The sequence below is a fragment of the Sturnus vulgaris genome, chromosome 5 (assembly GCF_052056855.1).
Source record: "Sturnus vulgaris isolate bStuVul1 chromosome 5, bStuVul1.hap1, whole genome shotgun sequence".
Taxonomy (NCBI): domain Eukaryota; kingdom Metazoa; phylum Chordata; class Aves; order Passeriformes; family Sturnidae; genus Sturnus; species Sturnus vulgaris.
In genome coordinates this window covers 31,720,983-31,793,071 of record NC_142247.1, presented here as the reverse complement: position 1 = coordinate 31,793,071, position 72,089 = coordinate 31,720,983, and the positions used below count along the sequence as shown (strand labels likewise).

The 72,089-nt window shown below is 41.8% G+C and overlaps 1 protein-coding gene across 1 annotated transcript; it reads left to right on the top strand.

Annotated features, from left to right (window-relative positions):
* Window positions 1-41,410: 41,410 nt before the first annotated feature.
* On the top strand, window positions 41,411-65,110 carry ISX (intestine specific homeobox). The gene is made up of 5 exons (XM_014889283.2): window positions 41,411-41,690; window positions 49,198-49,440; window positions 59,809-59,960; window positions 63,804-63,920; window positions 64,601-65,110. The coding sequence occupies exons 1-5, from the start codon at window positions 41,411-41,413 to the stop codon at window positions 64,835-64,837; spliced, it is 1,029 nt and encodes a 342-aa protein (XP_014744769.1). The 3' UTR covers window positions 64,838-65,110.
* The last annotated feature ends 6,979 nt before the right edge of the window (window positions 65,111-72,089 follow it).

The following is a 72,089-nucleotide window of genomic DNA, read 5'->3' as shown; positions in this document are numbered from 1 at the left end:
AGAACAAGTAAACACCATTAAAAAAAATTCCACCTCATTGTCACTGTATTGTTTTGAATTGGATTATTGACTCTTGAATAATGCCAGGTTAGAAAGAAGCAGGCAGAAACTAGCTTTGAACCCCTCTGGGTAAACAGCCTGCTTACAGCATTATAAGAAATACTCTAACTGCATGCTCTAGATGGAAGAACTTTAAGAGATTTTCTCAACTGTAGCTCACACTCACATGGCCCTGTCTGGGGCAAATTGCTGCTGACTGGCCAATTTTCATCAAGTACCATAACGAACATGACATCATAGCACTAGAAATTTAAGGAAGGGCCTCCACAGCATCTTTAAGAACATGGTGGGAATTGAAACACTAGTCCTTGTTCTGTGACAGATAAAGGATCTCACAAGAATTCAGAGCACAGCTGATTTGTGACTTTTTGAGACCATAAAATGGCTTCCGTATGAAGGAACAGAGAGATGGGACACTCTCAGCAATGCCGGGAAGGTGTAGTTGTGTGAGTGGGAGGAAAAAATCACTTTAATCAGGTAGATCCTGTGGTTCCAGGAGGTAGGGAGAAATACTTCCTCTAAGCTCTAATCTAAGGAGAAGATTATGTAGTGTTTCCTTGAAATATTTCCCAGCTCAGGGTGCACTCTCTTGGGTGAGAGGGAAGATGAGGTCTCTGTCAGACACTGCTACCAGGTTGTCCCAGGAGAAGTAACATGAGGAAGAGTGTGAAAAAACTAATCACCTTTATTTAAAAGGAAAGAAAATAAAAAGTAATTAAATTGGAAATTTGCAGGTGAAGTGCCCCCCTGTGAGTCTTTCACAGAACAAAGTTGGCTTATGAGGTCTACTGTCACAGCTCCTCTGTCCTTGGGCTCAGAATATGATGGGACTTGTTCAAATAGCCATTTCCCTGCTCCTTCTAAATCAGTCTGTTTGCAGTTTTGTGTGTAGAAGCTTTCTCTTCTTTTTGTATTAAGAAGCACCATGACATATTTTAAAAATCTGTCTTTGACATTTTCTAGCCCAGACAAGACAGGGTCTCAGTTTCTTGAGAGATGATGTGCTCCTGCTGTTTATTCCCTACTTAATCCTCCAAGTGTGACATCAGTCATCTCCATGCAACTCACTGAGACTTCCCAGGCACAGAATTATCAATGATATGGACTCTAGTGGGGAATGCACAGCAGGAGCGTATGCACGGTAGAGGCAGAGAGAGAGAAGTCTGTTTTCATGCAAACACGAACTCATAATGAAGTGGTTTTTGGAAGAGAAAAAGTGGAAGCAGCAAATATGCAAAATATAGAAAATGTACCTAATATCGTGAAAAAAGGAATTGTCAGGGATCCTGGCAATTACAGTTCCATTAATTTGAATTCTATCCTTGGGGTGAAAATGATGCAAATATGAGAGACAGGAGGAGGAAAGAGAATCACTAAACAGCTGAAGATAAAATTTTAGTAATGTAATTTCAGTAACATGACAATGGGTCCTCAGCCCAGTTGGATCCTCTAGGCGCCACTAAAGTACAAATAATAAAAGAATAAATCTTCACAAACAGATATAAAAGGGTTTAAAATAATTAAAGTAGTAGTGCCTAGTGGAAATTCAGTTTCTATACTGCATTTTGGTTTTCCATAAAGTATGTGATATTGCATCTCCCATGAATATACTTGAATAATTAATTGAGATTGGCTTCAGTAGGAGTACTGCCATGGGGTCTACAAATTGGCGGAAAGAACATTAGCAAATTGTAATGATAAATGGCAGTGTTTGAATTTGGGGGAGGCAGCTACTGGGGTGCCACAGGGATTGGTGTTATGTCCTACCTCATTTATCACACTCATTAATTGGTCTGGAAGAAAAACAAACAGCACATTAATGAAATTCTCATTCAATGCTGAACTGAGGGAGAGTTTTAAAACCTTGTAGAGATGAATAAAAAGTAAAATCAAAAACATTCAGAAAAAAAGTGAGGTGCAAGGACAGAGAATTTTTTTCCCCTTAAGGACGTAATGCCAAGTCTTGCTTAGAATATTTAGGAAAAAAAACGTTGACAAAAAACTGATTCTTTTAAGAAGCATGTATTCTAAAATGTGTGAGAACATGTCCCCTGGAAATGCATTCAGTCTTAATTACAGATCTCAGGTGATGAATTCTAATTGTATGTCAAAGATTTGAAACAAAACCCTGAAAAAAAACCAAATTGACCCAGGAGAATTGGTTTATTGACTAACTACAGTACTGAGTGATCAGTCATTTGGCAAATTATTTTATTACCGACGTTGTGGCAACTGTCGTGTTCTGGTGCTTTTTCTTCTCTCTCCCCTTTACGTGTGTTCAAACCTTAGCAAACCTGAAGGCTCTTTTTATATTTTTCCTTTATTTTTCTCTCATTCTGTTGTCTTTGCCTATTTTTTAATCTCTTTTCCTGATATGATCTGCAATTACTCACCAAGAATTAACTTTTTAGACAGACCAATTACTTGATAGACTGCAGTGCTTCCTCAAGTGCCTTAAAAGAAAACTTCTTGCAAAATAGTGGTAGAAGTATCATAAGGCATTTTTGTATTTCCTTTTGATTGTTCTTAGTATAATACCAAACAGATTTTGATGCTAAACTTAGCACGTGCTTGGGTTTTCAGGACTTTGCCTTGGTAATTGAATGCTTTCACTTAAGTATGATTCTCAGATTCACTTCTTACTAGATTAAATCATAAATGTAAATCAGAAAATGTGGTGTACTGCTTTAAAAAAGTCAAAATGGTTTTAGTTTCCTGCATGGGGTCTTTGAATCATTGGCTGTTCAGGATTCCAATGGTGTTGCTACCAAAAGTTTGACCAAAGCAGAGAAGAAACAACTAATCAGCATTAGGTCATCAGTACCTTCACAGAAATAGGCAGCATGTTTTCCTTGAGGGGTATAGTACTGGTTTTTAGGAGAATCACAGTATAACACATGCAGAAGAACTTTCCATCAGTTTGACAGCTCTCCAGCACTGAAACCTCCTCTTCCTTGGCCCCTGGAAGTTTTACATTGAAAGGTGATAGAATCACAGAATCATCAAGGTTGGAAGAGACCTTAAAGATCATCTAGCTCAACCACAAACCCAGCACAACTATAATCACCTCTAAACCATACCCTCAAGTGCCACATCCAAATGCTCCAGATCCTTCCTCAGCTTCATTGCCCTTCTCTGGACTCTTCAGCACCTCCTTCTTGTGAGGGGCCCAGAACTGATTCAAGGTGCAGCCTCTCCAGTGCTGAGTACGGGGAATAAGGGAATAATCACTGCCCTGCTCCAGCTGGCCACGCTGTTGCTGATCCAGGCCAGGATGTCATTTGCCTTCTTGGCCACCTGGGCACACCTGGCTCATGTTCAGCCACTGTCAACCAGCACACCCTTTCTGCTGAGCAGCTCTCAAGCCATGGGGGCATGGTGGGCAATCTTGTTTAAGACACTCTGCAGCAGAGCAGACGAACAAAGAATCTTCTCTACATGGCTGCAAATGCAGCTGGCATCTCCTGTGCTGTTCTGAGCACCACATCAGTGGAAAGATACTCTAAAGCTGGAAGGGTTTCAGAGAAGAGGCACAATTATTATTAGGTAGTGGAAAGGCTTGATTGATATGGAAAGATTAAAAGAGCAAACTATGTACATCTTGTCAAAGCAACAACTAAGAGGAGATATGATAATCATCCCCAAATAAATTCAAGGAAAATCCCAAGAGGAAGAGACTTTGTGCAGGCTAAGTACAATGGGGCATTGCATAATAGGATGAACTTGAGAGAAGAAAAAGTTGTGAAGTTTGAATGTTAAGAAAATTCTTCCCTTCTAAATAAGATGTGGAATATCTCTGGAGAAACATTTTCCAGAAGTACTTAGACTATACTAGTCCCAATACAAGAGAAGAGTTGAGCAGCCATTCCACATGGATCAAAAGAGGGAACACTCTCCTGAAGTCAGATGGCCTCTTCCTAAAGCCAGAGACCCCAAATGGCCAGCTGATAGTTTTTGTGAGAAAGGCATCCTCTTGTCTTTGAAACTGCCACGGTGTTGTTCAGTGAGAATATCATTGGTGCTTCATGCACTGCCAGCCTGCTCACTGCTTCAGCAGGGTGCTGTATTCTAAGAGAAAGGCCATCTGTGAGATGTATTCAGTGGATTCCATTATTAGGCGTTGAGATACATGAACATGTAATAAAGAACAAAGGAAATGGAGGTGGCGTTGCCCAGTATATTACAGTAAAACTATTGAATTACTTGCCAAAGGGAGACTTTGATTGAAATAGTGCAGCAAGGATGTTTGAAAAGTATCTGCTGGCTCACAGCCATTAATCAGCACTGGATTAGTAGTCATGTACAGTAAACTGCTGCTTACCAAAGATGTTGATATGCCAGGAAGGGCCAAGAGGGATGGGCATTTTTCATTTATACAGAACACTTCAGATCTGGCTACACACAGGACTGCAAGGTTTCACCCATTGTGTCAGATGCTGATCTCTGCAGGAGAAGACCTTGAACAGCAGAAAATAGCCTTTCAATAAAAGAATCTAGGATACATTAAATAAGACATTACTCACTGGGTCATATGTCCATTTCTTTAGATGCAATAGCAGAAACAGCAAACTCTCTAAGCTGCTCTGCAGTAACTCTCCTAGTTATACTTTCACCCCATGACAGATGTGAGGTAATTTACTTAGGGTTGGCTTTACAGGGGAATGGAGGCACTGTAGCCAACTCTACTAGATCCCGGCACAGCTGAACTCTTCAGCCTGAGAATCCCAGTTTCCCTCTGTGCCTGAGCTCTGTAAGATTACCTTGCATTTATTCAGGGATGAGTGCAGAGGTTACTGGTTACGTCTCTATCACTTAGTCAAGTGTCCATAACCCAGCCAAACAATATATTTTCCCAGAGGAGCTAGATATTTCCATTATCTTTTTGTTCCTTTATTTACCTGAATACTGACTCCCTGTTTCTATTTCTTCACCTTCCCTAGGCCTGTAGAATAACTGTAGTGCTGGCAATTATTTATGGGAGAGCTGCTGATGCATGTGACAAGAAATAGTGCTAATGGTGATGTCTGTTAGCCTGTAAAACAGCTCCCCCAAGTAAACTGGTGGAAGTCGCATCATTTGGCTGTTTTAAAACCATTCTGGACAAAGCACTGTAAAATATACTGCAGGGAACAATCTTGGAATGGCAGCAAGATTAATAATGGATTACTCTCTCATTCAGCCTAGAAAAAAAGCCATGTGAGAATATTTAGAATACTCCAGAGATGTGCTAGTTTGGCTTGTCCTTTCAGGGGTCTAAATGGGCAGTGCTCCTGTGCAAACATCAGGTTAGATTTGTCTTTGAGGATGCCAAGAAGTAGAGGAAAAGGGGAAAGAGCAAATATGAGAGCATGATGTGTTGCATATATTGCCCTCACCACCCTTTTTTTTAGGACATTCCCCTTCACTGCCTCTGTGCTAGTCATCACTCTCACACTGCAAACCTTTCCCCTAATTGAAACATTTCTTGACTCTGATTAGCTTCACACTCACCTGCAACAGTCCTGAAAATTCTGTGCTTTTCATCTTTTAGCTCCACTTCCCTGTTTGTCATTGCTGGAGTCACTAGTGATCCAATATCTGGCTACTGAGAAAAGGCTGATGTGCTCAACCTGCAGTAAACCACCCTGGTGGTTTTGTACAGATTTGGCCACATATACACACTGTGAAAAGGTTAACAGTTCATAGAGTTACACCACAGTGCAAAGAGCACACTTTAAACTAAGGAGCAGAAAACATAAAAGTCATAGTGATTAGTCTCTGCTAACCTGACAGGGAATGATAGATTTGATAAGTGATGCTACTTTTCCACTCCCTGATATATAACACACCTTTAAATCAGGTTAAGGCTCACCAGACAGGAGCAATCATTGTAAAAACTGTCTAGCTAGGCAGTGTCCTGCACTAAAATATCTTTCTGAGGAAAAAGTGGAAGGTTCATTAAATTTCTACGAGAAGAGGATGAAGGAGCTGGACTTTTCAGCCAGGAGAGGCAAGGCTGAGAGGATCTAACTCACCTCCACTACCACTACTACTACTGCAAGGATACTGTCCACTGGCTACCAAACTGGCTGGATAGCAAGCCCAAAGAATGGAGGTAAGTGGAGCTGAATCCAGCTGACAGCCAGAAACTAGTCATATTCTCCAGGGTTCAGTATTGGGGTCAGTCTGGTTTAATACCTTTATCAGCAATTTAGATTGGATATTAGGAAAAATTTCTTCAGCAAAAGAATTTCAAGACTTCGCAGGGAAGTAGTGGAGTCACTATCCCTGGAGGTATTTAAAAGAAACGTAGATGTGGCACTTAGGAAGAGATTTTTAGTGGTGGACTTGGTAGCGCTGGGTTAACAGTTTGATTTGCTGGTCTTACAGGTTTTTTCCAATCTAAATGATTTATGGTTCTGTGATACTAAAGAGTGTGCATGGTAAAAGGACAAGAGGCAAAGGTCACCATTTGCAACAATGGAAACTTCCATTTAATATAAGGAAAGATTTTTACCATAGGTGTGAAAGTAATACAGAGGATTTGTGCAATCTGGGAGATTTTCAGTGCTCAGGTAGGTAAGATCCTCAGAGATCTCAGGTAAGATCCTGGAATCCTGGTAAGATCCATCCAGTTTGGTAACTGGCATTCCAGAAGCAAGCCTTCTGACATAAATAGTTTTATTATTTTCTGATTTTGCATTTTAAGATGTCGCTGGCTGTTTTGTTGCTCAGATAAAAGCTCCAAAACCCTTCTGAAAGTGTGGGTCAGGCACAGCAAACAGTGTCACTTGGGAAATTCTGGCTTGCAATCTCTTCTGTGCCTCAGTTCTTCACTTGTTGCACCATACACAAAGCTCAGTGCTGTTGTGCTCCCCAAGTACTTGGGATGAAGGAATTAAATACAAATGCTTTCTACAGAAGTGAAATTCTAGGTAGGAATCACACACACATACACTCTTTAGAAAATGTAAAGCAGAACTTATTATTCTATTACTTGGCTTGCTGACTTTTTGCCTGTCAAAATGGCTCTTGTTGATTCCACTGCGTCCCTGAAGACAGAAAACTAAGTTGACAAACGCCTGCCAGGCAGGCAGCACTAGCACTGTCATTTGCATTTCTCAGTGCAAAACTGGAATGTGTTGTCAAACCTCAAATTTCTCATGACAAAATTTCAGTTATACAAAAACTGTTTTTAGGCGGGACAGTCCTTAGCTAGGTCCTAAGCAGAATATAGCTTTTTCCTTTCTCCTTTCTCATCAACTTAGCCTTTAAATGATTATAGCTCTTGTCATAAACTTACCAGACAGCGTAACATAATATCTCTCCTGTCTAGGCCAGGGCATCTAGGTTTTTCCTTTAATAGTATTATTTTAAAATAATGGCTCAAGTGCTCAGTTAAAGCCAAGTGGAAGCTACTGCTTATTTCAGCTGCAGCTGGAGTTTGCTCTGTGACTTAAGAAAAACTGTTTAAAACTGTCATTTGTAAAATGAGAATACTCTCATAACCATAAGGAGAAGCAACTTCTTACCCTGAAAGGTCCAAGTTAGGTGCAGAGTTTGCCACCCTGGTTGCTTCTGCCCTCTTCCTTCCTCTGCCCTCATTTAATGGGAAGGCATCATTCAGCTAGGAAAGATAATGTAGATAGGAAGGTAAGGTCAGATTATAAGAATTTATTTTGCTCATATTGCTGCTGCAACCCAACAGCTTGTTGCTTGCATGTCTTACCCTTTGCTCTGTGGGGTCATTTAAATCTTACTGAAAAAATTCCTCTCTCTTAGCCCCCATGAAAATCAGCTGCTGTTTTCCTACATCTTGGTCTCTGCTGCTTCATTTGCGATGCTGGTATAGCTGACAGTTACTTTCTTGCCTTTTGGAAAAGGACTAAGACAATGGTCTCTCTCCTGCCACCATATTCAGGAGTAGCAGTCTGAATGAAAATTTTCCCCCTGCTATAAGATAACTCAGACTGGCCAAATCTAACTTAGTTTCCAAGAATCCATCTCAGCAATGAGCTTCTATAGACCCCAAGAAAGCTGGTGATGTTCAGCTGATGATACTCAATCTTTGTAAACTCAACCTTGCTTCTCATCTTGCTTCAGTAAAGCGTGGAAATGCTCCCCAGGTTTAGAGGGAGGTGGTTAGGGAGGTAGGTGTGAGTGTGCTCCCCTTCTAAAGCCATTCTGCAAAGACCTGTGGTGTTTGTATTTCCCACCCAATTCTGCTTCCTACAGGAACACTGAATTAGCCAATGGGTCCTGGTGCAGCCCTCTTAGACCCACAAACAGACTAAAAGGTTTCACCTGCAAGATGGGCATAGCTGGCTGAATGATGGAGTTGTCTGATAGTTCAGAGACAAACCTGAGACTCCAACTGAAAAGCATTTTATGGCTGGAGTTCAGCCTCTATTAGGCAAGAATCCATGTTGTAAAATGAATCAGCTTTGCACCTGTTTTGTCCCCAGCATCTCCTGCCTAAGAAAGGCCTGCCATTGTGGTAAAAGGCATTGGAAAAATAGTAATAAATCCTATTCAAAAAAGACTTTGATCAAAGATCTTTCTCATTTTCTTTGTTTTCTTTATTTCTCTTTCTTTTCCTATCCCCTCTATTGTCTGATTATTCTAGACAACTGTGTCTGATGGCCTGGGGGAATTATTCTCAAAAGTGTCCGTGAGGCTGGAGGTTAGGAGCATATATAAGTATCAGATACAAATATGTGAGTCTCACATGCCCTGGTGCTGGCTCACAGTAAAGAGAGCATCTAAAATGATTAAGTACAGAATAGCTTTGGTCTGTGTTTCCCTTTCCAACTGCTGACTTTGCTGTGTCTCCTGGAGTCACTTGAAGATACTGATCTTCTCCTGACAGTCCTCTCTTCTGACTCTCATCTCCCTGCTCCCACCCCTCCAGCAGCCAGTGTGGGACTTGGATGATCTGCGTCCAAGGCCCTACTTGAGTATAAATTTTTTGTATGCCATTGTTTGGGGATTTTGTGCCACTGCCACCAGTGTGTCAGCTTGCCATGTGTACAGAGAGGGAGTAACTCTGCTTCTCTGTGTTCCTGTGTGTGACTCCTAGGACAAGGCCCTACCTCCAGCTCTGAGCTGGGCTCATCTGACTAAGCCCAGAAATACCCCCCACACCTTGCAGCAGGCTCCCATCTCACTGTGCCCCCTCTGTGGGGATGTGCCCTGAGTGACTAGTCATCAAGCTGACACAAACAACCCCAGTCCCTGAGGGGCTTTATGGCACATATCACATAGGTGATGTACAGCACAGCATAACTTTTCTTTTTCCTTAATGTGGAGGTGTCTTCCCTGCCCCTGTATCCAAACTGTTCATCTTGCCCTCCTTCAGAAGCCTGCTTTGTGATCAAGGGAGCTTTGTGCCACGTTTCACTGATGCCCAGTTGAGGCACCCAGGCTGGAATCACTGAAGAGAGAAACCTCCATTTGTTCTAAAGGCATCCCTCCAAATCTTGTCACAAGCAATCAGACAAGCTTGGCAGAGAGAGTCCTTCGTTTTGTGTTATAAACAGAAAAAAACAGTATATGATCTAAGCTCCTAACCATGCTTCTATCTGTTTATTCTGATATTTCCCTCAGTACATATCATCAAAAAATAGGTTAGAATATTTTTCTCTCTCTATCTTCCTGTCTGCCTGATTTTAATTATATCAGAATTAGGTGATTGCTGCTGTGGATTATGTTTACCTGAAAAATATGCTCAGTGATGACTGTACTTTCATACCTCAGCATAAGCCTTTTGGCTTAGTAAAACATTAGAGCTTTGAAAACCAATGTTCCAAAGGCAAAATACCCCGAAAAATAATGATAAGTCTGCAACAGCAATTTATCTGCACCTAGACACCCTCTATATTTGAAGGTAATGAATTAACAAAAGGTTTAAGATGACATCTTATGTGTAACAAATGAATCTGGAATAGAAAACAGTTAATGTGTTCAAACTACTGTGGTTAAAATTTTGAACTTATTTTTTGTCTGATGCTTGAGCGATTCCATATCAAAGCCTGAAGATTTGATTATTGACACAAACAGAAAGAACTAGCCCTGGTTGTCAATGAAGCTGTGGCCAGTTGACCCTGGATGGACATGAGGTGCCCACCAAGGCTGTTCTATCATTCACCTCCTCAGCTGGGCAGGGAAGAGAAAATAAAGTGAAAGGCTTGTGGCTTGAGATAAGATCAGGGGGAGATCACTCATCGGTTACCATCACAGGCAAAGCAGACTGAACTTGGGAAAACTGGTTTATTACCAGTTAAAATCAGAGTAGGGTAATGAGAAATAAAACCAACTCTTAAAACACTTCCCCCTCATCCCAACTTCTTCCTGGTCTCAACTTCACTCCTCATTTTCTCTACCCCCTCCTCCTCAGCCACACATGGAGTAGGGTATGGCATCTGTTGTCAGTTCATCACACACAGTCTCTGTCATTCCTTCCTCCTCAAGGGGAAGACTCCTCACACAATTCCCCTGCTCCAGCATGCAGTCCCTCCCACTGGAGACAGTCCTCCATGAGCTCTTCCAAAACAGGTCCTTCCCAGGGACTACAGCTCTTAAACTGCTCCAGTGCAGGTCCCTTCCATGGGGGCAGTCCTTCAGGAACAAACTGCACAGTAGCAAGCCAGAGGGCTTGAAGCAGAGCTACAGTTGAATGTGGAAGCCCTTGCCTCTTCCTAGGAAGAAACACAGAGCTCAAACCCACTCCAGGTAAGGCAGGCAGCCCTGCCATCCTTGCTGAGTCTTCAAGGCACCGAGGAGAAGGATGCCCTGTGCTGCAGCAATTCCTTGACTGCTGGCAAGGCAGCAGCTTCTGAGTCAGCTCTGCCCCAAATCAACAACAGCTCAGAAGAAACCAGAACCCAGCCTGCAGCAGCTAATAGCTGATATCTGAGTATCTGCGAGAGTTCAGAGTCCAGAGGGTTTCTTGGTGTGTTGGCTTTTGTTTGGGTTTTTCTTAAAAAAAAAAAAAAAAATGATAGCATACTGTTTACTATAAAAATACTAAAATTAAAAGTTCTGGCACAGTTGGGAACCCACTGTGAACACTGCCGAACAGTGAATCTTGTTCTACTGCCTGTTTGTTAGAAAGGTACCACAAAAGGTCACTAAACTGGACAGGAGAGTCACAAGATGCAATTCAATGACTGGGAATGGAGAAAGAATGAAAGAGCTTGCTGCCTTTCAGGGAAAGACTTAAGGAGCTCAATCTGTTTCAGTTAATCAAAAATAAGATTGAGAAGCGGTGTGGCTACAGGGTATAATTACCCACATGGGGAGAAAATACTGGCTACAAAAGGGATCTTTAATCTAGCAGAGAGAGACATAAAAAGAACTAATTACCAGAAGGTGAAGCCCAGCAAATCTAACATAGTAATGGGGCACAACTTCTTAGGAGCACAGATGATTAATCACTGGAACAAAATACCCAGGGAAACAGTGGGTTCTTCATCTCAGTGGTCAGGTTGAATGCTGCTCTGTAAGACCTGCTTTCATCATGAGATGCCAGACTCCCTAAGGACACTCCTAGTGGAAACCTATGGCCTTTTTGCACCACACCAACACTTATTTCACTTCACATCCACTTTACCTCAGGATCTCTTCTGCACAAAGGCCTTCAACTCCGCACCAATAATGGTACTTTCTCACCTTAGCTTTGCCACTTTTCCTGCTGCTTCTTCCATGGCCAGTTCTGGGAATAATTCCTGGATACCCAGCCATTTTGTTGTTCCTGATTACCAGGCTCTCCTCAGCCTGGACATATGCCCTATTTTCTTCACACCATACTGTGACATCTCTCCACTTTTCCCCTCACAGCCTGCTCTGTTGCTTTGCATGCATCTCTACAAAAGTTGTTTGTGTTACCAAACAGCTGAAGGAACCAGGGCAAGGAGCCCCAGGACAAAATCTGTTACTCTCTGCTCTGACTCGCCACCTCAGAATGTCCTGCCTACAGTGACATCTACACTCTGAGGCATATGCAGATTCAGACAGGACTTCCCAGGCAGAGTTCTCCTTGTGCTACCACACACTTAGCAGCCTCTGGCCTTTGGAAAATTTCTGCTCTGCCTCCTCCTTACAATCCCAGCAGATGGACCCAAGGCACAGGAGTCAGGGTCATCACCAACCCACCTCTACTGCTTCCCTGGCAATATAATCCCTGCCACAGCTGGAGAGTTTGTAACCTGGCAAATCCCTACCACTCTGCAGACATAAGGTTTCATGTACTTGATACAGTTTTGCAATGAAGTGGCCCACCTGTTGGCCTTTCTGGGCCAAACAGGCTTTTGAGGGAGGCTCCATTGGTGAAGCTCATTTGCCAAGAGTGGTGCAAAGCGCCAGTCCCACCAGAATCCTCACTACTCTCTTTTTTCATCTTCATCTTGCAAGGAAACACACCTCTTCATTCCAGGAGTGGATATGGCTAATGCAATCGTTGCATTTATCAGCATTGGGATGGATTATTAGAAGAAACCAAATCTGGGCCTTGGTTTAAGGTTGCTACTCAATTTTGGCCAGCATAAAAAGCTGCCCTCTGTTTGGCTGAAGCCTCAGAAGGCATGCAGAGCTTCTGTCCTAGTCCCTTCTCTAGCTCTTCAATAGCATCTGACATCAATTCAAAGTCTCATTTCTCAAATAAGCTGAAAGATTGAATCCGTTCTCCAAGAAGGACCAAATTTCAGTCTGTGTCCCTAGCGGACAGCTCCTCTGAGCCAATGCCTCCAAGTATGGACAACAAAAGAGTTCAGATGGAAGAGAAGTAAATCTATGTGGGAATTTTTTAATTGGGGATCAAGTTCACTCCCAAGCCACAAGGTCTCTAAGGGATGTCACTCAGCTTTCATTGGAGGCAACTTTATTGCCACCGTTGACACTAACAATAAAAAAATCTTTATTCTTCACTCACATCATCATTCCCTCCAAATACAACAGCCTCTCATGAAGAGTGCTGGCCTCAAAAGGGAAACTGCAGGAGAACCCCTGAACCCTGTGTGGGAATTAATGAATTTTCTTCACATGAAAATTGCTTGGAGGCTGCAGCAATGGATGGAATATAAAACTCTACACATAAGCAGGAGAACTTGACCCAGAGTCTCTAGGTCAGCTGTCAAAGCAATAAACCTATTTTTTTGCACTCTGGAAATGAGTGCTGAATAAGGGAATTGCACAGATGAGGACTGCAGCTTGTAGAAGAAGATGAAGACTAACCCATCCAACTTCAACTTAATTCTAACCTCAAATGCTCTTCCAGAGCTCCCTCCAAAAGCACTATTACTACACCTGCATCATTATCATGGCCCCAGGAAGAGCTGTGTAAGATGTTGAGAATGAAGATTTTAGGTGGAAGCCTGGGATTCTCCTGTGGCTTTCCTATCATCAAAATTCCTGAGCTTACACTTTTTTTCCCCCCTCTAGAGCTGGAAGGGCTAGGGGAAGTCATGAAGGAGCAATAATTCAGTACATTAAATATGCATGCAAGTGTATATATATTTATAAAGAGAGAGAGAGAGAAAAATAGAGTATAGAAACTGCAAATCCATGAGCCAATTACAACTGACTTTCCCTCCCCATCTTTTTCATTTATACTGCAAAATAGACCTTAAGCTCCAATTCCAAAGTAATCATTGCAGTAATTCCCTCTAGAAGAGAATCACTATTTACTGCTTGCATTCTTACCTCAAATAGAAAATATCAAACTGCAAACATAGAATAATTGGGGTTAAAAAAAGGTATCCCCATTTTTCTCAGAATGGCATAGCTGGAATGTATTGTCATGTAAAAACTGAATTGTGTATTTTCTACATAATTTTCAGTAGGAACAAAGTCTAGTATTTCTGGAGCCTTTTTAGGTGATACTTATATCTCCACAGTTACATGGCATGGAGTAAGGCCACAACCCAAACATTTTATCAAACAATTACTGCACGTTGATGCACAGCAAGGGGAGGCTGTGATGATGAAAAACTGAGAGATACCCAAAAAGAACCATCATTGTAACAGGTGTAACATGACTGGTGATATCAGCAGCCAAATATTGGTGATAATCTACTGGAATTCACTAGAAATCAAGTATCAGAAGATATGAAATTACATTAGGATCATGCTTGCAGATGCATTCAAGATAACACAGTGATGTGTTTGCCATGCTAACAACACGAGTCAATTAACAAACCTTCCAGGCCAAATTAGAACTGAAAAAAGAGACGCTAATCCAGTTTCTGAAGTGCAGCAGTGCACGAAGCGTGGGCTCACTCCATATGTTCTCTCCCTCCTTGCAGAGTAAACCTCAGTGTTGCTTTTGCATGTTTAATGACAGTTTTCTACAACTCACTGAGCCTAGGAAATATTGGAGGAGCTATGAGTGATTAAATTCAACTGGAGCGAGGCCAGCTCATCTCTCCGTTCTTCAAAGTTGGTGGAAAATGTGCACCAGCAAGAGATGAGGGTAGTAAGCTCTCCAGCACTAAAGAAAGCAGCCACCCTGCTTAAAGTTTGCCCCAAAGAGGCTGTCCTGAATGTTGTCATGCCTCAGCCCCCGCCAATCTATGCAGCCTCACCCTCATCTTTCTACAAAGAGATTGAATATTTTGTACAGCAAATAAATAACCTGAGGCTATGAATCATGAGGCTATTATTCCTTCCAGGCTTTCTGTTCTAATCCAGAGCAGAAACTTTCTAACGATGCCATCAGCTTTAAGAAAGGAAGCTTGAGTTATCATAGCCCCTGGATAAAATAGTATGTGTGCAGTACACAATTGCCTGTTTGTTCAGATAAGCAGGTGTTGTTAACAGTGAGCCCTCTGACTGCCTGCAATAAGGCAAAATCGGTTTGATACCTGCCCCCACTGCCAGATGAGAGCCAATGGGCTGTAATGCACACACTCTTTTCCTTCCACTTACATACTAAGAGATCGATCACAAATGGCCCTTTGCAAATCATGAAAAATGAGCCTTATTTGTGCCCAGCACAGTCCTATCATGCATTTACTCCATCTCCACAGACCCCCCCACCCATTTCACTCCTTCCCTCCCTTCCTAAAAGACGCTATGTGAGTCAGGAATGTGACAGCTCACACATGGCTCTCCATTCCCAGCTCTGCCATATGGCTCTACAGGCCAGAACCCAGAGAGATCATAGCAGCTGCAGCATAGAACTTTTGGGCTTGTACACTCTGGCATCCAAAATCTGTGCTAAGGGCCCACAAACACTATTGTGCATGGAAAGAGGGGGATGGTGTGTCAGAGCAGCCTGAATATGACACAGAGCAATTTAGTGAGCATGTGGATGCGCCAGCTTTAGCACTTGGTGTGTCCAGTCTTTTGGGAGAGTAAGAGGGCTCTCCCCAGCACTAAAGGAAGATGTTCCCATTCCTGCTTTCCAAGGATGGAGGGTAGAAGGTTTGCCCCTGTCCAGTGATGGGTTTGGGGCATTCTCTTCCTAGTGGGAAATCAAGTTTGCTTCTTTGCCTTGTAAAGACAGACTCGTATATCTTTTTCGACATTCATTTGAGTTGTTTAACAACCCGCCATCTTTAAGGCTTTCCCAAACCTTATCCAAGGGTCAGAGAGTAAGGAACTACTTTTGCTCTGTTGCTTTCTATTCCATTGATTGGAGCATTTGCCTCAGCAGGCAGAATGTCTGGGTTTGGCATTTTACCCTACACAGTTTTTGAAATGTAAGGTAACAATTTTCTAAGGCTGAGCTTATTAGCTTGGTCACATGAATATGATCTGAATGCTTTCAAGCTGGAGTTCGCCTTGCAATGCGCTGCTGCATTGAGGGGATACTCAGATGGCAAATGGCTGGCTCTGATCCCTCTAGGCAAATCCATCATTATGGAAAGTGCCACAGAAGAGCAGAGGACAGAGCATGTATGGAATTCCCAAGTGAGTGGCAGTCCTCTGATAGACCATCCCATACGTGCTTCTAGAGTGCTAACAAAAAATGAGCACAGATGTTACTTGTAACATCTTGGGCTGTGCTCCTCTAAGCAAATCCTTGTTCACCACCTACCTTTCAATGTTTGTTGCTAACGTATTGTCTCTTGTATTCATAACCTTTGGCAGATGCCTGCAAGAGTTGCTCAGAGATTGGAAAGCAATGCCCAGTAGAAAGAGTGTCCCCAACATTTTCTTTCGGTGGGCAACTTCCCTATCACCATTCATTGCTGTGGGATTGGACTCCTCTTTTTGTTTGCCAAAGGCTCACTGTCAGTTTCAGTGTAGGAATTGCAAATGTTCATCTCTTGATCAATTGTCAAATACTTCTTCAGGGACAAGGATAGGGATGGCTACTTATTGATGCCAGCCTGCATCCTGAATTAGAGATTTCCAGCTCCCACAATTTTAGATTGCACCCTGTTTAGAGTGCAGCAAAGAGAGGCCATAAATTACAGTAAGCTGTGAAGTTCAATCACAGAAGAAAGACCAGAATAAAATTCAGGAGTATTTTTCTTCCCTGTCCTGTGTATGCTCCCTATAGATCAGTATAGATGTAGGAGGGAAATGTGTACACCCTGACAAGAGTCGTCCTTTTGGTGGGAGGCTGGGTCCTTCCAACATGTTTTAAGTTATTGAAGCATTTGAAATGTAGCCAGGTCATTATGCATTGAGATTAGTTACAGGGTACCTCAGTCATAAAAAGTGGAGGCATGTTAACCTATTTTATAAAAATCTGCTCCCCACACAGGCTGTACACATTGTGGTCATTCTGCTGGAACTGCTCAAGGAATGCCAAATTAATATTTCTGTAGGTCTTTCTGAAGTTGGGGTTGTAAGGCAAAATTAGGGGGGAAAAGCCTTTACAGTTGCATGGTTGGTATATGATTTTCAAACCTTTAAATCTCAGCTAAAGAAAAATCAATTTCTTTCACAGTAAGGCTGGGCACTGTGCAAAAGTACAGCTATTTACATGGCAAATCAGTTTTCAACTTTCAGCCATTTTGCTCATAAGAGTGGTTGAGAAGGGTCACAAGATACAATGGAAGAAATGCACTCCGCTTTTCATTCTCACTTAAAAATAGTCTGAATGCTTCATATGCAAACTTTTCAAAACTATTCACCAGGTTTGGCACATTCACCAGGTTTGGCACATTTTAGTCTAGAAGGTAGATACTTTACAAGCTACAACTATTGAAAAATACATTTTTTAAAATAAATAAGTTTTCCCTCTTAGATAAAGAAATAATTGTCTCTTACTTTAATAACTGGTACTATGTCTTTCTAACTGTAGAAATAAAACATAATTTGGCATCTAGTACCTTGAATCTAGGCTTTAAAAACTTCTAGGATGAAAAAAGTGGCCAAATAAAAGTGAAGTATACAAAGGAACCTGGAAAAAAATTCAGGTGGCCTTTTTTTCTATTCACTTTTGAAGCACAAGGAGTATGAAAGTACTAGTATTTGCAGGTGTTGCAATAAGGTGTTGACTTATCTGGTTTTACAGTGAGATGATTCTGCTCTAATCTTGTAAGGATTTTTATGTAATCATTGTAAACAATTTTTCTCGTGGTTTTTCCTACACTAAACAAGAGACCCACAAAGCATTTGGTAGGATTTTTTTTTTCTTTTTTAATAGAAGATACAGTATGATTCCTTGTGGCAGCAGATCTGCTCCATAGGAAGGGTTGGTCCTTGAAGCACAGAATGAGTACTTCCCAAAATCACACATAAACTCTGGCTTCTGCCAGGACCAAAGCAGCTATGGAAAAACAACAGAAATGTCAACAAGCTTAACAGACATTTCTGATAACCAGTCAGCACACAGCACCAGAGCATGCAATTCTTAACTCTGCTCCTGAGAAACACAGCTTGCCATTTAGTTCGTATGTCAGGAGAGAAATGCTGTCTTCTTTGTTGAGACACAGAACTCCACCTGAACTGCCAAAGATTTTCTCTTTTGTTTTTTGATTCCCTGACCTTCTGAATAAATGTGTTCTTTAAAATTAAAAAAGGATGTAATTCTTGACCATTTGCACAGCACATGCACTGGCCTGAATTTCAATTTCATGCAGATATGTGTGAAATGCAGGAGCTGACACATTTGAGATGCAGCTCTGCCTAGTCCACTGTCCTACCCCTGACAGCCGTGGATGCACAGTTACAGCCAAAGAGACAGTCCCAGCTCCACCCTCACCTCAGAACCATCACACCTTTCTTCCAACGCTGCCCAAAGGTTCCACGGCCACTGGAGATCCCAGGCCCTGCCTGTACAAGCACTGCACTCCTCGGTTTTGTTATGAAAATCCTGGTCTCCCAGAATCACCACTAGTGACAGAATGGCAGGGAAAATGCCTTTTGCCATTTGGCTCACAACCAAATGAAAATATGTCACACTGTACCACCTCAGGCAGACACTGTGGTAGCAGCAGTAGCAGTAGAGCTGACAGCAGCATTTTCTTCCTTCCTGCTTCCCTTTGTACTGCTCTGGAGTTGCTAAGTTGATACTAACCATGCCTCTGTTGCCATTTGGGCATATGAGTATTCAGGATGTGGCAGACTTTGCAAGGTTGCAAGGTAAAAATCAAATCAGATCTCACCCTAGGGCAAAGAAGCAGACAGCCAATTCAGGCAAATATTATCAAGTGATTTTAATACATTTGTTGTTCTTACTCTTTTGGGTAATTATGAGTTACAGCTTTTGGGACAATTGCAAAAAGGTGCCTGAATTAGGGAAAAATATAGTTTTGTAGGTGCACACAAAGAAAAAGGATAAGAAGGAATGGAAATTATACAGTAACGTTTATGATTTATGAAAAATTCTTCATTTTACTGCTAATCATAATGGACTCCTGCTGCTTATAACCTTATTGTAATCAAAGGGTTATATTCATTTCTTGTATAGTTATGTGCACATAACTCCAATTCAAGCTAGTAAGCATTTTGTGCTTGCTGTGAGGAGTAGAGGTGCTACACAATTAAAAAATTTACTACAGCTGCATTAGAAACAGTGAAGATGGCCTAGAATGTTATAAATGCAGATAACATTGCCCAAGGATGTATAGCATTGTCCCTTTGACCTTTTGCTGGGGGTAAGACAGAAATGGTCACAAGCATTGGAGGCAGTGGGAGGACAGGTTTCTTGAATACAGCAGTCACACGGCCCCTCAGGAAGCAAGGATAATGCAGAAATAAGGAAAAAAATAAAAACCTTGTCTCAAAGCTGGATTCTTCTGAATTTTTCTGTGATTTTGAGTTTAGACAGTCTGATTTTGAAGAAGATAAACAGCAGCAGAACTATCCTTCCCCCTTCTTCACCTAAGAGATCAGTATCATTGTCTTCTCAAGTGAGAAACAGCATTTAATGAAGGAGCTGCTACCAGTAATTAAAGCATCTAGATCTTCAATGCTTACACAGCACACAGAAGCTCACGAATGTTGCAATCTGGAAATAAGGACAGATATCCAAATGCCTATTTAGCTAACAAAATAAGTAGCACTTGTTCTCAGATGTGCCAGACCCCCCAAGGCTCCAGTCTAATTGCTTTCAAAGGCTGTGGACAAACATCCTTCTTCAGATCCAGCTGTGCTGCTGGGTGTTACCACTGCAGCTGCTCATCTGTGGTGTTCTCCTCGTCCCACCCCTTCCCTCCTCTAGTGTTAAGCACCCTTTTGAACCAGCCCACGCAGCAGTTTGTGTCAGTATTCCTTAGTTTGTGCCAAGCAAATTCATTTGGCTCAGTTTAAGTGGTTTAAATAGGAGGTGGCAGTAGTGATTGTAGCCCTGAGGCACAAACTTTGGGCAGCAAGGCAAGGATAAATGGTCATGTGGGAGCCACCTGGAAGCCGATGAAGAGAGGGAAGAAGCTCAGGTGCAGAACATAGGTCAAGTAGCAGTTCAGATCTAATGAACCATTTTTTCATGATGGGAAAGAAAAAGTCTCATGGAATTATCTGCACTGGGTCATTCCCATAGGCTGGACATACTGGACCAACAGGTCTTGTGCCATCCTGTATATCTGATTTTCCAGCTTCTCCCCTGTTCTGGGATGTCTCATCTGCACTTAAATGGAAATATACTATATAAGTATGGCTGCCATCCATCCACAGTACTTGGGTCATATTCTTTGTTCCTCTGCCTGTACATGCTGAAGTACCAATGACCTTTGAAATCCTTGGGGTTTGGTATTTTTTAGGGATTCAGACAAATTCTTGTCAAGTATCATTGTTTAGCATAATCAGTCCAGAAAAACATGAATTTTCTGCCTCCAAAATACACCCTTAGCAGCTGTGATGTAAACAAGGAGTGTCTAGCTCCTGATACCTGGTGTATTCCCATCCAGGAAACCCCAGTCCAAAATGTGACAGGAATATCTGGAATGAAACACATAACTCAAAAGGCTTGGCTGGTCCCAAAAACACTGGCTGTACTGTATTTGGAGAAGCAGCATTTGCAGCTACAACATATATTCTCTTTTGGTCAGTGCCTCTGAAGAGCAAATCTTACATCCTTTCTCATATAGGAAGTGATTTAGGATAACCTAATCATCTCTCTCCTTTCCCCAACTCCAGCTGTTTGAAGATGCTGTCATGCAGTGTTTACTAATAATATGAGCATGTCAAAATGGTGGCAAGACAAAAAAAAGTAGCACCCATACAAGAGACAGCCCAGTCTCCATATCCCTGCCTTTGGGGAGCTGTGTCCAGTGATGCATGAGGCATCCCAGTAACTTTCTCATCAAGTGATTCTCAACTGCAGGGAAGCTGGGGATCCCCATCCAAATCAGCTGACCTGACTGGAGAGGAAGTGCAGTCAGTAAGAAACCAAAGCAAGCAAGTATTAACTAAAGTCACCTTGCTGTCAGTGAGGACAGGTCATAATCCTCTCTGAGTCCCTCTGGGAACATGAGAGCTTGAATAACGGATCTTGAAGTCCTCTTTGTCAGGCACAGTAATGTGCCACCTCTATCTCTCCTCAACTCTCCTCTGCAGCTGACTGATTCACAAGGAATAGCAGTGAACTTTCAGATTCTCCTCCAGTACATAGAGGGGCAGGCAGCATCCGCTATGGAGCTGTCTTACATTTTCAGTCACCTCCTGTCCGGCCCCAGTCAATTATGCAGTTGTAATAGAGGCTGTTAGAAAGTGACAGTACTCTACCCCAGAGCTTGCTCCATTCATAGAGGCGAGTGAAATCTGAGTTTCTCTCAGTTTTAGCATCCTCTAGATTAAATTAAAGAGGCGCTATTTGTATTAATTTATCTCATAACCTGAGGAAGGATTTGAACAATTTGAAACCTCAGACAAGTTCAGAGTGATTCTGCAGTCATGCCTCATAACCCTGAAGAAGACAGTGCAAAGCCTTATAATAATAACAAACAGCCCTTTTATGTATTGAAATGCTGATTCTAATTTCCCCTACCTTTACAATGGCATGGGACATTAAGGTGAAAGCACATATTATTTTTGCATAATTTTTTTCTTGCTGTTACGACAGGGACAGACCTAACAGGGAGAAGGGTTGATGGGGCTATAGGTCTGATTACAGCATATACTGGCTGCTCTTAGCCAGTAGTCTCTTAGCCAGAGGTTTGGGAGTGGCTGCTCCTTTTTTCCCCACTTTCTTAGATTGTGGTCACATTCCACTCAACTCTACACTACTAAAATTTGTTTAAAGATCTTTCTGCAAATGAGAACAAAGGGCCATACACATTTTCTTAGATCAGTCCCTTGTTTGATTTGTTTTGCCACTGGCAGTGAACAAAATTATTTCTATGGTTCCAGTTGCGTTCCAAAGTTCATTTTGGAAACTTTCTAGACAGGGATTAGAAAGGAGAAATTATCTTCTTGTGGTCAATAGAACCTGCATGCTCCAGGGTGCCTCAAAAGCTTTTGTCCACTTTATATGAAATAGTGACTAGTTCTTTAAGAAGCTCCAATAAATTATATCCTCAAATAAAGATGTTCTGCTGTCCGTGTACAACATTACTGATTACCTTTGTACAAGAAGAAAAAACATTAAGCAGTGGTATGAACGACACCTACAGTATCCCTCCTTTATGACTCATGTCCACCCATCTTTGCAACCTTTTATTCTGGACTCACTGTTTGAAGTAATTTTTGCTCTTCTCTTTCCAGAAAATATTCACTCTCTGAATGGCTTGATTTGTTAGACAAATTCATCTAAATCACTGCTATTAGAAACATGGTAAGTTTCTACTCATATACAAAAGATGAAAGGTAACAGCTAGCAAGTGATTATTTCTATTACTAGGTTTCTGTATAGAATTTCAGACAAAACATTCCTGCTCTTAATAGCTTGAATGTCTCAAAAGAAATCCATGGACACTTCATCAACAGTGTCTGAATCTTTTCACAGACTGGATGCTTTTCAAGAAATATTTTAATCATCTTTCTTAATGAAGAAGAGAAGATCAGTACAATGTGCCAGTTCTGTTGCTTAGGCACTCAAAGTTGCCACTGCCTTCACATTAGGGTTGTTCACTTGGTGACTGCAGGGTGCTGAGGCCCTGATCCAAGAATGTAATGAAGCACATGGGCCTAAACATAAGCCTGAAGGTAATTTTTCAGACGGTCTTGTGGTCAATGACATAATTCTGCTCAAAGTATCTTGCAGAAACAGTATGGGAAAACCAGAAGGGAAGGGAGATGGGATGTTATTCGCAAAGAGTTTTGACAAACAATTCCCAGTATGGAACAGCTGACATTACACAGCACCTGGAGTGGTGGCCTCCTAAGCAAATCCATAGCATGTGAACCATTTACATCAGGCTCCTTAACTTTCTGGACAAAGCCATTGTACTAAACTGCACTTCACTGGACTGCTGTAACTGGCATCTCTGAGCACAATAAGCCCATTGAAGCAGGGATCCTATTACTTGTTCTGCTTTTCTTCCTGTGAAATCTGTGAAAATCACTCAAAAATTACACAGTTAAAATAATCCCTGCATCCACTGAGAGGTGGGAAGTAGGAACTACAGACAGATGTGGAGCACAGGAATTTTCTAAGCCCAAGTTCACCCTCAGCCAGAGTCTGGCAGGCTGTTCAGGCACCCATGCAGCAACCCCAGGCACGATGACATCTGTGGGCAGAGAGGGGATTCATCTCCCTCCAGTTTCTCAGGATCAATAGCCAGCAGAATCTGATTTTCCCTGTCTGCAAGTCTTCTGGTGTGAGAAAACAAGAAACTTTGGCCTAAAGGAATGCGTCCTGGCCACAGAAACCACAGACTGCAAGGTTCCCAGACTGAGAAAATTCTGTGATAATTGTCAGGATCTTGTGGCTCTGCAGAGACCCATGTGCCTGTGTACAAAAAGGAGGATGTGAGGGTTTGGATGCCGTAAGCTAGGCACATCTCAATTCGTGGGGACAGCCTTAACGAAGAAATTGTTACATTTTATTTCAACTTTTTGTGTGCATATTTCTCATCAGTATCCCATCATCAGTCTAGACTATTGGAAACGTTTTGGTATTTTTTCCTTCAGTTGCATTCCTATTCTTTGCAGAGGCAAAATCACTCATGAATCTTAAACAGCTTTTGCACGGAATCAACTCAGCTAATGAAAAAACAGAGAAGATTGCCATAATCTATTGAATCTAAGGAGTAATATAGAGAACTGATTCTATCAGGATGAGGAAGAAAGAAAAACATGAGAAAGATGGCCAGGTGCATTATGAATTTTTTGCAATATATTTCTTTAAAATATGTGAGGGATGAAGAGGTGACAGTATTTTAACAATACCATTATTTTACATCATCCTTCTCATTACTTATGGACAGGCTGATGCTGAGATTTAGCACAGGAAACAGTTTTAAGAATCCATATATTCTTGGCTACAGTTCATGCCCTCAGACTGTGCCAGAACACCAGCTGAATGTTAAATATCTAACCTAGCTGTGAATTTTTAATGCAGACTTTACCATTACATTGAAATAACACTAAGCATTAATGGCAGTCTTTTTCTTTTTTAACACAAATACAAGGCATTATCCAGAAAATGTACTGAAACAGTAGGTGTAGTCAAAACCAACGAGCACTGCAAAAACCTGTGATTTCTTCCCAGAGACAATGTGTCATTCACAGTAAATGGCATTAAATTAGATGTGACCATACTTGTGAACAAGGTTTGCTGGACTGGGAGCTCTTCATTTAGAAGATTTAGGCAGGTCTGCAATTTATTCTAGTGCTGTCCATCTGTATGCCTCAGCTATGCCACTTGAGGTCTGTTTGTCACTGAAGGCAAAATGAGTGATGGCTCTTCTGCCAATGCTCCACATGATGCTCCACATCAGCCTGTCAGCCCTCCCACACCAACCTGGCGGCCCAGCACCCCACCAGTGAGACTTTTTTGGATCCAGGCCATGTTCTAGGGTCTCTGCACAGCAGTGCCCTGGGGTGTTTTGAGGCACTAACTTGGTCAGAGATCTCTGACCAAGCACTGCTTGGAGTGAAGGTTCCTTTAGAAACGATGAGGCTTGCTACATGAAATTAAACAGAGTAGACATCTCCTCTTTCTTTCCACGGCTTCTCTCATTCAGTTGAGCACTGATGGCTTCAAGGCAGGGATTCTTCCAGTGTTTCTATAGATAAAGCACAGGGCACCTTCAGTTTCAGTGGCAGCTGCTTAGCATCACTGCAATCCACAATAACTAATATGAATTAATTGTATATACCTAAGAAATCAGCTGACTGGCGGGTCCTATGCACCCACTTCTGAAAAGCTCTTTATTATTCTCTTTGCTTTTAAATACATATATAACTGCATATACCTATTTCTTCTCTATGGAAAAATTTCAGTGATTGACCATTTAAAAAATAAGGTATATAAGGCCTGAGATATGGAAAGAATGAGAGGGATGTTCCTAAGCTATGAAATTTTCAGAATTTTTAAACAAACATACCAGGCTTTCATTACTGCACAAGTCTTTGATTCATTATGCTTTTCTATTGAAAACAGAAAAAAACCCTCAGTGTAAATGGAAGAACTGGAGATCAGCTGCTATATAAGCAAATTAAAAAAAAAAAAAGGAGAGACAATCTATATCCCTGCAAAAGATTTCACCAAACCTAATCCTCTTCTTCCTGCCTTCCTAAAACATAAAGCTGAAAGGATTCTTTCATTGGTATTGCCTTTTGAAATATTCTGCTTTGGGTTTGCCTGCTACTAATCTAAAACATGCTTACCCCTGTAGTCAAGACCAGTTCTGAGAAGCAATGCTTCCTCACTGGCAGAAGGTCTTTCTCCAATAGACAGGGATGAAACCGTGCCGGGAGGAAGCAGTTACAGCTCTGCAGCAGTTCACTAATGGCCCCAAAGTAGGCTCCCTATTCAATAATCAGGCACCAAACAGAAATATTTGTTTCTTATACAAATAACATTTCTGGGGCTTGCTTACTCATTCTGTCACTGAGACACCTGAAAAGATGGGTCGTCTGTTATGTACCAAAAGCAAACAGTGTCACACTTATTTTCCTCAGGGAAATTAAGTTCTCACCTCATGTCTGTACCCAAAGGTGTCCAAACACCATCTTAATTTCCTATTTCAGATGCTAAAGAGCAAGCAAGGTGTACTCCTGATGCCTTCATTTTTTTTTCTGGAACGTGCTATGTATTTTGTCATTGTTTCCTCTGTCAAACCTCATACCATGAGCACACTGTGACAGGAAGGAGTACCTCAGTTACCTAAAGAACCAACACCAACTTCTCACCACCAGCTAAAGTTAGTTGAAATGAATCCCACTGCTACTTTCTGGGTAGCTCAAAGTTACCTGCTCATGCTGTGCCAGCAGTCTTGCTTCAATCAATGCAACACCTCGCACAGTGAGACATGACCCAGCTACAGGCAGAACTGATTTTCCTGCTCTCAAAATCAATGAATTCTGCCATTGATTTTCCTTAGGACCAAAATATTTCTTTATCTTCAGGATAATGATATAAGTATGGCCTTGATGGTTAAAAGCAAAGGTCTGTGCAGTCCAACAGATTTAAAAAAAAAAAAAAAAAAAAAAGCAGAAGTAAGGCTGGGATAGAGTGATTATCTCCATTCCTTTACAGCAGCTAGAAAGTATGTTATTACCTGGTCTTGTAGATTTGTCTAGATCACTCAATGCAAGCTTTTTCTGACCTAATACCAACATATTTATTTAATTGTTGTTTGAATTTAATTTGAGCTTTCAAAATTTCCTGTGGCAGTGAGTTCCACAGTGTCTGCTCTTGAAAACATATGGTGCTTCCTGTAAACCAAGCATCCAATAAATTGTTCCCTCCCTCCTGGCATTTAAGATGTGAGCACTACATTGGTTTAGCATGGTTTAAAAAAAAAAAAAAAAAAGTATCTTTTTATCATGTTATCTATTTCTTTCCTAATAATTTCTAATACCCCATTTGTCTTTTTGATCACTGATAGCTTTGAGGTGATTGTTTCTGAAGAAACACGTGTAATGATTCCCAAATCTGTTTTCAGAGTGGTAATAGCTCATTTAGAGTCCATCACTGTGAATGCATAGTTAAGGTTGTTTTCCTCCATGTGCATTACTTTGCATTTATTGACACTGAATTTCATCTGCCATTTTATTACCCAATCACTCAGTTTCCTGAGCTCCGTTTTGAAGCCTTCACAAACAGTTTTATCTTTGACTGTGGTAAATAATGGGATGTCAGCAACTGGATATGCCAATGGATATTCACCTCTTTTTCTAGGAGAGCACTTAGAGGCATGCTGTGCCTGTGGGACCACGCCAACAATCTTCCTCTTCTGTGAAGCTGCCCCTACCTTCTAATGCCTACAAGCCGAGTCTCCAAACCTCCCGATACGTCGGGAGTACCTAGGCCATGTGGCTTTCCCCTGCTCCTTTGCAGAGGCTCATGCCTACCTATAACTTCTTTCTATACCAAAACTTCCCTTCCCAAAGCCAGGCCTGCTAGTCCCAGCCCTTGGCGGGGAGGTGACACCCACAGGTACATTTCCTCCCCGCTGTGTCCCACCAGGGAAGCCCTTGGTGCCCGCCGCCCTCCCGGAGCTGCGGCCCGGTTCGGCCCAGCTCCTCAGGGAACCTCCGGGCCGGCCGTGCCCACGGCTCCATCTGCTGGCGGCCGGCCGGCACGCTCCCAGATCCCTGCTAAACCATCACTCATTCCCCGCTGCACTCTCCCTGACATAGTCCTTCCCAAGCCATGGCACTGTCACAGCCCTCCAGAAATTATGTAAGTCCCAGCAACAGTGGGAGATGAATGCTTGTACAGAAGGAAAAAGCAAAAAAAAATCCTCTTTACTATTCTGTTCACGTCTCCTTCTAGGGGAGGTGAATGAAGAAAAATTAACTGAAGGCTTGGAAAAGATATTGCTGATGAACAGGGAGCCCAGGACCCTGCCAGAGTAACACATTTCAGCTGGGAACTTACTGTAACTCAGAGCTCAGTGCTTTCATACTTCTAACTCATGGCAGACTAGCTGTGTCTGTAGAGTGCAGAGTTGGAAACACTGAGAAAGAAGTTGCTTTCTAGTTTATTCTTCCCTTGCTCAGAGACAGGGCACTGCGAATGGAAGGCTTCATCTCCCTCACTCTGGGCAGTACTGCGTGTTGAAACAAAAAATAGTGCTGTAAAAAATAACTACCTTCTCAGGCTCACACCACAGGACTAAGTCACTTGTTCGGCAGTCTGTGTTAAAAGAGAGTTCCATAGCAGAAGCATCATCGTGGTACAGCAAAGTTCAGCATAATTCTACCTGGAGAAATCAACATGTTTGAAATTATTCTGTACATCTCTGAACTGTATGTTGCTAACATGCCCTATGCACCTAGAAAAAAAGTCCAGATACATATATTTAAAGTACAGCCATGGTTTAGCTGATGTCAGTTCAGCCCAATTCCACAAAGGGCAGTGTGAAGACATAACAAGAATTTTGTAGCTTTTTTTCCCCGTAAGATCGCTGCATTAATTGGACACTTCTCATCTTACACAGAGAAGTGTTTCCTTGTTCTGTGCTTTTCCAGGATCTAGCACAAGGAGGTTCTTAGATGTTAAAAGAGAATGAGCTGCAAACTCAGTCTAGTGCCTTGAGAAGCCCAGCTGGAAGCTACATTTTGGAGCACTGAACAAGCACAGAACACAAGATCAATGAATAATATGAGTACAGTTACCACAATAAAAAAATCCATCAGATTGAAGCATGTTTCCAAGCAAACGGCTTCCACTGTGTCTGAGAGACACACGCCTGGACAGCATGGAAAGGACCCACTGCAAGGTTGAATGCAGTCATGATGTGCAGGAGGGCCCGGGAAGACACAGAGCCATTCCCTTTTCCTTTGACCTAGCACGTTTTGGCCTGGGGAAAACTTCAGGTGCCAAATGAGGCATTAAACCAACTTCATTTGGAAAGCTTTGTTAAGAATTGCAATTCTAAGCCAAAAAGCAAAACCCTCACCTGATCAATATTCCAGTCCAGCCAACACCTGAATCATGTACATGGCACAATTTATAAGTGTAAACTCCTTTTGTCTGTGTTCTTCCAAATGCTGCCACTGCACTTCAGTAGTGTGATCCAAAACCTAGTGCTTTTTTCAGCTGTGAACTAAGTCTGTGTGAGGAATGCAAGAGGGCATGTGTAAAGGTCTTTAGTGCCCTTGAAATCTAGTAGTTGAGCTGTGTGTGATCCACGGATACTCAGCCATCATCCCAGGCAGGAAACCTGACTGCAAGGATCATAAAAAGTACACAGATCATTTGTTAGTTTTGTTTTGTCATGCAAAGGGTGGCTAAGCATACCATGGAATCGTAGAATGGTTTGGGTTGAAAGGGACCTTAAGGATCAAAGGGACCTTAAAGATCATCAAATTCCAGGCCCCCTGCCACGGGCAAGGACACCTACTAAACCAGGTTACCCGAATCCTAACCCAGCCTGGCTTGTTACAAAAAATTATCTCTCAGAAAGCAAATAAAAACACTCACAAACTGCATTTATCACAGCTTCCTCAAGACAGACCCAAGCCTGTGCAAATTCTGTTTCTCGGTGTCTTTAAAACACTCTATCTGTATTTGGTCTTCTAAAATGTCACCAGGAAGACTTATCAACATCTTCTTGTGGAGACAATAGGGGAAGGAGAAGCTGACCATTAGCACGAAAAAGCAACTGCAAACTGGGTAGGCATGAGCTAGGTTAAGCAACCAGCTTGTACTTAAGGTTTAAGATGTTGTTTCCTCATCTTTCTCCCTGCTGCAGCTGCAAATAGAAGAGATGTGCAAGTTAGTTTAATCTTTGTTATAAAAAAAGGAGAGTCTGTCAGGGTCCACACACTAAGGACCCCTGCACTCACTTTGGATTAAAGTATTCTGGATTTGATTAACTCAGTTACAGATGGTGAAAAGTTCTTAGTAAAAAGATTTTTGTGGAAGGCAGAGACTGTCCTTTTTGACCATGAAGGTAATAAAAAGATTATGCTGCTGTTCTTGATTTTCTGTATGTCCATTTTCCATAGGCTCGATATTTACTGTGCAATAACCTGTGGATGCTCTGCACAAACCACTATGCTATTTTCACATCCAAAGAGAACCCTGGTGCTGCAGGGTCCCAAGTGGGACTTTGGTTCTGCTGGACATCAGCTTCAACATGTCTGCACTGACAAGGTCCCTCACCACCTCCCTTTTTCTGCTGTTTCCTCCCTGCATGTTGTCCACACTATTTCAAATGTATTCCGTGCCAGCTGTCTTACTCTCTTACTCGTTTTTGTGAACTGTGTTATGCCTTCTGTATCACTATTACCTTGCATTACCAAGAGAAAAAACTCCGTGGCTATGTATGACTGTTTGTGTGTGTGTGTGTAATTATTATACTGCTGTGTAGCTGTGTTGTATTAAGGTGGTGCCAACTGAATACTTAGTGATTTAGCTTGTTATGCCTGAGGTGGATTTTTATTGAAATGTGATATTTCTATTATGAGTGATAAGCCCCAAGTCCAAAATGTGCATCTTCAGAACTCTTCTCAGAATATTCCCAGAAAATTAATTTCAGATGTATTTGGTTATTGTAACACTTCTGTAATAATGAAAAAACACAGACATGCTGCAAGCTTGATCCAACCAGCATTTCAATCAAAGGAACTTTTTATTTTACTTTTATGGCTGTCAAGATGGGTGCATAACTTTTTAAAAACATTTAAGTGAAACTGGAGGTCTTCATGTATAAGCAGGAGGATGAGGATGCTTGAATGCAGCATTCAAATTACTTGGCACTAGTTTTTGGTTTATGTAGCTCATGTCATTTCTAAATAACCATTGCCAGAACATAAAGTGGTATCTAGAGATACTTCCCGTGTCACTATTGTTAGTCAAGTAACATTACATGTGTTGTTAACTGAGCACTGAACTAAATGTGACAGATTTGGAGATGTAAAAATAATGTGACTTTGCTCTCCATTTTCTTCATAATTCATCAAAGAAGTAACATAGACGTATTATTTAAAATAGAAAGTGATAGGTAATAATAAGCTGATTCTTAATCTCACTCTTACCATTAGTGTACTATAAAAAAAATTTAGAGAGTGTTTACCAAAGCTGGCAGTGACTGCCTTTTGTCTCCAGTACAGGGATGGCAATTAGTATGTAGTCTGCAGGGAAGATCCAGTGGATAGAGCACAAGGCTGTACCTGCCTTTGCAGATCCAGAGGAACAAATCTACATGATGCCCAGGACAGATTAATGCACAGGAGTGTGCCTGGGGCTCCAGCTCTGCTTTGATGTCAACAACATTTGTGTTTTCCTTATTAAGAAATGCTTTTAGCCCTCCTGGCCATGAAGGAAAGCTGGAAATGACAACCTGCGTGTCATGGATAGAGCAACATCTGCTTGAATCTGCTGCCAGTGTCCAGCAGAGAGAAGGGCTATACTTAAAGCTAAAAGGAACTCACAAGGACTTTTTTTTCCCCCAAATAAATAAAGAAGACAGCGAAGATTTTTCATTTTTAAAAATTCCATTTTCATGGATTCCATAACAAGAGCACCGACAACCTGAAAATGTCTTCATTTTTCAAAGCTTACTCCCATAATAAGGCAACCAAATGGAATATTTCAGACAATTCGTTTTCTTTTTTGGCCCCCTAAACTGCTAATAAGCTTCAGAGTTCATCCAGAAAGGAAATGAACTGTCCTGCTACATTACCGCTATTGTAGGCAGGGGTTGGGGGAGAGAGACAGAGCCTGCACAAGCTGCTCCAAACAACCCTCACCAATCTGTGACCAGATTTCTCTTTGGCTGTGCAGGGGGCTCCTCAGTGCCTTGTTTTCACCATGCAGAGAGCTCAGCTTCCCTGTGCTATGTGGATGTGCAGTGGGGGTAAATTTTCACTTTCTCCTCAGAATAGGCTGTGGAAATACTGGATCATAAAATAACACTACTCTTGTAGTCCTTTTCAGTGTCTCACCAGTGACTGACTGACAGCTCACCACCAAAGGAGGCTGAATGAGTCAGGAACAAACCACAGGGAGGGGTGATCTATCCAGCAGCTCTTGTCATGCTTTCCGGGCTGAGAAAATGCCCTTTCATGCACCTCAGAAGTTGTCTGAACCAGACAATCCTCACCTGCTTCCTCTCCTTCCTCCCCTTTCTCCATAGTGCCATAGTGTGTGTCACAGCCACGGTGGTTTTCGCTCCTACTAGGACTTTCAGATGATACAGACAATGGACCAAAACGAGCACAGGGAAGGGGGTTAGGAGCCACAGCTGAGGAAGAAAGAGTTCATGCAAATGAATCACTTTTCAGGTAATTCATCAGTCCTGCCTGTGAGACAGATCATCCCACCTTCTGCAGGAGTCTGACCATCTGTAAATGCTTTTAGTATGTCCTAATGCATCTGCCCCTTAATGCATGAGCAGAAGCAATCTCAAGTCTGGCATTGCCTTAGCTTTCCAGTACTTGACTCTGCAGCCTCAGCTAATAATGTTCTTTAGCCGGACTTTCCGGTATGTGATTCTATGGATAAAAAGCAGACAGGGCACTTGAAGAGAGGCCAGGTTGGCACAAAACTACAGAAATGTTGCTTTCCTATAGCAAACTGCAAGGGGAAAAAGAAAAAAGTCCAACTATATATAGCCCAAACAATTTCCATAGGCTGTGCCAATGGCACATCACAAAATACAGAAATATGTTTGAAATGTTTGTGGTTATATAAACATGAGATGGCTTCTTGCAGGAAATTTATTTGAAGTGCATGAAAGTGGCTGTGTTAGATGTCACCCAGAGGAACCAAACTAGGGCTTTTCTGCCTCAAAGGCATAGACAGCTTTAGCAGCTGGACCTAAACTTTGGCTCAAGTGTGCGCAGTTCGTGGGTGAGACCACAAAAGGATCTGCAGTTAGCTGCAGGTCAGAAGTGCCCGTTTCTCTGATGTCTGAGTTCTGGTGCGACTACATGACATGAGTGGAAATACCATGATTCAAAGAGCAACTTCAGGAGAAAAACTGCACAAACCAGGCATTTGCCCTGTAATTGGACAGTTTGCTTTGGTATGCAACTCAATTTCCCAGCAGACCCTCATGGGCCCATCCAAACTCTAACACTGACTTGCTGCTCTCCTCCAAAGATCCTTGAGTCACAAGAGTTTCTTTCTGCTTCTGCTTCTGCCACTTCAGCACTTGGCCTTTCTCTGGAAAGATGCAGCAAGGAAGCTCTTAATGGGTCCCCATGGGGCATCACAGGAAGTCCAGGAGTGAGGAAGAACACCAGGCACATAATTCATGACCTAACTCAGGCAAAAGGGGGCAAACAACAACAGCAGCAACAAAAACAAAAAAGCTCTTGCCTCCAGAGTAGAGTAATAGGAGTTCCCACAGGAGCCCATTAAACCAAACAAAATGCTGAGAGCCTAGGAATATTGTGCACTTCATCATTTCTCAGGATCCCAATGGATAGGACAGGGAAAGTTGCAATGCTATCTAAGTGGAGGGAAGGAACCTGGGAGGTGTGAGGGGTCTGCCAGGCAAGAGGGACTTGTACCTCCTTGGCAAGTAGAAGAATATCTCTTTTGTGTACCTGCAGGTGATATTTTTCCTTCTCTAGTCTATACATGGATATCTTGTGCTCTCCCAAGATTTTACAGGGCCTCAGTGGACTGTTTGCTTGTTTTGCCATTTTGCCATCTGGCCCTCCTAACACGACTGGCCCTGGCAGAGGTTGAAATTTTGATGTTGTGTCTAAATTTGGAAGTGACATTTTCCTCAGGTTTTGTAATTACAACTAATGAACTGCTACAGTGCAATCTGTTTTACTTTCTCTTCATGGAGTTGACCTGAATGTTAGCACTGATGAAGATGATGTGTTGACAGGATAGGTTGCAAGGATAATATCTCCAGTCTGCTCTGCAGATGTATCTTGCTCCTGACCAGAATCTTCTCCTGCTATCAAGACATTTTTATCTATTGCTCTCATTCCTCTGTCAGCAAAAGATTATTCTCCTCTTGGGACTGCCTTTATTACGGCTCTGAGGATATATTTTCATGTCCTCCTGCCATTCCTATTCAGGACCTGTAGAGAAATTAATACAAACCATACCAGCTCATCCTGAAATAATACTTAAGGTCTTGTAAGGCAAGAGGACTCAGAATCAGTTCACTCCCTTCATTTTTTGGGATAAGTACAGTTTGGGGTATTTGACAGAGACAGACCAAATCATGAATTATTTTACTTTCCCCCACTATAAACTTCTTTAAAACTGCATGTATGGGTGCTGCAAAGACTGAAGTGTAAAGAAAACAAGAAAATTCAGCTTCCCTTGTGCTTTCTAGAATAATTCACCTGAAAAACAGGCTTTAGCAACCAGCCTTTAACTGATTTTAATTTACTGGCTTTCCTTCTAGATATTGGATGCTCTCTACAGTTTCCTGAGGAGGGGAAGTGCAGAGGAAGGTGCTGATCTCTTCACCTTGGTATCCAGTGCTAGACTGTGTAGGAATAATTCAAAGCTGAGCCAGGGAAGGTTTAGACTCGACATTAGGAAGCATTTATTCACTGAGAGGATGGTCAAACACTGGAACAGTCTTCCTAGAGAAGTGGTTGATGTTCTAGCATTTAAGAGGCATTTGGATATTTCCCTAAATAATTTGCTTTAATTTGGTCAGCCCTGGGTTGGTCAAGCAGTTGGTCTAGATGATCACTGTAGGTCCCTTCCAACAAAAACAGTTCTATTCTATTCTATTCTATTCTATTCTATTCTATTCTATTCTATTCTATTCTAATAATTCTTTCCCACCCCGAAAAGCTGCAGAAACCCTTTTATGCAGAAAATCAAGGTTGTTCTTGGCTTATAAATCACAGGCTTTACTGTATGAAGTAACTGCAGGAAAATCCTTGCATGCAAATGAGATGGATAAGACTATCACTTCTCATTCTGTGACATCTTTTCATCATGGGAATGTCTCGACTTAAAGTGGACGATGAGGATGTAAGACAATTTTCACTTCCTCACCTAGGCTGTCGCAGCCCTGGTGTGCTTATCCCACAGGACATGCTGCCCTCTCCTGCTTGGCTTTGAGAGGCAGAAATAGTCCAAGCAGTGATCCCCTAATACTGGCTCTATTCGCCTGAACATTGCATTAATTAATGGTAACTAAAGCATTGTTTCACAACACTGTTTGCAAAGCCCATCTTGTGAAAGGTGTTAAAACCCATGTAGGGTGTCAGAGCCAATCGGGAACTTTATGACATGGTAATGCTTTTCCCTTGTGGAAATCACAGCAATTTTAGAGAAAGGTAAGGTTGGCAAATCCATGCACACTGAAATCTGTGGCCATCCCAGACAGATAAAACCCCTCTTACATATGCAATATAGAATTTCTTTATTCCCACATAAATTATCTATGCAGTAACTGTTTTCCAGGATACCTCACAGACCAGACTGCTGAATTTGAGAAAAAATATCCACAGGAAAAGCTATTTTAACAACATAATATGATAGTTAATTATGCATTCTGTTAATCAGGACAGACAGCAGCCTTAGGAAAAACATACATACTACAACTTTCCCTAATTTATTTTTTTTTTCATCTATGAGACCAGGAAACTGGGTCAGCTGCAAAAACGTGCATTTGCTCTGCACAGGCAGAGCTCCACACTACCAGGCTGGGGTTGTTCGGATTCACTGTTCATTAAAATAAAATAATTTTTAAAAATTCTTCATGTTCTTGAAACTTGCTGTTCCAATAGTCTTTAAAAGGTCATTTTGCCATGTTCAAGATTACTGCTTTATTTAAAAATGAATTGATTACAGTGGAAAAGTAATTGAAAGTTCAACAGCAAGACAAAACATTTTATTATGATCAAAATGAAATGTTTTTATTGAGCTGAGACTAATGGACTAAAAAAAAACCCAAACAAACAAACAAAAAACCCCCCTTCTTTTTTGCGTCTATCAGAGTTTGATTTTTTTGCCCTGTTTTCATGTGGGAGTATTCCTTAAAATCTCAAAATCTTCCCAGCATGAGAAGGCTGCTTCCCATGAAACTGTACCCGGGCTGTGAATTACTTCTGGACCAGGCTTCTCAGGAATGAGACAACAGATGCCAGCTCCACCCCATTACTGTAAGATGAATATTTCCCTCACAGCCAGCTCACTGATGGTCAGCTAAACCTCGCTGACTTCTGCCTAAGTACTCACTGTGTATCTGTGTTTTTTTTAATTTCACACAAACACACTGAAAAAAGCACATGTGATTAAGAACATAGAACAAAAAATAACTCAGCCTCACACTCCCAATCTATGCATTGTATGGTCGGTCAGTTTGGGAGTGGGGGACGTATGTACTGTAATCCAGCCATGTAATTTTTAGATAATTAATCTAAACTACTTCTTGAGACTTTTTCCTCTTGAAAATATAGGGAGAGAAGTGCATCCTGAGGAGTGATAGGTAAATTTCTCTCAGGCCTTTGCCTAAGGATACCTTTAATTGCCCATTTGGCAGTGCCAGTCTTCTCCTTATTAGCAAATGAGAGTTATTTTGCCATGGCACTGTTTCAAAGAGTACTTTCTGCTGGCATTTCTTTAATGGATTATGCAGTGAAAGCCTAATCCTTTAACTGCAGGTACCACTGCAGGACAACAGCAGCTCAGCATAGAACCAGTGATTCCTAGTAGCATTCAGTGCCTTCTCCTTCTCTTCATCACCTGGATGATGAAGAACCATTCCAGGTCACAGGAAGTTCGTTTCCATGCATCACCACAGACATATATTCACTACCAAGCTACAACCAATTTGAAATAATGAGCTACAGGTCATGGACTTTCTGCTTTTACTCTGTTATTGATTTCTTGGACTTTTCCCCGCCTTTTTTATCCCTGAAGAACTGGTTTCATTTCTGTTCATATGGATACTGTAGCCTTCTTCAGTAGGGGAGAGAATTGTTGTTCTCCTCCATGTTTGCCAGGACAGGCCTCATTAAGCATATTCCTTCTTTATTTTTAGCTTTCCATCAGGCAAACAGCAAAAAAAAATCAAAGCTTGTTTGTAGTCATGCTGGACTACAGTTCTCTAGCAATTGCTGCTCCATGGCCTGAATTGTTATGAATAGGACAACTTGTGATCTCTCCAGCCCTTCCCATATATAACAGCTCCTGCTCCATTCAAAGCAAATTGCTCCCTATCATGGATTAACTAATGATTTTTCATAGAAAAACCTCTACAGAGGGCTCATGGGGGCTGGCAGTGGAGAAGAAACATTATGAAATACAAGAATGGATTAAACAGAGGGTGACATTGTTAAAAAACACCTCTAAATTATGTAATCAGTGACCTGGGCTCAAACTGTTTGTGTCCTTCCTCTCTTGCAATCCTGCTGCTGCTGTTATGGGTTTTGGCTTGGGAGAAATATTCTTCTGAGTCCATTTCACCTTGATGGATTATGATGCCATTTTAAATGTCAATTGGTAATAACTGTGCCATAAAAAAAATCATAAATGTTATCTGTTTAAACCTACCGTGTCCCTTTTATTAATATTTCTAATTTATGAGTATTTTGAGAAATCTACAGAGACAATGAGGCTAATAAATCTGAGGTGAAAGGGACTCCAGAAGCAGTCTGTGTGAGCTTTACACTAGATCAATGCCAGCTGTTGAACTTTGAGGAGATCAGAGCAGCTTAGGTGTCAATGGGGAGATTGGTAGAGAACAGTAAGGCATAAAGGATGGAAGACAAGGACATGAGGCTCCGGAGGTGATGTGGGCAATTTGCAGCTGCGGGTGCACTGGTGTGTCTCTGGCTGCCTGAGCTGGCTGACTTGCTCAGAGCAGCTGACTGAGCACAGGCCCTCGGAGATGAGCAGCTGTGAGCTACAGCCTCCACGCTCTGCATAAACACTGGACACCTCTGAGTCACACTTGTGAACAGAGTTTAAAGGAGATGCTTCAGAGGCATTGAGAAGAATATCATCCCGTTACTGCCTTTATCCAGTGGAAGAGACCAGTGGGACAGGAACCGTCCTGTTTCATGACTGACAGGGTAAACACAATTCTTCTTCCTCCTTGAGATAGCCAGTACAGGACAAAAAATTCCAAAGTATTGATCCCAAGTTGATTTTAAGTCTATGCATCCAAAATTTTTCACTTCCTGAAATTCTTTAATTTATAAACCTCAGGGGTTGTGAGGACCTCTAGATTTGCCTGGCACCAAGAGGACGAGTTGAGAAAATCAACATGGCATGATTTTGTTCTAGACAGTCGCCTTCTGCTGTAAAAGGTTGCCTCCAGAGCTCAGCAATCCCAGAGGAAGATGTGTTTCCTGCCTCAAGGAATTTATAGACTAAATTAGATGGGTAGCACAATAATTGTAACAAATGAGAGTCATCTGCATTTCCAGGTCAAGCAGAAATATAAAAGATCCCCAACCTCCCTGCAAAAGACAACATATTAGAACTTGGCAGAAAAAGAACTTCTTCATTCTCCAGTAATTTAAAAGTAAATAATTTCTTGTTTTGAACTTAAATAATTTGTTACATTTCAGCAACTCAATCATTTGAGAAAGGGGGTCAACTGAACTATTTTAATTTGCAAAATGTTCATTTGCATTTCAAGGGTCTATTTTTTGCCACTCATCTTTATTTTAACATAATACAAAGCAAAGAAATTCTGAGCAAGCAGTCATTCCAAAGACAATATTTAATCTATTTTTTTAGTTAATGAAATTGTATTTATCACTATTTTTCAATTTCTGTATCAAAAATAGTAAAATGTTCAAGTCTTTTGGTACTACTTAAACATTTTGATATCAAACCTGCCTTTTTTCTAAAGAAACTTTTGTACACAAAACATGGGATTTATGCATCATTACGCTGCTGCTTTCTAATCCCCTTTCAAGAGTTGTCACTTATTTATCCTATTTCCTGCTTTAGTACTTGTTTTGTTTTCCTATACAGAAGAACAAAAATATATTTCTCAGTTGGCATTGCCTTCAGTTTTCATTAAAAAGCACAATACAATCAGACAGAACAAAAATAAAGCCATCATGAGGACACTTTCAAGTTGTAAATTTGGATGTGAGCATCTAATTTAAGCACACACAGAAAATCAACTTGTCACTGCAAGCAGCAGGGAGGTTTAAAGTTGCAGACTGGGACAGACTAGTTATACAAACATGCACAATTTGATTTTGTGACATGGGACTACAGAATCATCTCAGCAGGTGCCTGCACAGAGCAAGCTTGTGGCAGTGGAGACAGGCAGTACAGACACTCTGAGTATGGGATAATGCTGAATTCACTCATGACCATAGAATGAAAGTGTTTATTCTATTCTGAGATGGAAACTTAGAGCCTGCCTGTCTCAATTCTCTTAACTTCAGAAATTTTTTAACATGAATGCACATGTATTTCTGCCAGAAGGTTACGTTTTTCTCTTTCAAAACTGAGTGTGTTTAACTCAGCAAAAATGAAGCTGGGGCAAGGAAGAGGGATAGGAGGTATATTTTTTTGCCCTGAGAGTCTCTAGATTAATTTGCTCAGCTATTTTACCCAAAGATATGGGTCCTCTCATGAGGAGTACTGGAACTTATCAGACTTTCCTGTGAAATCCTTCTATTCCTCCTCCTCTTGCCCCTGCAGCAAGAAATTAGCCCCTTGAACGCCTAGGTTTTAATAACAAACCAAAACCAAAGTTTTCCATAGCAGAGGAAGTTGTTGCCTTGTTTCATTTAATAACTGAAGCAGAGAAATCCATAGGCTTCACTACTGCACCTATATAGATCCTTTGGAAAAATCGACAACAGGGAAGGCTAAAAAAACAGACATCCCTAGATCTGTTTTTCCTGTGCCTGAAAGTTACAGGTAAAAGATAGCACAGTAAACATCAGAGAGTTTAGACACTGTAATATATACTAAATTAATACAGTGAAGGCTGGGTCAAGGACTCTCAACTTGAGGCATTTGGGAAATAAGATTTGAAGCCATTGCTCTATAGGAAGCCAGAAAGCAAGAAGAGTAGCTCCCTTTTTAGTGCCTCAGACAAACAGAGTAGGGAAAGGAGGGTGTCAGTAAAGGAACGTACTAGGTTTCTTCTTGTGCTTTTTCATGGGTTTTGAATCAGGAATCATAAGGAAAAAAAAAAGGAAACCTCGTTATTAAATAGGCAGTTTTAATCCAGGGTATGGATTCAGAGCACCTTTCTTTCCCTTCTCCCTGCATACAGACAGTACACTCACCTGTTCTCAGCCCATAAATTACCCATTCTCTCATTCTGCCTAAGCAAAGAAGGGAGACACATCCCTCTTGGTGTGTCCAGCTGGGATTACACACTCTGGCAGCAAAGCTGGAGAGGACAAAGCTTGGCTAGGGAGACATTCCCTCAGTGCAGGGACCGAAATGGGAAGATGTTCCCTGCTTAATGGAGAAAGCCACAAGAACTTTTGCACCCACTCAACAGCTCCCCCCTCATCAAACAATCAAGAAGGCACAAGATCCTCCTTTAGAGAAACGGCAGAGGGATGCAAACGGAACAAAGGAAAACACTTCCCACTCTACCCCACGTGTGTCATCAGTGTGAAAGACGCTCACTGGTCTATCCTGTTACCTGGAGAGAAGTTTGATTCATAAAATCAGATAATTAAATATTCTTCATCACGACTGGCTGCATCATTTTGAACCTCTTCCATTGTTCTTTTCCTCATCACCCCCACTGTTTTTCCAGTATCTAGAATCTGGAAAAAGCCGAAAGCCTTTCATCTTATCAGGTGTGGTTTATTACCCCCTGGTTACACAGTAATTTTGGTCTCCACTCCATGAAAAGGTCATATGATGGGGATATCAGCTCAAGAATTGTCAGTTTCGCTGGACAAATAAGGCAGAGACTGCCAATACAATTATAAGAGCCTGATAAGGAAGGCACAGAGAAGAACCAGCAGGAAAGAGAGAAACGACCATAGCAATTTAAAAGGTGAGGGGCAATCCCAGAAGAAGGCAAGAAATGCCCCTGGGGGGAGGGAGAGGGAAGGAACAGGAGTGTATCTAACCACATTCTTCCCAAAATAAAAATTAACAAGTTAGAAGTGGCTCAGGAGAGGAATCACAGGTATTCACCCTCATTAACCAGGAAATCTCCCACTGTGCTGGATGCCTAATTGGGAGGTGTAAGCAACTGATGGGATGATTTTCAAGCTAGCTTGTCTCATAGCTCAGGGTGGAAAGAAAATAATGTTTTCTCTTTAGAAGCATGAGGGGGTAAGAGGGCACTAATTCCTATTCCTACATGTGTTGCAAGGGCCATCTCTTTTTCTCTCGAGACTGATAAGATGGGTTGATGTTGAAAAGCACCTGCTTGGAAAGTTCAAAGGGTTTTCACAATAGAAGAAAAGAGAATCTGAACCAAAGCTGATGGCTAGGAGGGATGGCTGAAGGAAAACCTGGGAACTGCTGGTGAGGAAGCTTTTCATATGGGACACCTCCTTGTATGCAAGAGAAGTTTACAGGTTGTCTCTCTTGCTAGTAAATGGCCCGAGGGACAAATATTTGTCCTGCCAATTATTTTCTTAACTCCATAATGGGACAACTCCAGTGGGCTTTTTGCAGGCTTCAGCCTGAAAGCAGAAAAGGAAGATAACTACCCCACGAACAGGATTTACCAACAAGAGGCAACCCTTCCCAGGGCATTTTTCTTCTGGGTCTACAAAGGAGTACACCTCCCCCTGGAATGGCTATGCGATTGTTCAGAGCTCCGTAAACACGAGAGGCAGGGGGAATACTCAGCACTGGGTGGGGTCGCTAAGACTTTTAACCCCCACTTCTAACACTGGCTTCCCCAGACTCAGGGAGTGCAGGTGTGGGTGCCGGGGTGAGCAGCAGCGAGGAGCAGGCGTGTGTGCAGAGTTGTGGGTCGCCTTTGTTTCTCCTCCCAGCGCTGCCGCGGGTCACCCGGGCATGGGTGGGGAGCGACACGCACCATCCCAGCCGCGTGTGCCTCGGGCTGCTCCGGGACCCAGGGCGGCACGACAGCACTCCGTGTTCCACGGCCACTTTGGCACGAGTATGACGGACCCCCGGGTGTGTGCTGGACAGAAGAAGCCCAGCCTGTCCTTTTCCATTGAGGAAATCTTAAAGAAGCCTTCTGCCAGCGCTGCCCTGAACAGTGAAACCAGGAACAGAAGTAGTTACGCTGAGAGACCTCCGTCCCTAAAAGCAGGGTCACCGGTGGCCTTCAGTAAGTACCAGTTATAACACTTAACGAAAATGCTCCTTGCTTTTTGATCCCCAAGGCTCTCAGGTTTAATTATGTAGACTTGTTATTCTTCAACTTTTGTAGGAATTTGGGATTTCCCTTATCAGGTACCGTTCGTTATATATATATATAAATAGTATTTTTTAAATAATTTGCTTTCAACCTCCCAGTAGATTGGACTCTGGGGTTTTGTACATTGTACATTACATGTACATTTTGTACAATGTCATTGGAGAGGTGAGTATGCAACCTGAAAAATTATTTCAGGTGGCTCTCTTCAGTGAGGAGTGCTTATTGTAAAAAATACAGCATTTTTCCTTTTAAAAGTTATCTGGTAGGGTGGAAAAAAATAAATGCTTGCCGTAAGAAGGACAGGTATTCAGACTCAGGAAGCAAGCCTAAGACTGCTGCAACTTAGCAAAATTTTTGGAGTTTCGCTTATATAAAGAGTTGACTGTTGTCTGGAATTACAGCCAAATCTTGTACCAGCACTCTTTTCTGATGGTAACTATAGGAGTGTTAGAACCCAATTGCTAGAATAAGAAAAGAGAAAGCATATATGTTTAATCATTTCTTCTTATCATCACGGACACTAAGTTCTTTCATGAACTAAATAAAAACAGCTAGTAGAAAACTTGCATGACTTTGATCTTAGCAAACCAGCTAGTGCATTAGACTTTTCAACTTCAGTTTCCACAGTTTAGTTACTCTGGCCATAACTGAACTTTTACCCCCACAGAAATTGTCTCCTTTTGTTAAACAAAGAACAACATCCCACATGTTCTGGATTTAGTATTTTTTCATCTTTTTCAATCTGCATTTTCCATGAAAAAGAGATATTTTATGTATACAACCAGATCCACTTAAACAAAAAATCACCTGTAGTTTTGACACGAAATTTTCACTCACTTCTCGTTCAACTGCTTTCAACAAAGCTTAATGCTGCACTTCATTTTTTGTAATAAAGAGAGACCCTTTCGTGGATCAGGACCCCATTTCCCAGGACACTGGATGAACCACCCATTAGTAAGGGAGAGAGTCTTTTTCCCAAAAGCCTGTTAGTCCAAGAAACCATTGCCTATTTGCATAGTTTCATCTCTTTTTATGTCCAAACTGGATACGGACCTGGACTGGAAAGCAAACAAGACCTAATGGAGAGGGAAACACTCACTAGTGTAACATTAGTTACTGAGGTTGGACTCAAGCACCCTAACACTGACTCTCAGTCATGCTTTGCACAAGATTTGGACTTTTTTTTTGTTCATCTGTGACACAGGACAACTGGTCTCCTTACCACATGGCAGTCAGCCCACCATTCATCTTACAGCATTGGGGCTGAATATACCACTGCTGCCTTTGTGCCAGTAACTGTAGCTTTCCATGGAAACTTGCGTATGGGGAAGAGAAATAGCGTTCTGCTGGTTTATCCCAGAACCATAGGATAACTGGGGTTTGGGGGGATCTCTCCAGGTCATCTGGAGGTGCAGCTTCCTGCTCAAAGAAAAAGCTGTTTCAAGGATAAAATGAGGTTGCTGAAGGCTTTGACAAGCATTGCTTGCCTGTTTTGCCACTGGGTACTATTGGAGGACTGGAGCATTTGGAGGTTTCCTTAAGCTGCTTTTGCCAACTGGAACTGGACAACCAGTCTTGAAAGAAGCAAGAACTTGCCCTTTACTGAGGGTCACTGGCAGTCACTTTGTGCCACTGGATCCAAAGTGAGACAAATAACACCACTGAAAATTCAGTCAGAGCTTGGTCAGGTCACAACATGGACCACAGAACAGCATTTCAACAGCATGAGAGTGTTCTTTGGGAGCAGAGACAGGACCTTTTTATATGAAGCCTTTTTCACAATCAATATGTCGAAGCCCAGTTTCACTGGGTTTCTTAGCTAAATGTGTCTTGGCTAGTGCAAACACAAGGGTCTGACAAATCTGCATGCAGGACATGGTGGGTTCCTGGGACTGCACTACTGCACTGCCAGTGCAACCTCACCCCAATTTGCTCCACCTAAGCATACAGTCAGTTTTTCATCTTGAAAGCAATGCAGGCAGGCCTTGCCTTTGGCTTTGCTTCACCACCTTCACACCAGAGAGAGACTGTAGCTGTAGCAAGAGAATATAGTGACTCTTCCCTACCCCGCTAGAAAGCAAGGCTAGAGTCATAAGCTTACGGGAATGTAGAATATTAACTAATGAAAATAGAATATACACGTGAAGATTCACGTAATTGTTGCTGGACGTGGGAAGACAGGAAAGCTGTAGAAATCTTCCAAAATGTTGTTGTACATTGTTTATGCAATTGATCCAGGAATTAAAAAAAAAAAAAAAAGAAGAAAACAAAACTTTTTCACTATTTGTTTCTTACCTAAGAATGTGGTGCCTAATTTTATTACCCTTTGCTTTTGGAGAAGAACTGTGATTTATTCAGATAGTGCAATACTCTGTTCTGTACATCTTGGGGTAATTACTGTCTTCCATCTAAGTCATTCAGCTTCATGCCATATGACACTGTCATTAAAAAAATTGTGTAAATAATCAGCCACATCTAGTATGGCTCAGTGCTGGCCAAGGTCAGGGAACTGAAATGAGCTCGGGAACTTGCTGGAAATTCCAGGACGGGATACAAATCCAGCTGCTTTTTCCTAACAGTTCAGCAGCAGCAAAGAAGGAAGTATTACAGGTCAGGGCTTAGTTATATCTTACTATGGATTTTAAGAACATTCCCCACAATCCCATATGGTATTTATGTGAGCAAAGCCATGATTCATATGAGAGGCAGGAAGATCCATATGGTACCACACAGGCTACTATAAGGTAAACACTAGAAATTACCATTTGATGTAGACAATCTCAGTACCAAGATCACACTTGTCCTGGAGTCGAAATCTAACCATTATGAGCTGAGGAGATGGGCAGAACCAGGGGAGCAGAAAATGCAGAATGTCAGAAATGGTTGGACTTGGTGGTCTGGTGTTTGGACACAATGATTTTAAAGGTCTTTTTCAACCTATGATTCTAAATGAGAGGTGCAAAGCAAGATTCCCAAGAAAACTCATGGGTGCTGGGCCAGATGATTTCTTGAAGTTACTTCTAACAAATTATTCTGAGTCTCTGACAAAAAGGATGTTGTGATGTACAGTGCAAGCCTCTCACAAAAGGCTGGGACTTGATCATGTATGGGAAGATCTCTGGGCCTGACTCTTAAGTTCATATGTTTTTGTGAGTGTAATTCCCGTGGGACTTGGATTAAGGTGTGCAGTGTTCTCTGAAGTGTTTGGCTTCCCAGTTGCAGTGTTAGTCATAAGAGAGTTCACTGCACAAACACAGCAGCTAGGGGACCTGGAGCTGCAGTTGTTGAAGCCTGTTGAAATAATTGAAAGACTCTTACCAAATTAAAAAACAAATAATGGACAAGAAGATATTTTACTATGCAGTCTGTGCTTGTCCTCTCAACCTTTTGTCACAAAGCCTATAAATGGTAACCATGGCCTTTGCAAGGAATACAAACACCCAGTGAGTGCTGATCTCCCCTGTGCCAACACTTTAATTTAAAACACAGAAGAATATCAGGCCTATTTCAGAAAAAAAAATTCTTCTGAAAGTCTGGGAATCTGACTTTAATGTACTTGAAATTACATCTGAAGTGATTGTTCATTACTCCCCTGGTTTCTGCCAGTGAGGTTTCACCAACAGGAGATGCTTTATCAAGTCAGGGAAAGCTTGGGGATGAGAGTGTTACACCTGGGAAATTAATAGTGAAAACAGTAACAGATAGGGTAACTTCGTCATTCTGGCTGTTATGCTCCATCATGTGAAGGATTAGCCAATTAATAGGAATACAACCACCACTTAACACACAAATGTCAATATGATGATTGTTCACCTTTAGCAACACTCCACCCAGCTTTATCACTTAAGAGGAAACAAACTGAAGGAATCTAACTGAACAGATACCATCTGGCCAATAAGACCAATTCACCCCACCTATTACAAGGAAAACCAATAAACCTGGAAAGCAAAAAAATAGGAAAGAAAGAAAGAAAGAAAGAATAATATGTAGAAGAAATAGAAAAACAACACACTACAAAGATGCTTTTGTTTCTCAGTGATAGACTCTTCCCTGTTCAGAGCCTTAGTAAGACCCTAAAATCATAAACCTTTTGCCTTCACAGGTCTGTCTCTCTCCAGTGATTACACAACAAGGCTTAAATGGAACTTAGGTCATCTGAAATAACCTCCTGCTTTCAAACTGAAACCCTCCTATCTTGCCTGAAATTGTCCATCCTTTCCTATGCAACTGAAAGTCAAGACAAAAAGACCGTTTTGAGCCACAAGTCAAAGTAATTTCTGTGCATGACAGTAACTAGTATCTCATGTTGTGCTAGGCTGAAATGTCATTGCCTTCCCTGGGGAAGAAAAAAAACCCAAAAACCAAAACAAACAAAAAAAAGCAAACAAAAAAACAAACAAATAAAAACCCCAAACAAACTAAAGAAAACTACATTCCCTGGAGGAAGTTTTGCCCCATGCCAGTTCATAGCTATTTTTCAGAGCTCCCTTCTGGAGTCACATGAATGTGTACCAAAAAAAAACCTCAAGCTGGCCAAAAGAGCAACCACTTCGGGCAGTCTCTTTTCTTGATGAGAACAACAAACACCAGAGAAGGTTGCAATACAAACAGGATTGGTCTCCTAACTCACAGCTCTGAACTCAGTATCATCTACCTTCAAGCTTATCCTCCAGAAAAACTCTGTGATTAATTTAGCCTATCTTTGAGGCTCATACTTCTTTGATCTCAAACAACAGATCCTCCCACTCCTTTTCACCAGTTCACAGAGCCACTGGCATTTTCCCATCTGCCTAGGACTGTCTTCCATTTCCTCCCTGTTCTTTCTACTTCGGTCTGTATCTGTGCTCTGTCTGCGCTTACACATGACTTGTGCTCATCACTGGGGTATATGAACATCTCAGGGAAAACTTTTGGGGAGGAAAGTTGTATATAAAGAATAAAGATATCTGAAAAGTCTTCTATAATTTAGGAAATGCTTATGTCATTCTTAGAAAGCTTTAATCACTCCCCATAAGAGCACCTTGCTTAGGTACCCTTAGATTTTTCATTACTGTAGGATATAAGCATCATCACTTCTGTAACATAGTAATTTTCACAGTATCACATCTAGCAAAGGAGTCCAACTAGTTCTTAATTTAAGGATGGGAGACTGAGATAGAAGTCCTGGGCTAAGAACCTATACCAGTACTCATATCCTCTGATCATCTGTTACTTAACCCTTGCCTTGTGCTAGTGACTATTCCCAGGCTTATCCTTCTCCTTCATCCTACAGATATTATTCGAAACCTCACCTGTTTTCTCACCAGAAAACTCAAAGTTAGTTGATAGAAAAGGAATAACATGAGTCCCATTTTGCACAATGTGCCTCAAACGCAGAGGTGGCCCAGGTTTTTAAGATCCGCATGACTGTACACATGTAATTGTGTTTATAAGGTTACTCAAAGATTGATGATATTTTAAATAGATAACATTTGAACAATTATTCTTTCTTGAAATTAAGCTTTGGCTAATTTTTGAACCTCTTACAACTTTGTTTTCTTCATGTAAGTATCAACCCTCTATAAAATTACTATTGTGTAGGCTCTTAGTGAGGGCAGAATCAGAATTGGGTACTTTGTCTCCAGATGTTATAATTATCATTGCTCCAAAACTGCTTTCAGATAGAACTTGTTTGTTTGAGAAAATAAATCTCTTAACAAGTCTAAAAAGTTAGATGTTTTGCCAATGCCAGACATGACAACATATACATATATATATAATATATGTATACTTAAAATGTATATTAAAAAGTGGAGTCTATTCCAGTACAGCCTGTAGTGGTTCACACCTGCTGCCATTTAGATATGAGAAGGGAGAGGGGACTCACAGGTGCAGCAAACCCTGGAGAGCCTAGATGTGGGAGATTGCTCAGGAGTGCAGTCCATTATTACATTAGGATTTTAATGTTCTTTTGCAATAATAGCAGACAAACCTGTACTGTCATATTTGCTCCCAGGCCATGCAAACTATGAAACCTAAATTACCCAATGGATACATTGTGTTTGTCTTGCCTTTCACTCTGTCTTTCCAAGCAAAGAAATCCAGGCAGGGAGGAGAACTAGAGGTTTGCCATTAAACAGCACACAGATGTCTTGTCCCTGAAGAGTTAACTGAGCCCTGATTGCAGCTATCAAAGGCAGCACACCAAACATTCAGCATCAGGCTTTATGGCAAGGCTGTAGTATAGAAAAGGGAGGTGGAGAGTGGGGTGTTTGGTGTAACTCTCTTGGGATGCTAACAGCCACAGATAGCCCATTGCTGTAAACCTCGAGGCTTCCCAGCGTGTTATATTTCAGTGCACGGCTTTGCAAGGTCTGCTTACATTTATAAGGAGGAGTAAGAACTCATATGACATTCATGAGGGCAGAGAAGAAATCTGGAAGATCTTTGTTGTGCCCCTGCTGCACACTGAGGTAATGGTATTTATAATAAGGCAACACCATGGCTGAAGAAAGATTGTGGCTTCTGGGGCCAATTTCCTCAGCACTTGGGGTCAGGTGTCCTAGCACATGTCATCACTGTTGCTGCTGAGTTTCCTTAGAGATTGTTTATAATGTCCGTGCTCTAATCTAAGCTAATGTCACAGCTGCACTTCATGAAAATAGGCCAACGCACACTTTGCCTGTTTGTCCTGTCAACAAGAGTGTGCAGATGATTTCAAAAAGATGAGTTGGCTGTTAGTACCTTCCTAGATATCACCAGTGTCACCTGTCACAAAGGCAGAGGGGAAATGTTGACAGCCCGGGCAAAGGATGCCTTTAGAATTGTCCAATGCCTAAGTCAGAGCAGCAAGCAGCCCAGATGGAGAAGAAAGGACAGAGGGACCTGAACTGGGGAAGACACTGACTTTTAGCCTATTCATTGGACAATTTTACTATAGAGTAGATGCACCTACAGGGACGTTTAAGAAAGGACCAGACTTTTTAAAGCATTTGGCATCCAGCAAATTCCATGGCAATCTTGTTGACAGATTTTCAGGGCAGCTCAATATCCACTTTGCTTCCAAGTTCTTCAAAAAAGGCAGCCACTAATTTGGATACTGACAGGGAAGCTGAGATTTCTCGATCTTTTAGTTATGTCTCCTTATTTTTACAGTCCTTTTTAAAAAATCTATCATAGGGACCACTGAAAGTTTTCAGGTGGAAGGAAGCAGAGAACAGGTAAGATTTGGGGCTCAAATTTGCCGAGATCCTGTGTCTGCAGCATGGGGTAATCTTGGCATTGAAATACAGCACAGAAGGACCATTTATTAGGGCCATTTTAAATGTGATCAGGTTTGAATGGTACAGTATTCAGACCACTTTTTTCACACAAACTGGAAGGTGTGCTGAATGGTGGCTGCTTTATTCAAAGCTTTCTTGTGCTGTGTCCTTCACAGATTCCAGCAGCCGGAGTCAGTCTGACTGTGACTTACCTTCAGCCAAAATGCTTCTTCCCACCACATGTGCTACACCCATGGCCAAAGCGAGGAGAGTGCAAGCAACTCATTGCAGAAGACCTACTGCCAACCCAGGGTCCCTCCTGGGTGAGGACATGGGACGTGAGCATCTGGAAGGCAAAAGAAAACATGAGGAAGGGGAAGATCAGCTATGTGGTTTCCCAGTGGACCATTCACTTCATGGTGAGTGCCTCTATATCCAGACTTTCCCCTTCAAAGCCCCAAAACACAGCTGTTATCTTACAATTATGTCCATGGCAGTACCAAACAACAGACATCATGAATGTTTCCATTGACTGAATCACAGTAGATGGTGATAGCTCCTGGATGAGTCACAGAGATGGTTCTTCATTCTTGCCATCAAATGCTGAAGAGCCACTATTTGAGCTGAAGTTCCAGCTCAGTCCTACCAACTCTACCAATGTTAGTGGTAGGGACTGCTTTGGGTGTTTATTGCCCTCCTCCATGGGATGTGAGGAGTTACCACATTCTGAGCCTCACTGGGTTGTGCAACGCCCATTTCCTGGCAAATGTGCATTGCACAATGTGGAGAGAGAGAGGCTGGTGAATAAGCTGAGTCAGCTCAATGTGTTCTGTACACCTTGGACCCACTGTACAGGTGGTGAAGAGGTCATCAGCATGCACACAGGCAAGCTGGCGACATGCAGTAGATCTGGCAGGATGTGTCAGGCACAATTTTCAATTCTGGCCATGTTGGTGAATCTGCTAATTTAATTAGTTATGAGCACTGGTAAACAGCCGTCTATCTCTTAGCCAAAGCACTGAGCAATACAAGTATCCTTTTCCAATATGTTGCACAGACTTTAGACTAAGCAGGATACGTGGTACCTGAACAAGATAAGTTCCTAACAGACAGATGGCAATTAATTAGCAGCATGTGACAAAAATTCCTCTAAGTTCTTTGAGTTTGAGGGAAAGGTAAATACAGACATTCATACATACACTCCAGAAAACAAGTTTTCAGCAGCAGCAGAAGGGTGTTTTTTGCATAGTTTGTTTATTATTTACTCCAGGGAAAATAAGGCATTTCATTTAAGTCCACTGAAGATGGCAGATATGGGGTTACTCAGCTGGCTTTCCTGAGATCCACACATCATTCTTGCTCCATACTTTGCAAGCTGGCAGGAGAAACAACACTTTCTGTGAGATATATTTGAAAGAAAATCCCTGTTTCTGCCACTGCTGCCATGGGATACAGGAGTCTTGTGACAAGCTGCTGTCACCTCCTCCTCCTCCTGCACGAGACAGCCATCAGCCTTGATGCAGGGAGAAGCCTTGTCAGCTGGAAATTTTAGCTTTCCTCTGCCCTGTAAGCTGTACACAGCTCATGACAGAAGGGCTAAATCATGTTGCCTCCTCATAGAAGAGCCAGGGCTGTATGTGTCTGGCTCTCGGAGTTGCCTCTGAGTATAAAAGTAGAATATTCACATATGAGGGAGTTTCCAGCTAAGAGGATCACATCATAGCTGGGAGGTGGCTATCCTGACTTGGCACTTAGCCTCATTGACCAGTACCATGGTGGGTACCAGCCTCATCAGTAAAGCAGGGGAGGAAACATGTAATTATCTGCACAAAACTGAGCCAACATGAGCAGCCTCCTTCAATGGAAATGTGTATTTTAAAGGCATTTTAAACAAAATCCCTCTGGTCACAGTGAGGTTTTGAAGCCAAGCAGAGGTTTAATGATCTGCCATTTTCTAGGCTACTGGTTCCTGCAGTTGCCGAGCCTTTGATAGAAACTGACTGAAGAAGGAGGGAGAATCCTAAAGCACTGGATTGACATATTCCCTGTGGTGTGCAAACAATGATGTTTTGGATCCCGTTCATGCACTGTGTCATTCCTAGCAGAGAGCTGGAGACCTGGGTTTAAAGTACTTTCCTGTATCTCAGGTTTCAGCCTCCTTCTTCCACTTTACATTATGGGGAAAGAGCTGGCGGCTCTTTTTCTCCTACCTCTGGCTGTGGCAGGTATCACCTTTCTCAGACAAAGTCAGCAACAACACCTGCAGGAAGGGTAGACTGCATCATCCCTGGAAGCAGTCTGTAGTCCTGGTGACAGCTCAAGCTGATAGCAAATTAACTTCTGTTTATGCACCTGTCAACTGTGGGGTGCTTCAGACATGCTTTTGGCATGGCAGCTACAGTTACAGGTCCTATAACAAGGCACCTTGGCAGTCCCAAATGCCCATAGCGTATCCATGGAGGATAAGCTCCAGGACCTCCCTCACACCCACACCAACGATGCCTGTAAGCACTCAGAGGAATACCACCAGCCTCAGCAGCAGGAGACCTTTCTCATGTGAAAACACATCAGAAGCCCTGGGCATTCCCTCACCTCTCTCTCTCAGCACACATCTATAGATGTAAAACACTTTCATGATTTGTGAGGAAGGGCCCTGGGCTCTATCTAGACACACATATCTGTTTAGTTGTCAGGGAATAGAAGAAATCAAATGTGCTATACAATAACCTTGGAGGCAGGAGGGCTGGGCTTTGGTGCTATTTTGTATAGGAGGAGAAAAGTGAGGAGGAGGCTTTGACAACAACCTCCTTCATGGGCATGTGGTCTGAGATAGAGAGCACCCCGACTGTGACCCTGAGTATGGATTTGGAGCATATTTCCAGGAAACCCTGTAACAATTCCCTAAAACTTTCTTTTCCCACAAAATGGCTTCTGCCACTAAGCGGTTTAGAAATGCAGTGCCATATAAGCTAAATAGATTTATGCCCTTATCACAAACCACTTGCAGGAAGCAATGCCTCTTGTACTTTGAACTTAGAGGCTGCATTGTAAGCAAAAAAAGAAGAGTCCTCATATTCTAGAGACATGCTGACACTGGCATTTAGTTTTGCTAAACCCTTATTTAAATTTGGGTGCTTTCATTCTAAATGCTGTGTGCTTTCACCTGCGGCCTTCTGCATGAGAAGCTCAGGAGAGCCTTTTCAGAAAATCTGGATTCTTGGAAAGCAGCATTGATAAAGCCCATTTTAGAAGGAGAAACAGCTTTGATAAAATCTGTTTTAGAAGGAGATCATTCTAAGGAAGGCCTTTCTTTGGAGCTGCAGGTTCAGACTTCGTTTGGGCCAGCTTCTGTAAGATGAGTCATTGCAGCCCCTTTGCCAGGTGCAACCACCATCACTGCCAAGGTATTTAAAACTTCAGAGCAAGCAGGGCAAATTCTTGTGGTTGTTGGTCAGCCTCTCAGCAACCTGCCTATGTAAACACCCAAATCCTGAGCTCCTACTTTCCTTTTAATTACTTGTCTCTGCTCTGTCTGACCTCCCTGGGACCTGGCTTGCCAGTTCAGAAGAGTGGAACACTGGAGCCTGAGAGGATAGCAAACCTCATGCCTGCCTGACACGTGGCAGCTCCTGGTGGAGATTGCCAAGTACAAAATCCCAGTCTGGTTTGGATCCTCCTGGGCAATTATTTTGCAATGTCTTTTACGCATGCTGGGTCTGATTGTATACCTTGGGCAGGTGTGCACTGTAACTACATCTGAAGGCAGTGTGTGAGTGTGCCCAGCACTGCACACAGATAATGGTTCCAATTTACTGCTCAAGCAAAAGAGCAGTCGGTCCCTTGGAGAAGCCAGGTAGCAGAATCACCTTCAGACACCGGTGGATGTCTGATCTTGTGGGATTTCTTCTCTGGGCAATAATTCAAGGACAGCATAGATCATGCTTCAATAAATAGAGTTGGCTTCCAATTCCACCAGAAACTGAGGGGTTCAGGCTGTGAACCACAGGTGGTTCAGAGGTTCATGTTATTTGCTGCAGCTCATGTCTTCATTATTTGCTGCAGAGGAGGTTGCCCTAATGAGTCAACATCACCCAAATATTTCCATAGCAGAAATCGTCTGCACATTGCTGGCTGGGAGCTCAGGGATCTTTTTTATTAATCTAATTGTTTTATTGTTAGGATAGCATCTGTGATCCCAAAGCATATTGATGAATTCTGACGGCAATTTTCATGAAGACAACAGAAAGTATAGAGATAATCTCAGTTCTGGAGGAATTCCAGTGTAAGTCGTGTCCCCTCTGTACTGATGCCAGTTGTGGACATCATTAGCTCAACTTGTACTGTTCATTTGTGGACAATATGGTCAATCCATGTACCCCTGTGAAACAGCATGGCTTATCTCTCATGGAACAGTCTTTTCCCCAGTATGCTGATTTACCTTAATGCATTTTTGAAACACCCAAGAGACAATGAAGCACTGTGCAATCACAATCCCAGGTAAGTATCAGCTGCCCAGAGTACACCAATGGGACTGTGAGAAAGAGCACAAGCATCCCATTGTCCTACAGAACAAAAGGAAACAATTTTAAATGAAAAGAAAAAGCGGGAGGGAAAAAAATGCCCATATATATAATTTGGTTTTCATTAGCTGTCTTACCAGCCTTTTGTTTATCTGTGTGAATAGTCCCTGCAGCCTTGTGTCTCTGAAGTGCAGTGTTCCTCTATATACACTTGGAAATGCCCCAGGTCATTGACCTTGTTTTGGTCGGTTTACTTGAGACATTGTTGAAGGCTCATTGGTTTTTTTCCTCCCTTTTTGAAGACTGACTGTTTATAATGACACCCTGGATATTAAATGAAAATCTGAATCCTTTACTCTCACCCTTCAAACTCCGTTCACATAGAAGTCTCACTGGTACAAGTAAGCACTGAATAAAGCAAAGCTGTCAGCAGCTGGGGACTATCATAAATTCCTTTTGTGTTGTTTCTTCATGAGTTTTGAGTTTGGAGTTTTATTTATTTAGAATGTTAACATTCAATGCTTTTCTCAAGCAGCCCCTTCTTTCCTGGGAATTTTGGATCCAAGGGGTACGTTACACAGGACTCAGAGGTTAATTTGTTCCTTCTAGTCAAATCTGTATAATGTGACCACTTGTAAAGCTGATGGCACTTCATTATTTGTTTATTTCAAAGGTCTTAATGAGTATTTATTGGCTTCTCCGAAATTGTCCTAGAACTTTTCAATAAAACCCCAGGATGTGGTACTGTTAATTACTGTTCTTTGAAATTGAGGGCAGGTCTTTTACCTACTGTTTTAGCAAGCCCTTCACGCTTAAAGGGGAAACAGCAGAGGCAGTGTTGTAAATAAACAGTCCTGATTGGTGTCTAGATGTTTGCAAATACAAATAACCACAAAGAGCAGGAATAAAGAGGAAAGCAGGCTGTCTGTGCAACCTGCAATAAGCTCAGCTTTCTCCTTGTTGCAAATGGCTTGTTTCTCACAAGGGTTTTGGACCAGAGAGTGTGGGGAGAGTGGTGGGGAACCTGTTCACTTTGGTTCTCTCTTTGGTGAGAACCATTGTTGGTTTAGGCCTCTGGTTTTAAGGTGAGGTTTGACTATGGCAAACATTGACTGAAATGAATGTGTCAGGTGTCAAGCTTGAAATTTAGCTGCATGGGGAACCTACATATGTATCTACCCCGAATTCACACTGGCCTGAAGGAGTTCATGAAGGTGCAGGTCCTTTGGCCTAGGTACAGGCCTGATGCTTTGCTTCATCCTTTAGATATTCTGATGACCACTGGCTGTGCCAGACTTGTGCACACCATCATTTCAGCAGCATTTCTAAACACTGTCATCACTTTGCTGGCAGACAGGAAAAGGTTAAATTCACCAGGGGCTCAGGTTGATGGTGAGCACTAACCTCCACAACAAACTGTCTGCATGAATGGTTTCATACATACTGTACTCCTTGCCAACTCCTCTGACAAGCAGACTTAAGAAACTCCCCTGACCACCACTGTACAGTCTGCTTGAGCAGGTTTCTAGCCTGGTATTTTTAGCAGTCCTGCTCACACCCCCTGAAGTCTGTACCTCGCTGCATTTCAGTCTTGCTGCCAGGTGATTAGGCACCATACTCAGCGCCAGGGTAGAAGCAACTCTATGTGAAGGAGTGTTGGACTGAAGAGAGGAGGTCAAGATTTTAAAAGTTTTAAGTTGTGCTTCTCTGAATTAACTTTGGTAATGCCTGAACAGACAGCAGCTGGATGCTGAATGCTGTTTCCCTAGCAGGAGGCTGTGTCTGGAGCACATTGTACCCATCCAGTTGGATATGCCAGTCCTTCTTAGGCTGAAAAACACTTTAATAAAGATTAGCCACACTGCAATACTCATGCCTAAATATTGCAGCACATGCTCTTTTGATAGCCATGAGCCACCTCTTTAGCTAGGAGAGGGACTAGAACACAGCTTTGTATACAGACAAGCATTTTTGTCCTGATGCCATTGGCACTATGTAATAACTGGTGGTTTTTGCTATTGGACTGTCTGCCATGAGCAGAATGTCACCACAACATTCAGAAAATTCATGAGAAGGAACTAGCAGGGAGACCTACATATCTGAATTACAAAGAAGAGAGAGAGAGGAACTTCTCTGAAAAAAGCAAAAGAGGATGAAACAGAAGTTAAACAGATATAATGAGGCTGTATTTCAACACACTCGAGTTTCTTTCTGAGATACAAATGATACAGTGAACTTTGTTACACAGAGAAAAATGTATTTCTGAGGATATACAGCTGAAGCTACTTGCTTGCTTACATAACTGCTTTCTCCTTATCAAAGAAGAAGCAGAATCTTTGGATCTGGCTGTCGCATATTGAGAGAGGGTGTCTGTCCAGAAATGACAAAAAAGATTGCAGTGAGATAAACTGATCCTACCAGTTTTCATCTCCCTGGATTACATACTTCAAGGCAAATACGTGCTAGTACTGGTTTCCAGCCCTTCTTCTGTGTTTTTAATTCCTTGCCCCTCCAGTGTATGGCCCAAGTAGGCTTGATACAGTCCTAGCTGCTACTGGGGTAAGTGCAAATGGGGAGTGCAGTTGCAGAGGTCCCCCTGAGGCAGCATTTTTCTGGGTGGTTCAGGTATGCAGCTAAGAAACAGCAGTGCAAGGTGTACCATAGGCTATTTGCCTACTGCAGAATGTAGTCCAGAATAAATTTGCCCCAAGTCTGGCATTATTGCAGCTCTGCAGCTTTTACTTTACAAACTGCAAATGTTAACAAACTTTTACAAGCAGTAGTCATCAGTGTTGATTTGCTCATACCTCAAATTTCTTGAAATGGTGTTATACTGGACAGTGGAAATAAGCTGCAATTGCTAAGCTAAAACTGTGTATATAAGCGATTGCAAATCAGATGCTTTGAGCTGTGTTTAGTTTAAGGTCTTAATGCCCCAAGCTCTCTTACTTTTTAGGGAAGGAATGATGGGGCACTTTACTTCATGTGGTTATTTGGAAGTCAGAGATTACATAATAAAATAAGTTGTGAGAGGCCTCTGGAGACTATCTTGTCCAACCCCAAATCTAAGCAGGGCCAGCTTAAATCAGGTGGCTTTTGACCAGTCAAGTTCAGAGTATCTGCAAGGACTGAGACTTCACAGCCTCTCCTGGCCCACATCAGACAACCCTCATGATTAAAACATTTTTTGCCTGTTATATAACCAGAATTTCCCTTGCTGCATCTTGAAGTCATTGATCTCATCCTTCCACTGTGCACCTTCAAGAAGAATCTCTATTTCTACAAAGTTCATATGTGCCAACTTACTCCAAGTCTGACCTAGTAATAAAGCAGATCTGCAAAGGACAAATGAGCCTGATACTGAATTTAAAGGAGCTATACTGCTTTATCAGCGTGGGCAATCTGGCCCTTCCAATGTCAACAGTAAGGCAGTGTATAGACAGGTGTATCTGTAAGCATCTGAAAATGCTGACATATTTAGCTGCATCATATTTTCAGGCTTGGTTTCAGCAGTCAGCTAACCTGCAAATGACTTTCACAGAGCATAAAAGCACAATTGAATATCCCCAGCTTTTACATAAAAAATAGCTCAGGAAACTCAGACAGTCTTATTTCCCCAGAGACTCTAGAGCCACGTTTGAAAAGCCAAAGTTACACTTCCAACACTTCCTAGTCTTACATCTTCCACCCACATTCTTTATTAGACTGTAATTCTGAATGCTGTTGTTTGCTATGGGATCTCTAAGCTAAGGTCCCAAAGCAAAGGGAACTATCAAAGCTACAGTCAGAAAAAGTTTCATCTTGCAAGAGAAAATGTCAGCATAGAGTCCCAGATTTTTTGCATTTCTAAATAGATTTTTTTTAAATTAAAAATAGAATGACTGATTACTTATTAAAAAAATACATTTTTCTATATTCCCTGCTGGCAAAAGCCTTGATTAGTTCACAGGAATCTGTTTTGTTGGCAATTTGATTTCATATCTAGTTAAAATCAAAGTTTGTCCTTTAGTTTCTACTGGCCCATAACTGACCTCATGTTACTGTATTTTGTTCAATCTGATGAGCTTCAGCTTTGCAAAGCCTGGTTTCAGTAGCACTGAGCACTGTGCAGACCCTCCCCTTACATACTCCTCTTACATAGGAATCTTGTATGTAACACAGTTCACCTTTCTGGAAGGAAAAATGTGGAGGATTTAGAGTGAGCCGATAGGGAGTTTCTTTTGCTCATCACCATGTTATTTGGGCCATTTTTCATACCTGAGAAGCTGGTATGAGGCACCAGAAGCTCATGTGCCTGTTCTCTCTGAAGCCTCACTCACTAGTCCTGGACATTTCTCAGATGCCAGCCAGCCAGAATATAGTAAGCTATATAGTAAATGTGAGGTGAAAATCATCCTAACAAGAAATAGCATTATGAACTGGGAACCCTATCTTATCTGCAGGAGATGTAGTGTCCTAAGATTTCTATTGTCAGCACTGATATTTTGCTTTTCTTGCATATAGCAATGAACCCCCTTTACACTAATCTTCTGAGAAGGTTCAAGTAAATGCAATCAGGGCTTCTTAGAAGGTGTCCTTTATACCTTCAGCATAAATGCACATGAATATTTCTCATTTCAATTGTCTGCCCCATTAGTGCCAGCAAGATTCAGTGGAAATAACATTTTTCTCTTGAGACTGAAGCCAGTGCTGCAGTTTAGTGAGTAACACTTTGATAGGCTGGTAGAAAGTCTAGTGATACAGATTTAACTGTGTTGGACATCAGCTTTGTTAGGCTGTGGCTGAGACATGGTAGTATTGATAGTGTTTATGATAAATTATGCTCCTCAATTATTCTTGCATGGCTGGTTTCCTTTCAAAGTCCCCAAAAGGTTTAGAAAAGATGAAATATTCACAATGGTATCATGTCCATGCTCTTTCCTACCAAGTTGCTGAACAGAATATTTTAATCCTTATTTTCTGTGTCAACAGAGTCTCAATTTGGTTTCAATTACAGAAGGAAAAATGATATTTACTGGTTGGCACAGAGCCCACTTTGATGTTGAGTTACCTTTTCACTATTTTAGCCCTCCAAAGGATGCTAATAGCTGAACACAAGGGGGAAAAGGTACCAAGTCTCTTTGAGGGGCTAAGCAAACCTTGTCTGGTTAATTGCTCCCATTAGAAAGAGTATGCTTGTAGTTACATAGCATGAATTGTTAGTTGTCATCAAACTATGGAAGACCAAAAGCAGCCATTCAGAATAGTAATTTTCTCATAACAATATGGTTTCATTGACAATTACTTCAGGTCACTGAGAAGCAAGCTCATCACAGTCACTAAAATAGTATTAGAATTTTAATGCACGCATCAGATACAGTTTTTCAAGCTCAGTAGAAAAAACCCTGTGATTGACAGTGCTTGGGGCGTGGCTTTTTGTGCTGGCCACTCAGTGTCAGCTGGAAGATATTCTATTTGTGCATCAGAGAAGATTCCAACTTTGGGATGAGGCTGAACTCCACGTTCCGCAGCTGCTTTTTCCTCTTCCTTGCAAGACCTTTAGCATCATTTCGAAGCAACCGAGACCTCATTCTAATTTACATCAAGTGTTATACAGTGTTCATGATCTGAATAAATCCTGGTGTAGGAGGGCATTTTCAAAGCACAGTAGGAGCATTGAGGGAAGTACTTTTTGTGATCACACTACAAAAGGTGAAGCAATGGAGTAGTCTAGGAGTCTCCTTAGGAATTTAGAGCACCTAAACTTCTTAATGTGCTTTAAGGCCTTATTCTTAAGGTTAAGTTCTTTAGGTTTAGCTTTACAAAGTCCCCACACCACAATGGTACAGTCAGAAAAATCCTTTTTCTTTGCAACTGCAAAGTTAAACTGCTGGGTATCCCTGCTGCTGTAGGAATGGTATGGGAAGAGAACAGCAGTCAATCAGGGGTCAATGGCTGGTCCAACACTGAAGGACTTTGGTGACAAACTCATTGCAGAGCTAGTGTGGTTAAAATAGATGGGCATTTGTAGCTGTTGGCATGTGGTGGATCCGTGGAATTAGCAGTGCAAATGGACACTTTTGACTCATTGCTTTAATGATAAAGGAATTCATTAACATTGTCTGCTAGAGAATGCCAGGAGCCAGTCACCTATGATAAGTACATGTTGAGAAGGTGCTGTAAATGCCATCCCAATTGCAGAGTAATTTACAGAAATTGCTGCATCTCTGAATCTTCTCGTGGTCCTTTTCCTGTAAAAACTAACACATCTTTCCTTGTTTTTCACAGCTGAGAGGAAAGGGAAACGAAGAATCCGGACAACATTCACAGCTGAGCAGCTGCAGGAACTGGAGAAAATTTTCCAAGTGACTCACTACCCGGATGTCCATATTCGCAATCAACTGGCAGCAAAGATAAACCTCCCAGAAGCCAGAGTTCAGGTACAGTGTGCCTCCAAAAGGCTATGCTCACTGCAATTCATTCATTATTTGGAGTGCATTCGTAATATTTTATGCCTGGGTGGCAACGCTAATGAGATGTGACCTCTCTCTTACCCCACAGACAAGGCCAGTATCACTGCTCTTTTTACAAATAGGGAAAGACATATTTGACACCCAGCTGTGACTAACCAAATGGAATTAATCAAAGGGTTAACAGGAGCTCTAAGCATATTAAATGCATAGCAAATAGGAGTTACAGATGGTTATGAGCAACCTGTTGGACTCTGTAGCAACAGAGCAGCCATTTATGAAAATATTTATTAATCATTTATCAACCATTTATATTCATCCAGTACAAACTGTCATCCACATCCATCTTCCACAGGGTGTCAAAAAATGTGAAAATAGTTGCCAAAATGGAACTTCTTCTTAGTGTTCTGTATTTTGATATCACAGGCTATAAATGCCCTGGCTATAATTTCAGTGCACAGAAACTAATCCGGTTTCCCCCAGTTGTAATATAATGTTGCTGACTGAGCTAAAAATTGACCCCAAATTCTTACTGCATAGGAAATCTGCCACATTAAAATATATATACACTCTGTATCAGCATTTGGTGTTGTCTACCTGGCACTGTAGTGATGATTTTTGCATGAGGCCGTTTATGCACTTGCCCCAGTGTTATAGTCATTGGTGTACTTCTTTGCATATATCTGTCTCTAACAATCAAAGTTCAACACAGAGCTGTTTATTGACTATGACATGCCTGGGACTATTGACTAGCCATGATAATATTGCTTCATCATTAGGTGACAGGGAGAATTAGACCTGCATTGCCACAATATGCCCATTAGCAATACCAGTACACCAACAATGCATTTCCAATGGCATAAAACACAAGCTGGGCTGCCCATCAGTGTTCTCCACAGAACAATGAATTGCACGAAAGAACTGGAGATGTTTCTGTTTATAAAGAATTTAATCTGTATGGGGAAAAATAAAAATGAGTTATTATGGGAAACATCAACCTGAGATGTAAATGAAAGAAGTAGAAAGTCCCTCATGTAAGTGCAAATGGCAAATTCCCAATTCAGACAGTGTTACACATGACATAGGAAATTCTGTCTTTGACCTCATCCTGGCTGATAAAGGGAAAACAGCCACAGAACTAAAAATCAGCAGTAACTTAGGTTCAAGTTATAGTTTTGATTGACTGCATTTGTCACACGAATCAAATAGTACACCGAGAATTTCCATATGCTCTTGCTACTTTGAAATAATAGCTTTGACAAAGCTAAAAGCTTTGTGTAAGTCAAATCACCTCAGAAATATAACTAAACTGTTGAAAAATTAAGTGAACAACCATTCAGGGACCAAATGAAACCCTTCATAACTGTGAAAAATCTTGTGCCCTCCAATCAAGGAAAAAAGTTATGATTGCTGTGAAACAGCTTAAGTAGATAGATGAAATTGTATAACTGCATGTTTTGCACAGAAGAATTAAGAATCCTGTATGAGTAAACATGAAGAAATGATAAAAAATAAATAAGCAAAGCAAGAGGGTGCAGGCTAAAGCTTTGGTCAGAAAAATTAAGGATCAAAAACTCAATAAGTCGATTAAGAACAAAAAAACAAAATCCAAAGTGATCAATTATATTGATCTGTTACTTTATAGAAACAGTAGAACTGTCAAGGATAATGCATAAATGGCAAAGATAATAAAGTCATAATTTCTCTTCTATCCTTGGAAATATGTCAAGTAAGAGGGCAATGCTTTCTATAAGGATAATGTTGAACAGCAGCTGCTACAGACAGATACTTTTCAATCTACAAATCTAAGTAACCTACCTCCAGTGGTTCTTAAAAAGCTGCTTGAGAAGCATTTTGAGTCATCAGTTCTGGAGCATGAGAAACATTCCATTCTAGGGACCTTGAAGAGATCTAATGTTGTGTCAGTATTTAAAGGGTAAACAGGACAACCAGATAATGACTGGCCTGTCAGACAAACATTGATTTTTGGAAAAACTGTGAAAAGGACTGCATACTCTGTTAATGGAGAGTTAAATAATAGATAACATATTTAATGCTTATCAGCACTGGTTCATTAAAATAGACACAGCCAAACTCATCTTTTTATGGTGAGATTATTAGTGACAGTTTAAAACTGAAAGAAGGTAGATTTACTTTGTGTATGAGGAAGGAATTCTTTATGGTGAGATGGGCAAGACACTGGAACAGATTGCCCAGATAAGTTGTCTGTGTCCCATCATTGGAAGTGTTCAAAGTCAGGCTGAATGGGGCTTTGAGCAACTTGGTCTAGTGAAAGATGTCCCTGCCTACAGCAGAAGCTTTGGAACTAGAACGTCTTGAAAAGATCCATTCCAACTGAGATCACTCTATGGTTCTATGATTTTGTGTATTTGGTTGATAAAGGTGTGATATCTGCAGTAGACAGAGCATGAGGAATAGGTTTAAAACACAATAAAAAGAACTCGTGCTGGGTATTAAGAAATCATTTTAGACATAAGGGTGCTGGAGAACTGCTTGGACAAAAAAGAGCAGTTTGGTCTGAGAAATGTTAAAATCTTTGCCTTACTTAAAAAAAGTAAGTCTATGAAGTGAGAACTTTATCCAGTGTGCAGATTTTAGACAGAGCACTTCAGAGACTGAATGTTGGCTGGAGTGCCCCCTTTGCCCTCTGTCACTTTGTGAATGTTAAATGGTGCTGTTTCACCATATAACTCCTGAATGGTAGAAAGGGAATGGAGAAGTTCATACAGACTAAGCAGTTTCCAGACACATGCAAACCCAGATAAACAAAACTGTCCTCTCAGTAACCCCAGATACTTCTAACTATCAGCAATATAGCAGCTAACTATCAGCAATATAGCAAAGGGCTCCTGACATTCCCATTACTTCTTGGGTGAGAGATGCAAAAATAACTGAGCTGCTCATTATTTGGCTTAAAATACATACGAATTTACAACCAATAGCACCTGGCTTCAATAAATAATACTTTGTGTTCATGTGAACCACTTGCTTACATTCAAACAGCAAGTCCCTTAGCAAGCTAGAAACTATAATTGAAGGGGGCCTCAACTTTTCACAGCAGCGCAGCAAGATGCACAACTGCAGCTGCACAATAAATACATGTATGCCTCTGCCAGAAGGCAAACTGGTCAAATCAGCTGACAGATGAAAGGAACTCCCCGGAGAAAATTAGTTGTCTCTTTCCAGTGCAAAAGAGACGGCAGACAACATACTCATATTTCTGAGTGATCCCCTTGGGTCTTTCACTTGGGTCCCTTATGTGAATTTCCAAATGCTGCCAGCTAAATATAGGTAGAACCCTGTTACTGCATGTCCACTGGTGACACACTTTTACTACAGCCCAGCAAAATATCAAGGCGCATCTTTTCTCAGTCTGTTCACTTGGAAACAGGGTGGAAGAGCTTTGTCATGAAGTGTCACACCTTCTAGGGAAAACAGAATGCTATGTGCATTGACCACTGCACAGCTTTGACCTCAGAAGGATCTGCTCTCCCCAGAGAGCCCTGGGAAACCTGGAATACTGTCTTTCCTTGAACAGGGTGATCCTATTTCCTCTGTGAGCCACAATAGAAAGCAGGGTATCATGGTAGTCCAGAGATCCCATATGCTATGCAAAGTGTGAAAAGTCCTCTGTCAAACCCAGTGGTTTATTTTAGATTCAGCCCTTGGTTCTCCTGAGCTGGAGGTCACTGTTTTCTGATGCTCAGAGTTTAGGGAAAGTAGTTGGCTGTGAGAAGTTCTCCCTTCCTATTCTGTTAATTTCTGTACCTTTTCTTTCTTACCTTTATCCAGATCTGGTTCCAGAATCAGCGAGCAAAATGGAGGAAACACGAAAAGTTCGGCAACTTTGGTGGCCTTCAGCATCTGACAGAAGTTGATTTTGTTCCTGCGCCCAAGTCAGATATCACAGTGAGTATTGGACACTGCATAAAGCCACTGAGGTAGAGCCTGCTATCCTTCACCAGGTGATCACTTCACCAGTATTCACATGGGACTATCCCAGAGAAGGAGCACTGGAAAAGACAAAACTGGCAATATGATGTCAGGAAATCTCACCATCAATCCACTGACCAAATAACACATTTCTTCATAGAATTAAACCTGTTTCGTAAATATTCTGTGAGGTGTTTCTTGTAGGGTGGTCCTTCCCCATTTTGCTTCCAAATCTGTAAATCATACTTTGATACAGAATGTCTTTATAATTGAAAATTTCCTGAAAAGGAGGACCTAAGACATTTCCAGCCATAAAACCATGTTCCTTTAGAGGCAGTATCTTTTTACAACATCCAGCCTTGGTTAGGCTGACCAGCACTTTTTGCTATTGACCTCTGCTCTAGCAGTCCAGGACTGTTATTCTTTAGGCTGCCACACAGGCTCTTTCCCTGACAGGAGTTTTTTCATGTCTAGAAAAAAGGCTATTTTGCTTTTTGTCCTGGGTGACAGCACATCACTGGGTTTTAGGAAGTCTGGTTTTCTAAACTTTTCTTCTTAATTACTGAGCACCAGGGAAACAAATCGGGTTGATTGTAAATTTCCTCTAAGTGAAGTCCATATTGATTCACCTGAGACTATGCTTTTATTCTTGAAAGGCTCCTAGCTTGATGCCAAGAAAGCTCTCTGCTTCCTTTCCTGCCATGGGATACTACTCACCACTGCAAGGACAGCTGACAACTGCCTGGCTGCCCAGCACGCTGTCCTTCACTCCCTACCACATGGAGCTGCTGCCCTTCCCAAAACCATACTTGCTCTTCAATGTCCTGCCCCCTTACAGCTCACTGCTACCCCACAAGTTGGAAAGGAGCAGAATCTGTGCCAGCTCCTCATAGAGGAGGATACGGGGCAGTAGGGGGCTTTGGGGATGCCTTTCTCCCCACGTCCTCCGTGGAGGTGTGCAGATCCTCTCCTCGAACAAACCTTCTGGGATGATGAGTGGCAGTGGTGCCAGGTCACCATGCTGGAAGAGTGCTGCCAGGAGTTGCTGCAGCCCAATGGATGTGGGCAAGAGGCACCAGGGACCAGAAAGGAGCTCTTCATCTCCCTGAGGAGCAGCACGCTCTATGGAAACCCAACCCTTCAACCAGGAGTCTCTCCCCAGTGGGACAGTGCACCAAGCAGCCCTGCAAAAGGACTGGGATTTTATGCAGCCATAAGACATTGGATGGCCCTATTGCACTGGTGGCATGGGGCAGGAAAGATGCCTGGGATAAAGTGTGCAAAGGCTAGTCCAGCCAAAAGTGCTTTTCTCTGCAGACTTTGGTCACTTTCCTCACATTCTGGTCTTCCTGTACTGGGCTGCTGCAAAGAACATGTTTAGGTCAAAAATCAAAGTTTCAAGATACTTTTTTTTTCCAAGTAGTCATTTGGGTTGGGGGGGGATGTTGATTTGCTGTCTGTGTTTTTGACTTGAATAAAGGGGCACAAACACAATCTGAGACGAAATGTGACAGTCTGAGCTCTGGATTTGGTACTGCAAGTCTCTGGGGGCAAGAGAATTCTTCAGCTAGTTAATTAAAATGCTTATGAGGAAGCCTGTCATTTTTTGACCTAAATTAAGAAAGCTCCAAAACTCCCTCAGAAACAATGACAAAAAGAGACAGCCTGAGTTTAATCTGCTGGGTCTAATAGGATGATATGACCCCACAGTTTAGCCTAATTATAAGTAAATAATGAGATCAGCCTGCCCCTTTATGAAATGTCTCTATTCCTGTTATTTACATAAAACTCATCCCCTTCCAACATATGGTGCTTTTCTCTCCCCTCTTATCCAGGGTCCAATCCTGCTTCCACTAATATCTGCACTATATATACTATATCCTTACTCTTACAGGTCTTCCACAAGACCTTTTCTCATACCTGCTTGGATCTGAATTCTTTATCGTCTTCATCCCTGTCATCTTATCAGTCACGTGAAGGACACTCAGGTCAGGTACAGGGCTAAACTTCAGCTCCAGCAAATAGCTTAAACACCTGATTAAAATCAACATAAATTAGTTGTGATGTTCACCTCATGCAACTTCAGATGACTGCATTGTAGCTATGCACACACTGACACTCTCGAATTAAGGACCTTGAGTTTACTTTAAAGAAGAGAAAGTGATCACACTAAGGTTTCTGAATTAGGTGCAGTTCACTCATTAGTGCAGTTTCTGGAATGTGAATTGTCCTTACACAATGATTATCTGGAATATAGGCATCATAATCATCTAAAGCTAAGGGAACATGTCTCTTTGCACAATAGCCATGGGATTCAGGCCAGCACCTCCACTGAGATAGCTTTTCCTGCATGAATATTTCTTTAGCCTAGAGGAGGATTCTGGGATGATCACATGACCATATTCCTTGGTTAGGATATGGAGGTAAGAACCTTAGGATGCTACTTGTACTTTTTTTAATACTCTGATGTTTCCACATAATGCCAGGTTGGACACATTAGTCCTTGGGATATCCTCATCTCTGCAGTTCTTCAGACTTAGGATTGCTTTGGGCAAACATATCTTAAACCTGACAAAGAGTTGCTTGAGGCAGAAGTCATCCAAAGAACGTGACCACACAAAACATGAGTATAGAAATGTAGTCATAGTTTCATCCTAACCTACTTCACCTAATATCAAGTGATTCAAATGACAGGGTTTACAGGCTCCCTGGAGGAGACTCCTGCAGTCTCAGAGCTCTCCATGATATTCCACTTGCATTTTCCATTTGACAGCTTCAACCTTTAATCTTCCCTAAAACCCCTTGTGACCTGAACAATTTCTCCCCCTGACTTGTGGCCTTGATTTCCATTTTCACATGACTTTTTGATAAAAGAGAGGAAGAGAACCCGGAGCCTCTAGAAAGCTTTCCTTTGCTGCTGTAGTTTTGTGGGGGTAGCAAGAAAAGAGAGCTTGGGGTTTGAGGGTTTATCATTTTTCTTTTTTTTTTTCTCCTGTTTTTACCACATGTTTTAATCAGAGTCAAAAAGAGAGCATGCAGAGAGGGTGATGTCTGCTCTGCAATTCTATGCAGGTACACACTAGACCTTGGGTCAAAAAAAGCTTTGATTTAAAGCAGCCAAACATCTGGTTCCTCATGCTTTTTGACCAAACTCTATGTCATCTTCCCACTCTGTGCTCTGACCTGACTTTGCTGAGTGATTGTAAAATGTTCCTCTGTTCCCTCACGTCTCTGCTTAGTCTGGACAATGGGTCTTGCCTAAGGCCCTACTTCTGTTTTCTTGCTCTGCTTACGTTTTGCCCCTGTGTAGTTTGATTTGGCTTTGGTATGAGAAAACACTATCACTTCTAGCTCAGGACCCACCAAATGAGCCAATGTCTGTGCATCTCAGGAAGAACAACCCAGAAAACTTGGTGTAAATAAGGCTTAATTCAAAATAAAGTGGTCAGTGAATTAATTCAGGTGGGCTTTTATCCAACCAGGAGAGATTAGCTCTTCCGAGAAGGTCTCCTGTGACACTTCCTCCCTGCTTGTGTCCTTATTCAAACCTGCTCTCTTCCTGGGACAGCTTTACCCTTCCAGGACATGTTCTTGCTTTTGCTGAAATCCATAATTTACAGTGTCTATCCAAAGATACCAGCACAGAATGATTTTATTTTCAGGCATCTAACAATAAAAACTCACCTCCTCACCTCCTGAAGCCCAGCAGAATGGAGAGGGCGGGAAGGGAAAAGGCCTTTCATTCCAGGTCTTCAGAGCTGGAGCTTCTAAAAGGACTCTGGAGTTTGATCAAAAATGAATCTGATGTCAAAGCCACAAGGTGGGTTTAGATTAAATGCTTTAAAAGGAAATTCAAACAGGTTTGGTTTTCAATAAGCTCAAAAAAAAAATCTATGTCGCAAAGTATCAAATGATTCATTACTCCAACAGCTGTTAGATATATATTATGTTGTCATGGGCATTTTAAGAGAGGATGTCCCCTCATAGGACAGCTTGCATTGGCGCTGTGACCCTTTCTGGAGCCATCATATCAAGCAGTACATGTTGGCCACCTGAATGACCTGAAACCTGTTTAAGAATTAAGAGTACCAGCCAGCAGCCACATGCCAGGAATCTGTAGTAGTTCTCCGTTTCTCTGCATTTCAGAACCCTCATAATGTTCTTTGCCATTACTCGTCTTTGTCACACAGCTGATGTTGAGCTGACAGGACTGAAATTCACTGAATCCTTCATCATCTTTGATTAAATATAGATGCTGCTATTTACAGACTTGCAGACCCTGGGCCTTGTCAGCTTTTAATGCTTTCCAGTGCTTCCGATAGCAGAAAAGAGACACTTTGTCTGTCCCTCAATAATAGGAAAAGCCAATTTAACACTATCTTTCTCTGCAGGAAGCACATTCCTGGCTGTAGGATGACCTTTCCTCTGCTTGTGACTACTGAAGCTAGGAAGACTTAGGGGTCTCAGCAATAACCTGTCTTGTCTATCACTAATCTTCCACTCTCTGAAGCCTTGCTTTTCCCTGCCTCTTTTCTATGTCTCCCACACACATTAACAGGACTAATGCCCCTGCTACTTTTGCTTTATTCCCTCCACTAATCTCTTTTTGCTGCTCTGAACTTAGAGCTGTCCCATACAACACTGCCAGGATTTCCCAAGCAGGAATAGATGCACACTCCTTTTAGGGGTGCCTGGCAGGGTAAACACCTCCTCACTACCATGAAAATCTTGCTTGTGTAAGGACATACTCGGAAGGGCCTTTTTCCTTTGTTTTCCTGGAGCAGAAGTAAATAGGTGTCTGCTGTTCAGGGTCTATCATATCAATCCCAAGATTATCTTTCCTATAGTTACAAAAAAGCAGGTCCCCACCAAGGAGTCTTAAATCTGAGCCTGCATCACAGATGTTAGCAATCTTTTATTGATGTCATTTTACAGCGCTCTGCAGTGCAATCTGGCTGCTCTCAGACACTTGGAATTTCAACAAATTTTAACTTTCAAATTTTGACATTTCTCTGTGTTATCTGTCTGCCTCAGGCCGATGTCTTATATCCAAGCAATTCAAGTCCCTGAGGCTGGGGAAATTGCACTTTTTAACTCAGGGTGACAAAATTTTGGTACCCTTTTGAAAATAGCACTTGGAGCAGGAGCTTGAAATCTGGCACAGAGGTGGCCTTTTCTGTTAATTTTGCTCTTTGCCATCATTGTCACCAACTACTGTCATCTGGCCAAAGTGTTAGTCTTTGAAAAGTATTGGTTTGCACAGGTTTATTCTGTTTCCTTTAGATTATAGCAGTTATATTTCTTCTGGAGCTGATGCTCCCTAGGAGCATTTACTCTGATGGCTCAGCACAATTTCCCCCTAAAAGTTCAGTTTGCTTGCTGTGAACAACACATGGCCCATGAAACTCTCATGAAAGCCAGCAAAACCCTTTTCCCTTGCTTCCTGAATGCCCCACTGCCTCAGTCACAGGATCAGACTGGTGGAACAATCTCCTCGAGCCTAATAGTGAAACACATGAAATAAATAATTTCCTATGACCACTCACAAAATATGTAGGGTGCTATGGAGAAAACACTGCCTTTTGATCTTTAGCTTGCAAAAATCTGCTGTTCAGCTCTCTGTAACTGGGGGCTAGGAATGTCTCCAGGAAGGATGGTGAGCTTGACTGTGAGAGAACAGTTCAGTCTCTGTTGTTACCAACAGGAAAATGTACATCTACCTTGGCAGAACCAGAGATTGGTGTGTGCTGGAAAAAAAAACACCTCTAACACATATATTCAAAAAAGAAATCTGCTCATGTTGCAGTTATTCAAATGCAGACCAGCATTAGCATAGCATTCCAGGAGTTAATATCATTCCAGACAATTTAGTGCTCTCCAATATTAAAGGTGCTTATGAAAACAACAGCATGTGGTAGCATCTTATGTTTTCTGTGGTTAGCTGAGCTACCTCAGACAAGCTGTTTTAATAAAATCAAATTTGTAGTCATGTTACAATGAATAGTGCTGAAGGAGCTATGAAAATTTGAAACTCCTCTTCTGGGAAGCCAAGTCTTCTCAGCTCTTGCAGGATCTGTTGCAGCACACAGCACTAGCTCAGGAAATGTTTTATCACAGTGTCATAAAATAACTGGTTCTTAGTGTAAATGTTTACTAGGAACAAAATTAATTTTATGTCGTCATTTTCCGTGGGGAGGATGTGATCAGGTAGAATAATCCCAGTCCTGCTTCTCCCAGCAGACCAGTAGATCCTGCCTAGGCTCTTTGATGTTTGCTCTCCTGGTCCCACAGCCTTTGCATTCCTGCCTGCACTATGACCCAGCCTGAAAAGGGATCACCCTCTTTGCCCATACCAACCAGAGCTGTGGATCCCGTCTTCCTCAAGGCAGAGAAGACTGAGGGTGCACATCCTGGTGAGTGGAAGCTGTGATCAATAGGTCTGGGGTCTGGCTGTGGCTTTTGGCCTGGGAATTGCAGCAGTGGGATCACACGTTCAGTGCTGGTGGTAGCAGATACCTTCAACAATGCTGACTGTTCCCACCTCTTAGAAGGATTATTTTGAAGTGACAGGGGCTTTTGAATTTAAGTATGCCTAAATCTCTCCACATAGTCTGCCTAATTCAGGCAGTCCAGATGTGGCCACAAAACTATGGCTCTGCCTACTTGTATCAGGCAGGGTCTGGTCACTGTCCTCAATGTAATGTATGTATCTTAGCAGTACTCTTCTTAGAAGGCTGTTTTCACCATTCAGTATGGGAAATAAGGGATGTAACACTATGTATACTCATTCAGAGGCACAGAACACCTGCTCCTGAACCACATGTAAAGAAAGCAGGGGAAAAAATCTTCTTAAAAAATTAGAAATCAGATGAGGATATCTTAATTAAAAGATAAACACAAATGAAATCACAATAATCAATGGTAGTTCAACTCTTAATTGAATTTTATCATCAGCAGAGCTGCTGTTGTTTTTCCCTTCTTCCCAAAATGAGAAGCTCTGGAAAGGAAATGGCCCTCATCAGATTTCACATTTAGTTGAATCAGTCTGGAAATATTTTTAATAAAACTTTTCAAAAAAACAACCTTGACAGAAAACTTTTATTCCAGCCAAGGCCCTTAAACCCACCACCCTGGGCCAGACAGTTCAGGGACAGAACTGGAGGGTGTCAGCACTAATCATCTGCCCCTGTTTTCTGAGGGTAAATTCAGCATCTGTCTCCAAGCTGGTGAGAAGAGGCCCTGGAGTCCTCCAAGGAATTGGCTTGTAATTCTGATGTGATGGCGTCAGCTAATTAGCAGCTCTAACAAACCTCACCTCCAGCTCCTCTCTGGATTTTTCTTCAATTATGGCTAAGAGTGCAGCCTGCAAGGAGGGGAGGTGATGTGGGGGGAGTTGCCCATAGCTACTGAAGGTTACACGGCTGCATAGAATAAAAATGACTGCAGCATTTAATGACACTCCTGTTTAATTCTGACAAACAGGAACATTAACATCCTGCAAATAGGGACAAATTAACATGGAAGATACTGAGCCAAGACAAGCCCCAAAGCCCTTTCTCTGGCCCTTTGCACAGAACTAAATTTTACCAATACCAGTTTTAGGGACTTGTCAGCCTTTGAACATGATTACTCCTTCACACTTACTTACTTCCACACCTATGGGTGTGACTATAAATACATCATTTCCTTGAGGTTCTGCTTTATTATAATTCTTAACCATAGAGGTTTTCTTGCTGTGCTCTTTTCTCATACATATCATACAAAACAGTCAACACTATTTACCACAAGAAAAATAATCACTTCTATTCCAAAGGCAGAAAACACTTTAATTGCTGCTGTCCTAAAAAGAGTTCTCTGTTATGCTCAGAAAGTTTGGCTGGTTTTTTTATCCCCCAGTGGAACCGGAAAATTCTCCCACTGAAACCAGTGTAGTCCATTTTTCATTGAAATCACAGCATTTCCCAACTGCCATAAAATGACATTATTTTAGAAATGCCATAAAATGGCATAGAATTTTACAAACGCCATAAATGTGGCCATGGAAAGAGTGAAAAATGTTCAAAGTGTGGTTCCATCTCTCCCAAATTACTGTGACGCCCCTGTCACAGTACAAAGCTTTGGAACAGCTATATCACCACACATAGC

Bases quoted from the DNA above. Each gene is read 5' to 3' on its own strand.
- ISX (XM_014889283.2), top strand. From the start codon at position 41,411: ATGGGTGGGGAGCGACACGCACCATCCCAGCCGCGTGTGCCTCGGGCT. The intron at 41,691-49,197 runs GTAAGTACCAGT...TGTCCTTCACAG, and splicing joins AGGGTCACCGGTGGCCTTCA to ATTCCAGCAGCCGGAGTCAG. The intron at 59,961-63,803 runs GTACAGTGTGCC...ACCTTTATCCAG, and splicing joins TCCCAGAAGCCAGAGTTCAG to ATCTGGTTCCAGAATCAGCG.